Source organism: Uranotaenia lowii, chromosome 1 (genome assembly GCF_029784155.1).
Source record: "Uranotaenia lowii strain MFRU-FL chromosome 1, ASM2978415v1, whole genome shotgun sequence".
In the NCBI taxonomy this organism is placed as follows: Eukaryota; Metazoa; Arthropoda; class Insecta; order Diptera; family Culicidae; genus Uranotaenia; species Uranotaenia lowii.
In genome coordinates, this window is record NC_073691.1 from 192,132,184 (window position 1) to 192,189,283 (window position 57,100).

A 57,100-nucleotide genomic window follows, 5' to 3' on the forward strand; every position below is an offset into this window, starting at 1 on the left:
TTTGTCATTTTTGTCTATTTTTGTCATTTTTGTCATTTTTGTCATTTTTGTCATTTTTGTCATTTTTGTCATTTTTGTCATTTTTGTCATTTTTGTCATTTTTGTCATTTTTGTCATTTTTGTCATTTTTGTCATTTTTGTCATTTTTGTCATTTTTGTCATTTTTGTCATTTTTGTCATTTTTGTCATTTTTGTCATTTTTGTCATTTTTGTCATTTTTGTCATTTTTGTCATTTTTTGTCATTTTTGTCATTTTTGTCATTTTTGTCATTTTTGTCATTTTTGTCATTTTTGTCATTTTTTGTCATTTTTGTCATTTTTGTCATTTTTGTCATTTTTGTCATTTTTGTCATTTTTGTCATTTTTGTCATTTTTGTCATTTTTGTCATTTTTGTCATTTTTGTCATTTTTGTCATTTTTGTCATTTTTGTCATTTTTGTCATTTTTGTCATTTTTGTCATTTTTGTCATTTTTGTCATTTTTGTCATTTTTGTCATTTTTGTCATTTTTGTCATTTTGTCATGTTTGTCATTTTTGTCATTTTTGTCATTTTTGTCATTTTTGTCATTTTGTCATTTTTGTCATTTTTGTCATTTTTGTCATTTTTGTCATTTTTGTCATTTTTGTCATTTTTGTCATTTTTGTCATTTTTGTCATTTTTGTCATTTTTGTCATTTTTGTCATTTTTGTCATTTTTGTCATTTTTGTCATTTTTGTCATTTTTGTCATTTTTGTCATTTTGTCATTTTTGTCATTTTTGTCATTTTTGTCATTTTTGTCATTTTTGTCATTTTTGTCATTTTTGTCATTTTTGTCATTTTTGTCATTTTTGTCATTTTTGTCATTTTTGTCATTTTTGTCATTTTTGTCATTTTTGTCATTTTTGTCATTTTGTCATTTTTGTCATTTTTGTCATTTTTGTCATTTTTGTCATTTTTGTCATTTTTGTCATTTTTGTCATTTTTGTCATTTTTGTCATTTTTGTCATTTTTGTCATTTTTGTCATTTTTGTCATTTTTGTCATTTTTGTCATTTTTGTCATTTTTGTCATTTTTGTCATTTTTGTCATTTTTGTCATTTTTGTCATTTTTGTCATTTTTGTCATTTTTGTCATTTTTGTCATTTTTGTCATTTTTGTCATTTTTGTCATTTTTGTCATTTTTGTCATTTTTGTCATTTTTGTCATTTTTGTCATTTTTGTCATTTTTGTCATTTTTGTCATTTTTGTCATTTTTGTCATTTTTGTCATTTTTGTCATTTTTGTCATTTTTGTCATTTTTGTCATTTTTGTCATTTTTGTCATTTTTGTCATTTTTGTCATTTTTGTCATTTTTGTCATTTTTGTCATTTTTGTCATTTTTGTCATTTTTGTCATTTTTGTCATTTTTGTCATTTTTGTCATTTTTGTCATTTTTGTCATTTTTGTCATTTTTGTCATTTTTGTCATTTTTGTCATTTTTGTCATTTTTGTCATTTTTGTCATTTTTGTCATTTTTGTCATTTTTGTCATTTTTGTCATTTTTGTCATTTTTGTCATTTTGTCATTTTTGTCATTTTTGTCATTTTTGTCATTTTTGTCATTTTTGTCATTTTTGTCATTTTTGTCATTTTTGTCATTTTTGTCATTTTTGTCATTTTTGTCATTTTTGTCATTTTTGTCATTTTTGTCATTTTTGTCATTTTTGTCATTTTTGTCATTTTTGTCATTTTTGTCATTTTTGTCATTTTTGTCATTTTTGTCATTTTTGTCATTTTTGTCATTTTTGTCATTTTTGTCATTTTTGTCATTTTTGTCATTTTTGTCATTTTTGTCATTTTTGTCATTTTTGTCATTTTTGTCATTTTTGTCATTTTTGTCATTTTTGTCATTTTTGTCATTTTTGTCATTTTTGTCATTTTTGTCATTTTTGTCATTTTTGTCATTTTTGTCATTTTTGTCATTTTTGTCATTTTTGTCATTTTTGTCATTTTTGTCATTTTTGTCATTTTTGTCATTTTTGTCATTTTTGTCATTTTTGTCATTTTTGTCATTTTTGTCATTTTTGTCATTTTTGTCATTTTTGTCATTTTGTCATTTTTGTCATTTTTGTCATTTTTGTCATTTTTGTCATTTTTGTCATTTTTGTCATTTTTGTCATTTTTGTCATTTTTGTCATTTTTGTCATTTTTGTCATTTTTGTCATTTTTGTCATTTTTGTCATTTTTGTCATTTTTGTCATTTTTGTCATTTTTGTCATTTTTGTCATTTTTGTCATTTTTGTCATTTTTGTCATTTTTGTCATTTTTGTCATTTTTGTCATTTTTGTCATTTTTGTCATTTTTGTCATTTTTGTCATTTTTGTCATTTTTGTCATTTTTGTCATTTTTGTCATTTTTGTCATTTTTGTCATTTTTGTCATTTTTGTCATTTTTGTCATTTTTGTCATTTTTGTCATTTTTGTCATTTTTGTCATTTTTGTCATTTTTGTCATTTTTGTCATTTTTGTCATTTTTGTCATTTTTGTCATTTTTGTCATTTTTGTCATTTTTGTCATTTTTGTCATTTTTGTCATTTTTGTCATTTTTGTCATTTTTGTAATTTTTGTCCTTTTTTTTAATTTTGTCATTTTTGTCATTTTTGTCATTTTTGTCATTTTTGTCATTTTTGTCATTTTTGTCATTTTTGTCATTTTTGTCATTTTTGGAATTTTTGTCATTTTTGTCATTTTTGTCATTTTTGTCATTTTTGTCATTTTGTCATTTTTGTCATTTTTGTTTGTTTGTCAGTTAGATATTTACTAAAGAGATAATCTGGATCTTGAACCATATGGGATTTTTATTCAGAAATATTTATTTTGACGTAATTGGTAATTGCTGAATACACACTTTGAATATCAGCATTGTCAGGTAGAGTCTAGACTGTTTAGAGTGCTATCAACGAATAGTTCAGGTCGTCTGGTTTATCAAGTGTCGAAGATCCGTCCCGCTCAACTACTTGATTCTCAGTCTCAACCAGTAGCAAACCCCATGCATGCGTAATTTACTTCACTTCATGTGCTATATAACACAGTAGATGGGTTCACTGTTTGTACTGTGATAATGAACTTGTGTTACTCCAGCCAATTTTGAACCTTCCAAACCTTTCAGCTGGGAAAGAATGACTCATTGTGTGTGCTTAAATTTCCAACGCCTCAGAGCGTTTTGTGTGTTCTCTGGAGCTCAACTCCACCAAAACGATGCGCTGAACTTGAACGGCTCAAACGTACGGTTTGGGGAATACCCTCAGACAGAATTGATGAACACTCTCGCTCGACGACGATTTGTTGGGAAAAGATTGTTTACTCCCAGTTTACTATTCGCTCAGTTGTTGGAGCTCTACTAGACTGGTTCACAGAAGTTGTTGTGAAATGATTTTGAACTTAGTGTTAACAATCAAAAATTAAATAATGTCGAAATTTCTGTTACAAAAACAAGCCTGTTTGTTCCATTTTGAGGTCGGTTTGTTAGTTTTTCTGTCTCTGAAATCTTACTGTGATAACATTTCTAACACTGGTTTTCATATGATGACATTTTTCGATAATTTTGCTATAAATTATACTGGGAAAGTCATCCGATATGTAGGTAATTGGAGCTGTAACGCTTATTTTTTAATTATACTTCATCTCATCTACGCTTCCTAAACCAATTCGTCTTTTCCACCGGAAGGCCAAATCACAACAAGCAATCAGCAGCAGCGGCAGTCTTGAAAAATCTGTCTTCTTCCACCAGGAGGCCAAATCAAAACAAACAATCAGATGCAGCAGCCTTTAAAATTTGTGCTTCCTAAGCCAATTCCGTCTCTATCAACTTTAAAGCCGAATCAAATCAAACAATCAACAGAAGTGGTCCTGGAATCTGCACTTCCTAAGCCAATCCGTCTTTTAAGTCGATAGTCCGGATCGTTTTTAAGCTTCATGCACGGTTGTAGACGATATTCCTAACTTATTGGCGACATCTCGAACGGAGAGATTGGAGTTTAGCTTGAAAGTGCTAGCCACTCTTCTGTTCGTCACTGCGGCTCCCGGCATCCTAGTTGTCGACAAACTTTCCCCGAACACTTTTATTACTTCGCTGACGGTTGATTTGGTCAGATTCAACGATTTTGATATTTCTGCGTGCGTGTAGTTTGGATTTTCATGACGCATGTACAAAATTTTGCTTGGACGCCATTTTGATAACTAAAGATCTAATTTCAAAGTATAAATAGAAGCATCATTCATTCACCTACAGAATGAGGGGTGTTCAGGTTTTTTTTTTGAATGATTAGAAAAAATACTGCGAATTTCAGTTGACCACTTTTTAATACGAATACCTTTTGTGCCACAACTTCGATAAAATTTTAAATTGAGTTATTTGGATGGTCAAGAAATAGAAAATTAAAACTAGCTTTGAACTAGACAAAGGTTGGTTCGTAGTGTGCATTATAGATGGCGCCCATGGTGCCCAAAAATTTAAGTCGATGGATTTCTTAATTTGACACTATCTCGAAAACCACTTGACGGATCATTGCAAAAATTTGCACATGTTAGCATTACATTACTCGGTAGTTTCACTATAAATTTTATCAATTTCATTTTTTTCGTTTACAAAACAAAGTGTTGCAGTTTTTTTTTAAATTCGTGTTAAAATAATTAAAATTCCTGTAAACCTAGTCTTAATTTAAAAAAGAGAGCCATTTATTAAAATTGAATCTTCAATATGAACTTTTTTTTTAATTTTTCTCGTACATTTCAACGTTTGAACGATCCTTCGATGCAGTGAGTTGAAATAAATCTTAACAAATGACAGCCGAGAGCTGTCCAGATCATCTCACCTGTAGTATTTGGGTAGCAAGTTCAAGTTCCCACCGGACGACCGGCCATATCATACATACAAATCAACGATCAGATCGTAAACTCTCACTCCCGCCCGGGCTGCGCTGTGTTGAATTCGCTCGACTAGACACTGGACAGCATCTTGTTGAGGCAGTAATGAGCAGTTGAGTCGCGATCGCGAAGTTGAACAGAACTGCTTGTGCTGTGATTTGTACTGTCATATCGAGTGACGATCTGACGACATATTCCCTATACCTAGAACTCGTAAAACATTCTCTGCGGATTCCGGGAGTTTGTGTTGATCGTTGCCGTTGAATAAAGAAATTGCGATTTTCTTGTATTTCAAATGTTTACCGAGCGCCGCGATCGATAGTGATCTGGGATAAACCTACCTAATAATATAAAAAATACAATGAAACTCATCATTATCGGTGGGTTTCTGGCTTTAGCTACGCTTCTGTGGGCTGCTGATGCTCGTAAGTTTAGCGTTTTTCAAGTTCAGCAAACACTAAGGATGGAAGATGCCGAGATGACGCATTTGCAAGATTTGTTGTTGTATTTTTTTTCCTGTTCTTCATGGCTGAAGGTTATCGGACCGGTATCACAACGGTTTTTGTCACACTCCAAACCGGTTCCTTCTAAAAACAAAATATGTTTCTTATGTTATCGAACCCATTTGGCAATGATATCCAAAATATCTCGGCCATTGTATTTGTGTGCTGCAGAACCGTAGCCTAAATCGTCTAACTTTTCATTGATTGTAGAGATATTAACCTGTCAAACGCCGGACGCCAAACCGGGTCGATGTGTGCTGCTCAGGGCCTGTGATGGGCTGTTTACATTGATCAAGAAAAAGCCACTGCTCCCGGAGGATCGGACCTATCTAAGTCGAAGCCAGTGTGGATGGTCCTACCAGGACAACCATCCGTTGGTGTGTTGCTCGGATCCGGTCGAAGCACCTCCACGGGCTTCCGAATCTCTGCTTCCGGAAGTCGGTGTTTGCGGTATTCAGACGAGTGATCGCATCGTGGGCGGAGTCAACACCAAAATTGATGAATTCCCGTGGCTCGCCCTGCTCAAGTACGCTAAGCGTGAGTACAGAGAAACAACGACCGATCGAAAAGTTTACTAATCTATTAACACCTCTTTTCTACTTGGTCAATTCTCCGTCTGCGGTGATCGTACAGCGAACAATGTTTTCGGATTTCACTGCGGTGGGGTGCTGATCAACAACCGGTACGTGCTGACGGCTTCGCACTGTGTCAATGGAAAGGACATCCCGACCACCTGGAGTCTGTGAGTACATTTATTCAAGTTTGGATATAGATAGCTAGTCAGATACTCTCAGGTTTCTCGAATACAAGAAACGACTTTCAACTTTTCGGGGAATTCCTGCCTGGGTATTCACATTTAGTACTCATACCGATGTTTCATGGAAAAATTAATATTGATCTTTGTTCGGTTTGTCTGTTTCCACGACAAAAAATTGTGGTAAAGTTTAGAAGCAATTATGTAGGTATGCATCTTGAGGTTTATAAATAATTCGATAAATGGGGATAAGGTTGCAAAAATGTCAAGCGAAATGCTCCGCTCGTAACTCAAAATTTCAAATCTTATTCAAATTTTGATGAACGCCTAAAACGATTCAAGGATAACAATCTCGACTTAGAACTAAAGCCAAAATCTCGAAATCTTATTCCAGGTCCACAATTCTACTAAAATTTTTCAAAAAAAATCTCACTTATTGATAGAAATTTAGTCCCGAATATCGAATTTTAATAAAATAAAACTAAGCTTAATTTGCAAAATAATACGAAAATTTGAATTGATTCATTAGAAATACTGTCCCCCCACAATCATGGGTCACACACAATTATAAGTCACCGATCATAAGAACTGCTGAAATCTACTGAACTAACAGAAATTATTTCATACTATTATTTTTAGTTAATCGATAATATCATCAAAATGTATTAAACTTATGAGGAAAAAGTGTGCCCGTGCCAGTGGAAAATAAACGAAAACGCTAAAGGTTAGCTGGGTTCACAGATCATGGTGATACAATTTTAGCATTTTAGTGGAAATGAAAAACTTTGACTTTCATTTTCGCCGGGTTAAACGATTTGAGTTAATCGTAAAGTGTAGTTTCCGATTAATGGCTTTAGGTATCGTTACATTTCTTGAATGCAGTTACATACATTATTGTAAAACTTTATATGTACCTTTATTCCTTTCGCGAAACTGGCACAATTAATCGACGTTAAAGAGTATTTAAGAAAGTTCATTAGAATTCCTATTTTGGTCCAATCATAAATCCAGGAATCCAAAATTTTGAAATATTGCTAATCCTAGAACTAACAATTAACTATTTTGGCAACATGATACTAATATTTCCATTTAGTAAAATCAGTTTTGAAAAATTGAAAAGGATTTATCTGATAAATATATTATACAACATGTTTAAATTCAAATTGTCAAGCGTTAAATAAAAGAAGTACAGTCAACATTGTTTTACTAACAGATATTTTTTTACTCTGATTTCATTTTTTTCAATATTGGAAGTTAATAGTAGAAAAACACTACGCATTTTCAAATAAGCCGTTAGGAAAGAACAGAAGCGTAGTACAACGTATAGGATTTGGGTTTTCACATCATTACACTAGTCAAAAGTGTATCCTGCTCATATCCTTTTCTCCCAAACCTCCAACCTTAAATTATTTTGCTAGGATGCAGAGGTGACTTCGGTCCTAAAGCACAAAATTGATCTTTCATCCCTTTCTACCTTTTCCAATCTATCCATTGACTACTAGGACGTGGCCGGCGCCGTTATTGATGTTCAAAGAGAGAGCATCTGTTTTGTTCATTGAGGATGAGCTGCTAATCCCAAGCACCATTCTTTTGACCTTTGTACAAACCTGATGGCCTCGGTCAATCACGGAGTAGCAACCATTGGCGATGTGGAATTCGTTCTACTGAGCCACGCCTGCGACAATGGAGTTCGAAATGCTTTAAAAGTAATGTGGAAGCAATAATGGAATCACTAAATAAATAAACCTTACTATTGTTGGTAGAAATTCATGATGAAGCATTTCGGGTTCCATAGTTCAAGGTGGATGTGAGTAGTCAATCCAGCTAAGCTAAGCTAAGCTAATATCATCAAAATGTATTAAACATATCATGTGTGCGTTTGATAACAGTAAAATTGCTGTTTGAATAGTTTTTATCATACGTGGAGCTTTCGAACTATCGCATAAAATTCCAATGTTATAAGGTTGACATCTTAAACCTTTAAGCCCCTTATGCGGGCGTTTCGAAGATTCCAACCAAATGAATTGGTCTAGTATAAGCACAAAGGACGAGTTTACGTTTTCCAAATGAAAGTGACCCATATCTGTTACAGAATCCACCAAATTCCACACAATCATGGGTCATGGCAAGCAAAACAAAACATTTCTTGGTTGCTAGCTCAAGCCAAATGCCCTTTGAAGGTATACAAACAAAGAATGCCCCCAAATGTTTGCCAGAAATTTGTTGATTTCTATGTAGATATTTGGGTGTTGCCATGGACTACTATGTGACTAATATAATTGTATTGTAGGCAACTTGACTAATAATTGTTACGGGCTACAATTTTGACCCATAATGTTGGGTTTGAAAAACGTTGATTTTTTTCGGTAAATTGTGTTATTTTTAAACTAAATTGAAAATAAAAACAGTAACTTTTTAAGTTTTATAGCAGGCTACTAGATAAACTTATGGTTTTATAAGGGTTTGAGTAGTCCAATAAAACTATCGGTGTTTCTTAGGATATTTGAACTCAAAGAGGAAGCATTTTATGACTGAAATCCATTCAAAACTTAATATTTGGTAATTTTACACCCGATTGAACGAACATTTTGTGGTAAAAGTATTCGTTAATTAACTTATGATAGTGGGATGACTGTACCTAGAATAATGTATTTTGCGTCCAAATTTTTTTAAACAAATTTCATCAAAATCAACATGAACGATTATTTGGGAACTTAAAATATAATTTAAAATTGACTGATGTGTTTTGATATAAAAAAACAGGTTTTAAGGTTTTCTTCATTTTTTCTATTTAATAATTTTGATATAAGCGAATATTGGGGAAAAACGACCCGAAGTTGCACGGCCTGAATATTGGCGGAGAAATATCTGGTAAGCTTAGGTTAGAATAATTCTGGTTTTTGTGGTTCAAAATTTGATAAAAAAAATATTAAATTAGATGTCTGTGATCAGATATCGGAATCTTTACCAGTTGATCCAAATACTAGTTTTGCATTTAAAACCTCAACTAGATGCATTTTCCATATTCGAAGCTCATCATTTCGGAATGTGAAAAACCAATTAAAATTATTACAACACTTCAACTTTTAATTTTTTTATGCTGAATTGGAACTTAAGAAAGTTTCATAATGGTTATCCAGAATTGAAAAATCCGAAGCAGTTTCATCATTCGCAATTTTTGTTTCGACTTATAAATGGAATTTCAAATAAATTAGTGAAGGAAGAATTCATAAAAAACGCTGAAAATTCAGTATTCAAATGAGAGATTTCTGGTTAAGGGTTTTGATACGAATTTCACTTACATATTTGGTTCATAACTTAAAGAAGATATTATCAGGCACTTAGATTAAAAATTCCTTGTCGGATTCGGAATTCAAAGAGGAAGTATTTTATGACTGAAATCCATTCAAAGCTTGATATTTGATAATTTAACACCCGATTAAATGAACATTTTGTGGTGAAAGGATTCGTTAATTGACTTATGATAGTGGGATGACTGTACCTAGAATAATGTATTTTGCGTCCAAATTTTTTTTAAACAAATTTCATCAAAATCAACATGAACGATTATTTGGGAACTTAAAATATAATTTAAAATTGACTGATGTGTTTTGATATAAAAAACAGGTTTTTAAGGTTTTCTTCATTTTTTCTATTTATTAATTTTGATATAAGCAAATATTGGGGAAAATGACCCGAAGTTGCACGGCTTGAATATCGGAGGAGAAATATCTGGTAAGCTTAGGTTAGAATAATTCTGGTTTTTGTGGTTCAAAATTTGATAAAAAAACATTAAAATTAGATGTCTGTGATCAGATATCGGATTCTTAATCAGTTAATCTGAATCCCGGTTTTGCCTTTTTATTTCATTTTCCATATTCGAAGCTCATCATTTCGGAATTTGAAAAAAAAACAATAAAAATTATAATAACATTTCAACTTCTAATTCTTTTGCAGAATTGGAACTTAAGAAAGTTACATTTGAAATATTCGAAGCAGTTTCACCATTCGCAATTTTTATTTCGATTTACAAATTGAATTTCAAATAAATAAGTGAAGAAAGAATTCATATCAAAAGCTGAAAATTCAGAATTGCAAAATGAGATGTTTGAGGGTTTTTATACAAATTTTACTTGTTGGTTCATAAATAATAGAAATTATTATCTAGAACTTAGATTGAAAGGAATTCAGATTTTGAACTCAGCTTCAAAAAACAGGATTCAGATCCGGAATTCAAATAGGGTAAGTGAGCCTAATTTCGCTATATTTTGTCAGAGGTTTTTAGATTTGATATAATTACGCCGAACCTTTAATATTTAGATATACAATTTTTTGATAACTAAGTTCCAATTTTTTTCTAAATTCTGTTTTGGTCTGAAATAATCATTTCAAGCCTTAGTTTATGAAAAATATCATGTTTTATAAAGTGTGTCGATGTTCCTAATATGGCACTAATTGTTCCTAATGTTAACATATGAGGAAAAATATATCAACGTACCCAATATTACACTATTTGTTCCTGATTTTGTATATGGGTCTGTTTTTTTAAATACTTTAATGAGAAAAATCTCAAAACTCACCTTTTTTATAAATTTTACAACGTTTTTGGAATATGAATAGAGAAATAAGGACTATTTAAATCCTACACAATATTCCTTTACGCTAGTTTTTAAGAAAGTAGTGGATGTTGAGCTTTTTGAAATTCAAACTTTTACTTTTCCAATGGATACATATATTATATTTCAAAAAGTAGATTATTCATCGTAATGGATACAAATAAGTACAGTCAAATAGAGCATCATACAACAGCATGGTTCGATGCAACGTTTGTGTACCACAACACATATTTAACTTTTATTTTAATATACTGGAATATAATTATCATTTAATGACAACAAAATGATGATGCCATAGTTTTTCACATTGTGAGATAGTTTGTTAAAGTTTTTGATTCTCATAGAAAATTAGAAAAATCGAAATTTTTGCATTTTCGATGCTGTAAAAACGTTACACAATGTGACAGATTGGCTTAATGATATTACCTACAAACTCTTTATTGATTTTATTATCCTATATCAACACTGTTGGTGTATAAATATTTTTCGGGCAATCATTTAATTTTTAAAAAAAATTAAAATTCCGTTACCAGTATTGGCTAAAATGCATCGACATGCAAATCAATGATTCACAGTTTAAACACTGATCACACTGACATGCCACTTAGAACACAAATTCGGATATTTTGTGGCTAATGTTTTTTTGTTAAATTTTGCAGGTTCGCAATACCGACGGTAGGGGGGGGGGGGGGAACCTGCAACATTTGAGAAAAAAATGCCCTATAGGAAAAATGTACCTGTTCAGCCCGATGTTATCGTACAAATTGTCTCTATTTTTTTGAAAGTTGGGTGACATTTTCTAACTGGGATAGCATTTCTTCCAATCAAGATATGTGCACTGCGCACTCTGGAATCGACATTGCGTACTGTTGGAAAAAATATCCAACAAACGAAATCGAGTGTTCATTCAGTATGGTCAGTGGTTTAAATGTTGTTTCCATATGCTTAAATATGATGTAAAATTGTAGTTTTTTTTATCCCTGAATGTATACAGCACCCTTATGCTTTCCTTTAAAAAAAAATCTTTGACAGAAAAAAATATAAACTTTAATTCTAACAAAATAAAAAAAACTGCAGATCGTGCTTTATGCGTAAGGACATCACAAATATGTCAAAAACTATAACTATTCAACCTTTTTTTTTTAATTTTTCATAAAAAAACAAAGGTTTTTGCAACTTACCCCTTTTTCTTAGTAGGGTGAAAATCCCATGTTTTGTAAATTTAAAAATAACTGGTGGAACCATTTTTTTCTGACTACGTTTGATGTCTCATTAACCTTAAAACTTTTGATGTACAAACGGTAGGATTTTCTGTGGACATAAGGTTTTTAGAAGCCAATGAAGTTGAAAAGTGTTGCATGATGCTCCAAATGACGGTATACAACGTATTTCATTGAGATTTTTTTTTTGTTTCTTTCGATTCTGTTCTCGTTGAGAAGCTCTCTGTAATTTTATGGTTTCCTTTCTGTCGCGAAAGGTGCGTTCTTTACAACTTGGCGAAAATAATTTTTCAACATTTTTAGCTTTGAGATACACTGAAGTAAAAAAAATCATGTTTTATTAGCTCAAAACAGTTTATTTTAACAGATCGTTGAAAATTAAGTTAAAACACAATTCAACCAATCAAATTTATCTCAAATACATTCTTTGACTTTGATATAGTTTGGAAAACTTTGACTATGTCCATAATTAGGAACACATTGAAAATATTGTTCCTAATTGTGAACATATGCTTTTTTCAGCTTTTACACGAAAAAAACATGGTTCTAACATACTTGTTACTTAAATCATTATAAAAAACAATCCGACGAAAAATTTCAAAAAAATCGATTGACAAATTCAGCTTTAATCTACCATTTCTGAACAGCTGTTTTTTACGAAATTTGCTAACAATTCTATTCTATTTTGACATACTTTGAAACGAACTGGATTTTACGAAAAATCCTGTGAGTTAGAAAACTAATTTGTTTGTAAAATAAAAGTTCACATGATCCGTTACATTATAATTTTTTTTTATAATTGTGATAAGTGAAAAATAACGTCATAAACAGTCAAAATTGAAAAGTATGTTAACATTAGTATGCAAACTGGACATTCACAAGGAATCACTCGACATGCAACACGACTGGACCCCATCAAGGTTGACTAATGACTGCCCAATATAACGCACACATAGATAAAGAATGCGCAGAGGCTTTAGGCATCACTCACACACTGATCAGGTATCAAGTCACTAATAGACTATGGCATACCACACAATTAGGTACTCATGCCAAATTAGAAACACTTACCCTAAAAATATAACATTCAGCTTCAGCTCGAAGTTAAATTTTATAATCAAGATAAACATAGCAATGTGAGGATTTCATTAAGAATTCGAATTGCAGGAGATCGCAGCTTCATTGTTTGAATTCTACATTCCAAATTTAAATTTAATATTCAATCAGTCAATTTTAAACTCAAACCAGCAGAAACCACATATATTAAATAATATTTAGATTCATTTGAAGATTTCGTTCTTTGAAAAATATAGATTTTAATTTATATAAAAATAAATTTACAGGATTGTAATAATAAAATAAATAATTTGAGAATTTTTATTGGTCAACCTTCAAGCGAAAGTTAAGCTGTAAATATATTTTATTGGTATTCATAGCTTTACAGACCGAATAAATTATTCAAAACAACGTTTCAAACTAAATTTTTTAATTTTAATCGAGTTTTCAAGAGTAGAAAATGAATCTGATTTGAACCGCAGACAGAATCTCTTACTTTTATTTCTCAATATTTTGTGGTTGAATATAATTAGGTTATTATTTGCTAATTCAAGAAGATACAAAAAGTTTGCCTCTAAAATAAAACCTTGGTTCTGCATTATTTATTATTTTAATCTTCAGCAAAAGATTTACATTTCTAGGACTTAATTTCGAAAGTTAAGATTCAAAATGTATTCCTAACTTTTATTATAAAATAACTCACAGCTGAATAATTATATAAAACTTATACATTTTTTTACACTCTTTATGTAAGAATTGTTCATCAAGCTAAACTGATATGAGAAACATTTGTCATCAAAATCCTCCCATGAACCGGTTCTTCCTACGGCCATGGGTCGGGGAAATCCGGGAAATTTTGTTTAAAACCCTGGAAAAATCCGGGCGTTTGATTTCAAAATGTTACGCGAAATATCTGGGCAAATTTGGATAAAACCAAGGAATTGTGCAACAAAAATCAAGAAAATAAAACGCCCGAGAATCATCGGCGGATTTAAATCATAATTTAGGCTTTCAAAAATCGGTTCATGATCATTTTGATAAAATTTGATTAATTTGCTTGTTTGGATGCAAAAATAAAAAAAAACTATAATGTCTCAATTTGAATTTTTTTTTTGGTTTGGCAAATAAAATGAATGAAGCCAGGAAAAATCCGGACTATTTCAACGAAATCCGGGCCGGACCGGTCTGGAATCTGGTCTTTTTAAATAAATGAGAAGAACAATTTATATCTAAATTCTTAACTTCTGATGAAATGGGTTAAAATTAATACATTTTGAGGCAAAATTTTGAAATCTGGTTTAGAGATCTCAATCTAAACACTTGAACTGGATTTAGTTCTTTATCTAAACTCTAGAAATCATTCCTCAATCCGAAATTCTGGATATTGAATATTTAAATTGAACTTGGATTCGGAATTTGGAATCGGATATATATAATTAAATCTTCCAAATTATTTGAAAATAATTTAAATTTTGAGTTCTGAGTCTAAGTCTGAGGCTAAGAACCTGATTATCATTTCAAAATTGTAAGTCTGAACCGTGTAGAGAACCATGAATTCATATAAACAATTGTGAATAAATATTATTTTTAACACGTAGGCTTCATACAAATATTCAATGAAACCGGAATCTGAATATGATGTTCGAATTTTCTTTTAAAACCTGTAAAAACATTTAAGAATTTATTTTAAGTTATGGACTTAAATGCGTAATTCAAAAATTGGAGATTTATTTATTTTTCTACCGGGAGTCATTTATAGATTATGTTCGGCTTTCGGTCAAGAACTACAACACTTTTTTCCAACGTTTCGAATTTTTATTAATGCTTTGTCAAAGAACTACAATATAAATTCTTCCCTTAACCGATCATTAGTACTAAAGTCAGAAGCAGATGCGCTTCTAAAGCGTTCATCGATTGTCGGTTCCTGGTTATAAAATTTTGAATTTGAAAATATCTCAGTTTGAAAGTGAGGAGGAAAGCATACGACTTACGTGCCCAATAGTAATGGTTCGGTCTGGGCGGCGGCGTCTAATCCGTATTACGCATAGCGTCCGTAGCAAACTTTATTCACTCAACTCTCTGTTGTTTGGGTTTCTTCTTCATAGCCAGAAACCGGCGCCGGTGAGTGCATGCAAGCTGCCTGAGAGAGTGTGTGGCACACTTCACCGTAAGATTATTCCACACACATGTTTTATGCGTGAAAGCTACATATTTTAGTTCCTTGAGAAAGAATTAATAAAAATTCGAAACGTTGGATGAAGAGCACACAAAAGTGTTGTAATTCTTGACCGGAAGACCGAAGCCGAATATTACCTATAAAACCGGAGATAAAAATTCAAAGTTTATTTGTGCAAACTTGGGACTGGAGGATAGAAAAAGATTCAAAATCAGTTTTTTTCGAAGAAGGTTTGGTTGTTCACCAATTATCAAAGATTAATTTTACTTAAGATAAATAAATAAAAAACTAGAAAAACACCAAAAATGTTTGATGGTAGTTAAAGTCTGACAAAAGATTTGAATTCAGGACGCCAAAATCTGCTAAAATCAGTTACTAATCCATTGAAACATCTTCGCGTTTCTCAAATTGAAAAAATACATCATTTTCGATTTTATCACGGTCAAAAAAAAATTCACCGTGAATATGTTCAGTTCTAATTATTCTTCTCTAAAGCAAATTTTTAGGCTTTTTCTTGAAATTAAACCATGTTGTATATCCATTTGATAGTCTACATCTAATTAAAGTGAATTATTTTGTTTTGATGGAAATTTAACAGTCGTTATCTCTTATTTCGATTTTAAAAAAAAGTTCAAAAAAATTAGCATTAAAAAATTTGTTTCTGCTTATTTCAAATTTCAATATTTTTAACTTAACACCTTTGATGAACTAAAAAGTATATTTATTCGAAAAATATTTAAAAATTTGCTAAACTTAGACTTTTTCAGTGTGTTTCTCGAAATTTGCTTTATGGGCAGATAATCTTTTGTCTTTATATGTAGAAAAACAGATATCTTAGTCATATTTTCAGACAAAGCTAGCAGAATTTCATTTTATTCTTCCAAAATTATCCATTCAGACAATACTAAAGGCTATCCAATAAGGATTACGCACGCCACCACGCCAAATCAGAGACACTTATCTCTTTTCAAAAACGCTTAAATTCACCCACATTTTTATATGATTCGCATAACCAAAAAAGTTAATTTTTTTAAAGCGGCTAACCAACCCAAGTAACAACACTAGCATCAGCGTGACGTTAAAATACTTGTGTCGATTATTACAAGCGTTTTGAAAATCCAAATGACGATTTTAAACACTATACAGATAAAATAAGCAGTTCAATGGCATTTTCATATTATTGGATACCTATATACTACAACATAAACCATAAAAAATATCATAAACAAAGACGCTCTATGCTTTTGAATGAAAATTAAGGACCTGGTAATGGTTTCTGAATGATTTCTTAAAAATCGTGATAAAATCGAAACAATAACCGTGATAAAATCGAGCGTGAATTTGGCGAGTATTGATAAAATCGAATAGTGATAAAATCGAGAAACTACTGTATCGGAAAAAAATGGATTAGAGAGTTGGGAGTGGAGTCATCCCCGAGAGTTGATTAGAGTCCTAGAAACAATTTTTCTTTTTCGGCATTTTGATCCTCTAAGCAAGTTTGTCGAGTGGCAAGTGTTTTTATTTTATATGTATGCTCTACCTGGCATATCTTGAATACACATTTTTAAACTGTGAAAAATAGAAGTATTCTCACGTAAAGAGTGCTCGGTTCAAAAAGTGGACAACTTAAATTCGCCGTATTGATTCTAAAATATCATATAAAAAACTTGAACACCCCTCATTTTGTAGGTGTAAGTGTGTAGAATAATGCTTCTTTTTGGATTTTGACATTAGATCTTTAGCATAGCATAGCATAGCATGGGGTTACTACACACATCTTGCATTGGCTGATACACATGGTACAACTAATAATCAAAATCAGCATAAGATGCCAAAATGAGAATCTGGATTCAATTCTCATTTCAGATGTTGATTTTGAAGATTAGTGTGATACCATAATGCACACCGTGACAAGTCAATGTAATCATGGTAGGAAACATCTGAAACCGCAAAATAACTCTTTAGGTGCAGAGAACTCATACGACCCATAAAGCTGTTTCAGATAGGAATCGGAAGGGTGCAATTGAGGAAATCCTACTTAGCAGATAGGACTGATGAATGAAAGAATGAATAAAACATGAAACAACCTCACCAAAAGTCCCTCGTCGTCCAGGAGTGTTGGATATGACATAACACACACGATTTGTCATCCGTTGCGGTACGTTCTTCTCACATTTTTCAATCGAAGCAACTCAATTCTTCCTCCCGAGCGCAATTCGTAAACATTTGCCCAGTACAAAAAACCTTTGGAGTCGAATTGACGGTTATCACCGTTGATTTCACATTTTTTATCAGTTCAGCATATCATTGAAATCGTGGGAATTAACAAGATCAAACAACCATGTACAACACATGTTTGAAAAATATCACATTCAGGTCCATTGAGTGAAAAACGAAATCCAAGTACTGGCACGAAAAACAAAACCGAAATCAAGCAAGGCTCTTTCAACTCCATTGCAAATTTTAAAACTTTCTGTAAGACACTTTTCTTAAGATTGGAGCACTTATTTGGTAGCCATCTTTGCTGTGAAAATCCAGTCACACGTTGATACCAATTAGATTCAGTTTATGAAGATTCACTCAATTAAATAACGAAAATTATTGGAATTCTGGATTTTGACATTAGATCTTTAGTTATAAAAATGGCGTCCAAGTAAGAGGAGCTACGAATCAAAATTTTGTACATGCGTCGTGGAAATCTTAACTACACGCACGCAGAAAAAGCAAAATCATTGAAGGTGGCCAAATCAACTGTCACCAAAGTAGTAAAAGAGGTCAACCGGAATCTTAACTGAGAATTTGTTTCGTTTTTTATATATATTGAACTTCAAATAGAAAGATACTTTATTTTTTTTAAAAACAAAAACACGATTTACACGCCTGACCACTTTTTTATACGAACACCCTTTACATGCGCGTATCGGGCTGAATCCATTTCCGAATTTTGAAAAAAATTGAGAGAAATGAGAAGAATTTTGAACAACGTGAGGAAAATTTACAACCCATTTTGTGGAAGGTTTTGCCTCAATGATCGTAATTCCCTTAAAGCTAAAACCTTATCCAAAGTGATTTATTTTTTCCCTTCTTTTCTTTTACAGAGCCGAGGTCCGTCTCGGCGAGTGGGACACCTCGACGGCGCAGGACTGCGAAGGTCTCGGTGTGGACGTGGACTGTTCGCCGGATCCGATCGACGTCGAAATCGAGCGCAAAATCCCGCACCCAAGCTACAATCCTCAGTCGCTGGAACAGTACAACGACATCGCGTTGCTCCGGATGGCCCAGAGCGTCCCGTATACGGATTTCATCAAGCCTATATGTTTGCCGCGGAGCGACGATTTGAAGACTAAGAACACCATTGGCCAGAAGTTCCAGGTGGCTGGCTGGGGGCGTACGGCCACGGCTCGGTATAGTTCCGTGAAGCAGAAGGTGGGAGTTGATGGAGTGGATCTGGGCAATTGTAACGAAGTTTACAAGAAGGAACAGGTGACGCTACAGGATGGACAACTTTGTGCCGGGGGCGTCACGGGTAAGGATTCGTGTCAAGGTGATTCCGGTGGCCCTCTGATGGGAGTCGGAATTAAAAGTGGGGTACAGTTTTGGTATCTGGCCGGATTGGTTTCGTTCGGACCAACGCCTTGCGGTCAGGAGGGATGGCCCGGGGTTTACACGAAGGTCGGCAAATATATGGACTGGGTTGAGTCGAATTTGGCTCCCTAAAATGGGGGGATGTCGCTCGAGTGTGATGACAGTATAATGACAGTATACAACTATGTTTTAGAATGCTCAAAAATAAACGATCAAATTTACTACAATTCCCCACTTTTCTTCTTCATCCCTTTCCTTGTACAACAGCCCTGACACATTCCTGTACAATTGCTCAGCGTATATATTAGAATTCTGTCTGTAAAAGATGAGGGTTCAGTTTTGATTTCTGTTGGGAAATTTCGGTTTAAATTTCAAATAAGCTTTTCTATCACATAAATATTCTATTTTCCGACCTACCAGCAATGTTTTGCTCAAGTATTTACACATTTCTTCAATGAACGCTATGGTAGAGAAATTTTCTCTGTAATTTTTATGTTAAAAATTACGCCTCAGATCTCAATCTGTTGCATAATCCATCCGATGTAGGACGATATACGAGTGTAGACACCAGGGAAGTTGGACACCCCACAGGTTCGCGGTCCAAAGGACACCAACCCGAGTAGCACGAATCGATCCCGACTTGACAGGGCCTCGTTCATCAAGGGTCCTCCCGAATCACCCTGGCAGGCGTCTCTGTTTTCCTGACCCTGAACGCACATCTGATTACGGGAAACGATTATCGGAACCCTGGAATTGAGGCTGTAGCGAGCGTACGAACTGGCACATTGAGTAGTATCTACAATCGGAAGTCTCAGATATTGAAGATTCGGACTGGGGATGTTGCTTCCTGCAGAGTGAAAAAAAAAATTTAACTATCTGCTTAGCCAAGCAATTATCTAATGAAGCCTTACGATTACTGGTGGAGCCCCAGCCGGCAATGATGCCAGTTTTTCCGGTGAGATTCTGGCCATAGGAAGAGTACTGATCCGTGGGTAGACACAGCGGGCTGATGATGTTGTACGTTTCGGTCGACTCCTGCAACTTCACCAGCGCAATGTCGTTGGCGTACTTGGGATTGTCGTAGTTCGAGTGCGGCAGAACTCGTTCGATGGCGAAGTCCTGATAGCGGGAATCGCACCGATTGTCGGTAACGGAATTGCACTCCAAATCACCCAGACGTACGCTTACTCTGAAAGAAGAATTGTAACAAAAATTATTAAAATAACGAAAATTGACCATAAATGACAAAAATGACAAAAATGACAAAAATGACAAAAATGACAAAAATGACAAAAATGACAAAAATGACAAAAATGACAAAATGACAAAAATGACAAAAATCACAAAAATGACAAAAATGACAAAAATGACAAAAATGACAAAAATGACAAAAATGACAAAAATGACAAAAATGACAAAAATGAAAAAAAAGACAAAAATGACAAAAATGACAAAAATGACAAAAAAGAAAAAAATGATAAAAATGACAAAAATGACAAAAATGACAAAAATGACAAAAATGACAAAAATGACAAAAATGACAAAAATGACAAAAATGACAAAAATGACAAAAATGACAAAAATGACAAAAATGACAAAAATGACAAAAATGACAAAAATGACAAAAATGACAAAAATGACAAAAATGACAAAAATGACAAAAATGACAAAAATGACAAAAATGACAAAAATGACAAAAATGACAAAAATGACAAAAATGACAAAAATGACAAAAATGACAAAAATGACAAAAATGACAAAAATGACAAAAATGACAAAAATGACAAAAATGACAAAAATGACAAAAATGACAAAAATGACAAAAATGACAAAAATGACAAAAATGACAAAAATGACAAAAATGACAAAAATGACAAAAATGACAAAAATGACAAAAATGACAAAAATGACAAAAATGACAAAAATGACAAAAATGACAAAAATGACAAAAATGACAAAAATGACAAAAATGACAAAAATGACAAAAATGACAAAAATGACAAAAATGACAAAAATGACAAAAATGACAAAAATGACAAAAATGACAAAAATGACAAAAATGACAAAAATGACAAAAATGACAAAAATGACAAAAATGACAAAAATGACAAAAATGACAAAAATGACAAAAATGACAAAAATGACAAAAATGACAAAAATCACCAAAATGACAAAAATGACACGAATGACAAAAATGACAAAAATGACAAAAATGACAAAAATGACAAAAATGACAAAAATGACAAAAATGACAAAAATGACAAAAATGACAAAAATGACAAAAATGACAAAAATGACAAAAATGACAAAAATGACAAAAATGACAAAAATGACAAAAATGACAAAAATGACAAAAATGACAAAAATGACAAAAATGACAAAAATGACAAAAATGACAAAAATGACAAAAATGACAAAAATGACAAAAATGACAAAAATGACAAAAATGACAAAAATGACAAAAATGACAAAAATGACAAAAATGACAAAAATGACAAAAATGACAAAAATGACAAAAATGACAAAAATGACAAAAATGACAAAAATGACAAAAATGACAAAAATGACAAAAATGACAAAAATGACAAAAATGACAAAAATGACAAAAATGACAAAAATGACAAAAATGACAAAAATGACAAAAATGACAAAAATGACAAAAATGACAAAAATGACAAAAATGACAAAAAAGACAAAAATGACAAAAATGACAAAAATGACAAAAATGACAAAAATGACAAAAATGACAAAAATGACAAAAATGACAAAAATGACAAAAATGACAAAAATGACAAAAATGACAAAAATGACAAAAATGACAAAAATGACAAAAATGACAAAAATGACAAAAATGACAAAAATGACAAAAATGACAAAAATGACAAAAATGACAAAAATGACAAAAATGACAAAAATGACAAAAATGACAAAAATGACAAAAATGACAAAAATGACAAAAATGACAAAAATGACAAAAATGACAAAAATGACAAAAATGACAAAAATGACAAAAATGACAAAAATGACAAAATCGACAAAAATGACAAAAATGACAAAAATGACAAAAATCACAAAAATGACAAAAATCACAAAAATCACAAAAATGACAAAAATCACCAAAATGACAAAAATGACACGAATGACAAAAATGACAAAAATGACAAAAATGACAAAAATGACAAAAATGACAAAAATGACAAAAATGACAAAAATGACAAAAATGACAAAAATGACAAAAATGACAAAAATGACAAAAATGACAAAAATGACAAAAATGACAAAAATGACAAAAATGACAAAAATGACAAAAATGACAAAAATGACAAAAATGACAAAAATGACAAAAATGACAAAAATGACAAAAATGACAAAAATGACAAAAATGACAAAAATGACAAAAATGACAAAAATGACAAAAATGACAAAAATGACAAAAATGACAAAAATGACAAAAATGACAAAAATGACAAAAATGACAAAAATGACAAAAATGACAAAAATGACAAAAATGACAAAAATGACAAAAATGACAAAAATGACAAAAATGACAAAAATGACAAAAATGACAAAAATGACAAAAATGACAAAAATGACAAAAATGACAAAAATGACAAAAATGACAAAAATGACAAAAATGACAAAAATGACAAAAATGACAAAAATGACAAAAATGACAAAAATGACAAAAATGACAAAAATGACAAAAATGACAAAAATGACAAAAATGACAAAAATGACAAAAATGACAAAAATGACAAAAATGACAAAAATGACAAAAATGACAAAAATGACAAAAATGACAAAAATGACAAAAATGACAAAAATGACAAAAATGACAAAAATGACAAAAATGACAAAAATGACAAAAATGACAAAAATGACAAAAATGACAAAAATGACAAAAATGACAAAAATGACAAAAATGACAAAAATGACAAAAATGACAAAAATGACAAAAATGACAAAAATGACAAAAATGACAAAAATGACAAAAATGACAAAAATGACAAAAATGACAAAAATGACAAAAATGACAAAAATGACAAAAATGACAAAAATGACAAAAATGACAAAAATGACAAAAATGACAAAAATGACAAAAATGACAAAAATGACAAAAATGACAAAAATGACAAAAATGACAAAAATGACAAAAATGACAAAAATGACAAAAATGACAAAAATGACAAAAATGACAAAAATGACAAAAATGACAAAAATGACAAAAATGACAAAAATGACAAAAATGACAAAAATGACAAAAATGACAAAAATGACAAAAATGACAAAAATGACAAAAATGACAAAAATGACAAAAATGACAAAAATGACAAAAATGACAAAAATGACAAAAATGACAAAAATGACAAAAATGACAAAAATGACAAAAATGACAAAAATGACAAAAATGACAAAAATGACAAAAATGACAAAAATGACAAAAATGACAAAAATGACAAAAATGACAAAAATGACAAAAATGACAAAAATGACAAAAATGACAAAAATGACAAAAATGACAAAAATGACAAAAAATGACAAAAATGACAAAAATGACAAAAATGACAAAAATGACAAAAATGACAAAAATGACAAAAATGACAAAAATGACAAAAATGACAAAAATGACAAAAATGACAAAAATGACAAAAATGACAAAAATGACAAAAATGACAAAAATGACAAAAATGACAAAAATGACAAAAATGACAAAAATGACAAAAATGACAAAAATGACAAAAATGACAAAAATGACAAAAATGACAAAAATGACAAAAATGACAAAAATGACAAAAATGACAAAAATGACAAAAATGACAAAAATGACAAAATCGACAAAAATGACAAAAATGACAAAAATCACAAAAATGACAAAAATCACAAAAATCACAAAAATGACAAAAATCACCAAAATGACAAAAATGACACGAATGACAAAAATGACAAAAATGACAAAAATGACAAAAAAGACAAAAATGACAAAAATGACAAAAATGACAAAAATGACAAAAATGACAAAAATGACAAAAATGACAAAAATGACAAAAATGACAAAAATGACAAAAATGACAAAAATGACAAAAATGACAAAAATGACAAAAATGACAAAAATGACAAAAATGACAAAAATGACAAAAATGACAAAAATGACAAAAATGACAAAAATGACAAAAATGACAAAAATGACAAAAATGACAAAAATGACAAAAATGACAAAAATGACAAAAATGACAAAAATGACAAAAATGACAAAAATGACAAAAATGACAAAAATGACAAAAATGACAAAAATGACCAAAATGACAAAAATTACAAACAAAAAAAAAATATGACAAAAATGACAATAATGACAAACAAGAAAGGAAATGACAAAAATGACAATAATGACAAAACTGCCAAAAATGACAAATGAGCTAAAAATGCCAAAAATGACAAAAATGACAAAAATGACAAGAATGACAAAAATGACAAAAATGACAAAAATGACAAAAATGACAAAAATGACAAAAATGACAAAAATACAAAAAAATGACAAAAAAGACAAAAATGACAAAAATTACAATAATGACAAAAATGACTAAAATGCAAAAAATGCCAAAAATGACAAAAATGCAAAAAATGCCAAAAATGACAAAAATGACAAACAAGGAAAAAAAAATCACAAAAATGACAAAAATGACAAAATTGACAAAAATGACAAAAATGACAAAAATGACAAAAATGCAAAAAAATGCCAAAAATGACCAAAATGACAAAAATGACTAACAAGAAAAAAAAAATGACAAAAATGACAAAAATGACCATAATGACAAAAATGACAAACAAGAAAAAAAATGACAAGAATGACAAAAATGCAAAAATGACAAAAATGACAAAAATGACAAAAATGACAAAAATGACAAAAATGACAAAAATGACAAAAATGACAAAAATGACAAAAATGACAAAAATGACAAAAATGACAAAAATGACAAAAATGACAAAAATGACAAAAATGACAAAAATGACAAAAATCACAAAAATCACAAAAATGACAAAAATGACAAAAATGACAAAAATGACAAAAATGACAAAAATCACAAAAATGACAAAAAATGACAAAAATGACAAAAATGACGAGCAAGAAAAAAAATGACAAAAATGACAATAATGACAAACAAGAAAAAAAATGACAAAAATGACAAAAATGACAAAAATGACAAAAATGACAAAAATGACAAAAATGACAAAAATGACAAAAATGACAAAAATGACAAAAATGACAAAAATGACAAAAATGACAAAAATGACAAAAATGACAAAAATGACAAAAATGACAAAAATGACAAAAATGACAAAAATGACAAAAATGACAAAAATGACAAAAATGACAAAAATGACAAAAATGACAAAAATGACAAAAATGACAAAAATGACAAAAATGACAAAAATGACAAAAATGACAAAAATGACAAAAATGACAAAAATGACAAAAATGACAAAAATGACAAAAATGACAAAAATGACAAAAATGACAAAAATGACAAAAATGACAAAAATGACAAAAATGACAAAAATGACAAAAATGACAAAAATGACAAAAATGACAAAAATGACAAAAATGACAAAAATGACAAAAATGACAAAAATGACAAAAATGACAAAAATGACAAAAATGACAAAAATGACAAAAATGACAAAAATGACAAAAATGACAAAAATGACAAAAATGACAAAAATGACAAAAATGACAAAAATGACAAAAATGACAAAAATGACAAAAATGACAAAAATGACAAAAATGACAAAAATGACAAAAATGACAAAAATGACAAAAATGACAAAAATGACAAAAATGACAAAAATGACAAAAATGACAAAAATGACAAAAATGACAAAAATGACAAAAATGACAAAAATGACAAAAATGACAAAAATGACAAAAATGACAAAAATGACAAAAATGACAAAAATGACAAAAATGACAAAAATGACAAAAATGACAAAAATGACAAAAATGACAAAAATGACAAAAATGACAAAAATGACAAAAATGACAAAAATGACAAAAATGACAAAAATGACAAAAATGACAAAAATGACAAAAATGACAAAAATGACAAAAATGACAAAAATGACAAAAATGACAAAAATGACAAAAATGACAAAAATGACAAAAATGACAAAAATGACAAAAATGACAAAAATGACAAAAATGACAAAAATGACAAAAATGACAAAAATGACAAAAATGACAAAAATGACAAAAATGACAAAAATGACAAAAATGACAAAAATGACAAAAATGACAAAAATGACAAAAATGACAAAAATGACAAAAATGACAAAAATGACAAAAATGACAAAAATGACAAAAATGACAAAAATGACAAAAATGACAAAAATGACAAAAATGACAAAAATGACAAAAATGACAAAATCGACAAAAATGACAAAAATGACAAAAATGACAAAAATCACAAAAATGACAAAAATCACAAAAATCACAAAAATGACAAAAATCACCAAAATGACAAAAATGACACGAATGACAAAAATGACAAAAATGACAAAAATGACAAAAATGACAAAAATGACAAAAATGACAAAAATGACAAAAATGACAAAAATGACAAAAATGACAAAAATGACAAAAATGACAAAAATGACAAAAATGACAAAAATGACAAAAATGACAAAAATGACAAAAATGACAAAAATGACAAAAATGACAAAAATGACAAAAATGACAAAAATGACAAAAATGACAAAAATGACAAAAATGACAAAAATGACAAAAATGACAAAAATGACAAAAATGACAAAAATGACAAAAATGACAAAAATGACAAAAATGACAAAAATGACAAAAATGACAAAAATGACAAAAATGACAAAAATGACAAAAATGACAAAAATGACAAAAATGACAAAAATGACAAAAATGACAAAAATGACAAAAATGACAAAAATGACAAAAATGACAAAAATGACAAAAATGACAAAAATGACAAAAATGACAAAAATGACAAAAATGACAAAAATGACAAAAATGACAAAAATGACAAAAATGACAAAAATGACAAAAATGACAAAAATGACAAAAATGACAAAAATGACAAAAATGACAAAAATGACAAAAATGACAAAAATGACAAAAATGACAAAAATGACAAAAATGACAAAAATGACAAAAATGACAAAAATGACAAAAATGACAAAAATGACAAAAATGACAAAAATGACAAAAATGACAAAAATGACAAAAATGACAAAAATGACAAAAATGACAAAAATGACAAAAATGACAAAAATGACAAAAATGACAAAAATGACAAAAATGACAAAAATGACAAAAATGACAAAAATGACAAAAATGACAAAAATGACAAAAATGACAAAAATGACAAAAATGACAAAAATGACAAAAATGACAAAAATGACAAAAATGACAAAAATGACAAAAATGACAAAAAATGACAAAAATGACAAAAATGACAAAAATGACAAAAATGACAAAAATGACAAAAATGACAAAAATGACAAAAATGACAAAAATGACAAAAATGACAAAAATGACAAAAATGACAAAAATGACAAAAATGACCAAAATGACAAAAATTACAAACAAAAAAAAAATATGACAAAAATGACAATAATGACAAACAAGAAAGGAAATGACAAAAATGACAATAATGACAAAACTGCCAAAAATGACAAATGAGCTAAAAATGCCAAAAATGACAAAAATGACAAAAATGACAAGAATGACAAAAATGACAAAAATGACAAAAATGACAAAAATGACAAAAATGACAAAAATGACAAAAATGACAAAAATACAAAAAAATGACAAAAAAGACAAAAATGACAAAAATTACAATAATGACAAAAATGACTAAAATGCAAAAAATGCCAAAAATGACAAAAATGCAAAAAATGCCAAAAATGACAAAAATGACAAACAAGGAAAAAAAATCACAAAAATGACAAAAATGACAAAATTGACAAAAATGACAAAAATGACAAAAATGACAAAAATGCAAAAAAATGCCAAAAATGACCAAAATGACAAAAATGACTAACAAGAAAAAAAAAAATGACAAAAATGACAAAAATGACCATAATGACAAAAATGACAAACAAGAAAAAAAATGACAAGAATGACAAAAATGCAAAAATGACAAAAATGACAAAAATGACAAAAATGACAAAAATGACAAAAATGACAAAAATGACAAAAATGACAAAAATGACAAAAATGACAAAAATGACAAAAATGACAAAAATGACAAAAATGACAAAAATGACAAAAATGACAAAAATGACAAAAATGACAAAAATCACAAAAATGACAAAAATGACAAAAATGACAAAAATGACAAAAATCACAAAAATGACAAAAAATGACAAAAATGACAAAAATGACGAGCAAGAAAAAAAATGACAAAAATGACAATAATGACAAACAAGAAAAAAAATGACAAAAATGACAAAAATGACAAAAATGACAAAAATGACAAAAATGACAAAAATGACAAAAATGACAAAAATGACAAAAATGACAAAAATGACAAAAATGACAAAAATGACAAAAATGACAAAAATGACAAAAATGACAAAAATGACAAAAATGACAAAAATGACAAAAATGACAAAAATGACAAAAATGACAAAAATGACAAAAATGACAAAAATGACAAAAATGACAAAAATGACAAAAATGACAAAAATGACAAAAATGACAAAAATGACAAAAATGACAAAAATGACAAAAATGACAAAAATGACAAAAATGACAAAAATGACAAAAATGACAAAAATGACAAAAATGACAAAAATGACAAAAATGACAAAAATGACAAAAATGACAAAAATGACAAAAATGACAAAAATGACAAAAATGACAAAATCGACAAAAATGACAAAAATGACAAAAATGACAAAAATCACAAAAATGACAAAAATCACAAAAATCACAAAAATGACAAAAATCACCAAAATGACAAAAATGACACGAATGACAAAAATGACAAAAATGACAAAAATGACAAAAATGACAAAAATGACAAAAATGACAAAAATGACAAAAATGACAAAAATGACAAAAATGACAAAAATGACAAAAATGACAAAAATGACAAAAATGACAAAAATGACAAAAATGACAAAAATGACAAAAATGACAAAAATGACAAAAATGACAAAAATGACAAAAATGACAAAAATGACAAAAATGACAAAAATGACAAAAATGACAAAAATGACAAAAATGACAAAAATGACAAAAATGACAAAAATGACAAAAATGACAAAAATGACAAAAATGACAAAAATGACAAAAATGACAAAAATGACAAAAATGACAAAAATGACAAAAATGACAAAAATGACAAAAATGACAAAAATGACAAAAATGACAAAAATGACAAAAATGACAAAAATGACAAAAATGACAAAAATGACAAAAATGACAAAAATGACAAAAATGACAAAAATGACAAAAATGACAAAAATGACAAAAATGACAAAAATGACAAAAATGACAAAAATGACAAAAATGACAAAAATGACAAAAATGACAAAAATGACAAAAATGACAAAAATGACAAAAATGACAAAAATGACAAAAATGACAAAAATGACAAAAATGACAAAAATGACAAAAATGACAAAAATGACAAAAATGACAAAAATGACAAAAATGACAAAAATGACAAAAATGACAAAAATGACAAAAATGACAAAAATGACAAAAATGACAAAAATGACAAAAATGACAAAAATGACAAAAATGACAAAAATGACAAAAATGACAAAAATGACAAAAATGACAAAAATGACAAAAATGACAAAAATGACAAAAATGACAAAAATGACAAAAATGACAAAAATGACAAAAATGACAAAAATGACCAAAATGACAAAAATTACAAACAAAAAAAAAATATGACAAAAATGACAATAATGACAAACAAGAAAGGAAATGACAAAAATGACAATAATGACAAAACTGCCAAAAATGACAAATGAGCTAAAAATGCCAAAAATGACAAAAATGACAAAAATGACAAGAATGACAAAAATGACAAAAATGACAAAAATGACAAAAATGACAAAAATGACAAAAATGACAAAAATGACAAAAATACAAAAAAATGACAAAAAAATGACAAAAAAGACAAAAATGACAAAAATTACAATAATGACAAAAATGACTAAAATGCAAAAAATGCCAAAAATGACAAAAATGCAAAAAATGCCAAAAATGACAAAAATGACAAACAAGGAAAAAAAATCACAAAAATGACAAAAATGACAAAATTGACAAAAATGACAAAAATGACAAAAATGACAAAAATGCAAAAAAATGCCAAAAATGACCAAAATGACAAAAATGACTAACAAGAAAAAAAAAAATGACAAAAATGACAAAAATGACCATAATGACAAAAATGACAAACAAGAAAAAAAATGACAAGAATGACAAAAATGCAAAAATGACAAAAATGACAAAAATGACAAAAATGACAAAAATGACAAAAATGACAAAAATGACAAAAATGACAAAAATGACAAAAATGACAAAAATGACAAAAATGAGAAAAATGACAAAAATGACAAAAATGACAAAAATGACAAAAATGACAAAAATGACAAAAATGACAAAAATGACAAAAATGACAAAAATGACAAAAATCACAAAAATGACAAAAATGACAAAAATGACAAAAATGACAAAAATGACAAAAATCACAAAAATGACAAAAAATGACAAAAATGACAAAAATGACGAGCAAGAAAAAAAATGACAAAAATGACAATAATGACAAACAAGAAAAAAAATGACAAAAATGACAAAAATGACAAAAATGACAAAAATGACAAAAATGACAAAAATGACAAAAATGACAAAAATGACAAAAATGACAAAAATGACAAAAATGACAAAAATGACAAAAATGACAAAAATGACAAAAATGACAAAAATGACAAAAATGACAAAAATGACAAAAATGACAAAAATGACAAAAATGACAAAAATGACAAAAATGACAAAAATGACAAAAATGACAAAAATGACAAAAATGACAAAAATGACAAAAATGACAAAAATGACAAAAATGACAAAAATGACAAAAATGACAAAAATGACAAAAATGACAAAAATGACAAAAATGACAAAAATGACAAAAATGACAAAAATGACAAAAATGACAAAAATGACAAAAATGACAAAAATGACAAAAATGACAAAAATGACAAAAATGACAAAAATGACAAAAATGACAAAAATGACAAAAATGACAAAAATGACAAAAATGACAAAAATGACAAAAATGACAAAAATGACAAAAATGACAAAAATGACAAAAATGACAAAAATGACAAAAATGACAAAAATGACAAAAATGACAAAAATGACAAAAATGACAAAAATGACAAAAATGACAAAAATGACAAAAATGACAAAAATGACAAAAATGACAAAAATGACAAAAATGACAAAAATGACAAAAATGACAAAAATGACAAAAATGACAAAAATGACAAAAATGACAAAAATGACAAAAATGACAAAAATGACAAAAATGACAAAAATGACAAAAATGACAAAAATGACAAAAATGACAAAAATGACAAAAATGACAAAAATGACAAAAATGACAAAAATGACAAAAATGACAAAAATGACAAAAATGACAAAAATGACAAAAATGACAAAAATGACAAAAATGACAAAAATGACAAAAATGACAAAAATGACAAAAATGACAAAAATGACAAAAATGACAAAAATGACAAAAATGACAAAAATGACAAAAATGACAAAAATGACAAAAATGACAAAAATGACAAAAATGACAAAAATGACAAAAATGACAAAAATGACAAAAATGACAAAAATGACAAAAATGACAAAAATGACAAAAATGACAAAAATGACAAAAATGACAAAAATGACAAAAATGACAAAAATGACAAAAATGACAAAAATGACAAAAATGACAAAAATGACAAAAATGACAAAAATGACAAAAATGACAAAAATGACAAAAATGACAAAAATGACAAAAATGACAAAAATGACAAAAATGACAAAAATGACAAAAATGACAAAAATGACAAAAATGACAAAAATGACAAAAATGACAAAAATGACAAAAATGACAAAAATGACCAAAATGACAAAAATTACAAACAAAAAAAAATATGACAAAAATGACAATAATGACAAACAAGAAAGGAAATGACAAAAATGACAATAATGACAAAACTGCCAAAAATGACAAATGAGCTAACAATGCCAAAAATGACAAAAATGACAAAAATGACAAAAATGACAAGAATGACAAAAATGACAAAAATGACAAAAATGACAAAAATGACAAAAATGACAAAAATGACAAAAATGACAAAAATGACAAAAATGACAAAAATACAAAAAAATGACAAAAAAGACAAAAATGACAAAAATTACAATAATGACAAAAATGACTAAAATGCAAAAAATGCCAAAAATGACAAAAATGCAAAAAATGCCAAAAATGACAAAAATGACAAACAAGGAAAAAAAAATCACAAAAATGACAAAAATGACAAAATTGACAAAAATGACAAAAATGACAAAAATGCAAAAAAATGCCAAAAATGACCAAAATGACCAAAATGACAAAAATGACTAACAAGAAAAAAAAAATGACAAAAATGACAAAAATGACCATAATGACAAAAATGACAAACAAGAAAAAAAATGACAAGAATGACAAAAATGCAAAAATGACAAAAATGACAAAAATGACAAAAATGACAAAAATGACAAAAATGACAAAAATGACAAAAATGACAAAAATGACAAAAATGACAAAAATGACAAAAATGACAAAAATGACAAAAATGACAAAAATGACAAAAATGACAAAAATCACAAAAATGACAAAAATGACAAAAATGACAAAAATGACAAAAATGACAAAAATGACAAAAATCACAAAAATGACAAAAAATGACAAAAATGACAAAAATGACGAGCAAGAAAAAAAATGACAAAAATGACAATAATGACAAACAAGAAAAAAAATGACAAAAATGACAAAAATGACAAAAATGACAAAAATGACAAAAATGACAAAAATGACAAAAATGAGAATAATGACAAAAATGACAAAAATGACAAATATGCTAAAAATGCTAAAAATGACAAACGAGAAAAAAATATGACAAAAATGACAAAAATGACAAAAAATACAAAAATTACAAAGATTACAAAAATGACAAAAATGACAAAAATGACAAACATGACAAAAATGACAACAAAAATGACGAAAATGACAAAAACGACAAAAATGTTGGCGACAAAATAAGGTACTCACTCGCTATCTTAATTTTAAAATCCCTTAATCTTTTTTCGTAATAGAAGAAGGACTTTTAGCCAATCCTCTAGAAATTCAACAGTTATTTCTGGTTGCAGATTCATTTTAGTTACTATTTCTTGCTGAACCGCTGTAGGGTTAAGAGTTTGCTTATAATTCGTACTCCATTTTTGTTTTAACCTTCCAGAATTTTTTCATCGCCTATCCGGGACGGACAAATCCGGGCAATTTGATATTAAAAGCTGGACATTTGATTTCAAAATTTACGATCGATAAATCCGGGTAATATCCGGGAAAATTTTGTCAAAACCCAGATATTACCCAACAAAAATAAAGAAAAAAAAATTTCATCCAATTTTCATCCAAATTCATTGATAGATTTTAAATCGTTTTTAAGACTTCCAAAAAACCAAATTTTACATCACGAATTGTTTTTTTTTGTTTGATTTGCCAAATAAAATGTATAAATTCGGGTAAAATCCGAACATTTTTCAATGAAATCCGGGCAACCGGGTTGGGTCGGACTGTTCCCAAATTTTGTATTTAATATCCGGACGAAATCGGAAAGAATCGGGCAATCTAACAACCCTATTTTAAACGTATTTTCAAGAAATTCTGTTTACCGACGGTTCTTAGCTTGAAGTTTTCGAATATCTACGAAATTTGCCAGCATCATATCCGATTCAATCGTGCCCTAAAAAGAATAAACGTATAATAAAACTCTTAGTTACGAGATTTTTGCAAGGTATTGAATCCTCTTTGACTTATAAGAAGACGGAACAATTTCCTAGGCAGATAAATAACGATTTGGTAAGGTTATGAAGAGTGCATTGTTTGTCCACAGACTTACTTAAGTATCAAGAACAGGAATTGTTTGGCAATTTTTTTTCACGAGTCGTTAGTGTATCTAAAATGCAACAATTCAGTGAATTCATCTCTTTATTTTGAGTTGATATTCATTATGTAAATAAAATACATGGATTTGAAAATTTTAATAGCGACTGTGTACTGTGTCCATCGAAATTTTCAAAAAAACCCGAAGGGGAAATGAATAAAGTTCGAAGTATTTTATGTAAATTTCGGAAAAAAATTCAAATATCCGAAAGATTTCAAGACCAAAAATTAATTGTGGAATATGGGAGTTATTTCACCTTTTGTACTTTTGATTTTATAGAATTTTTCGAAGAAAAACTTGTTTTATAGGTTTTGTGCAATGATAATGTTTCAACTCCGAGTGACAAAAGAAGGATTTGAATTTTTTCCGGCCATTATCAATGCAATTGAAATCCGAAGTATTCGCGCATGTGATTGGCAATCAGCGACGATTAAAAATTCATCGAAAAATCCGGTTTGGAGATCAGCGACAATATTTATGTTGAATTTTAGCCTCCCCCTCTTCATTAGAGTGGTCCAAAATATTAATCGATATGTCACCAAAATCAAGACTTCGAGGTTCAAATTGTTCATTGTTCCTAGCGGGGCAGAAGGAGGAATTCGCTCAAGGTGGTGTCGAAGCCAGTGATCCCAGAAGCCAATGTGGCGTTTTTTCGAAATCGACGACTGTTAACCCCAGGAAGGGGTCAAGAGAACGGATTTTCTATAGAACAGTCTGTGGCAAGCATGATCTCTCAAAATACCCAACAATAAGCCGAACTTTGCTAAAAATTTCGATAACCGGGCCGACAATTTTTGTTGTTTGAATCATTTAAATAAAAAATCGCTCATTTTTACTCGCTAAAAGTGATGTCAATCTTCAAACATTTTCTGAAACCTCTATACTTTTCAAAACGCTCGTTAGATTTTTGTCTGTGTTTCAAGGATTTTATGTTTTACTTTGAATTGAGACTACTCAGACAGCGTAAAATGAAATTGTGGGTCAATCAATAACATATTTCATGCTTTAAAATAGTATTTAGAGTTAGAGCTAAACTAGAGGTTTATAAAGTGCCTTTTTGTTACTAACCTTGTATGATATCCCTATCATGTATTAAATAGAAAAAAAAAATTGACCGATAAAGCATCTTTCGAACAGACAAAGTTACGTTACAAGTCAGTTCCAAGTTCAATGCTTTCCAACCAAAACATTCAGCCTTTTTTGAACTGCTGGCACCTGTTGCCAAAAGTCACTCATAAACCATACAATTTTGTTCGTTTTGTACGAAGCTGAACAATTTTGTTCTATGCTTGCCACGGAATTAACTCTTGTTCTACCACTCCTTCCTCCCCTGGTTGAATCCCGACCATATTATAATCTCGGCTTGGTATAGTCAAAGTTCCATACAAACTTTAACATCGTTGTGCACCCTTTAGAGTTGATAAACCGAACTGAAATTAACATGGTTTGTAAGGCATATGTACAACAATGTTCTGATTTGGAGACACAAGATTTTTTTTTACCATTCTACTTCTCATGCAATTCTTTTACAAAACGTAAATTTCGTTTGTAAGCTTTGTATTTATCCTCATAATTATAATTTTTAATCATTTTTTGATGATTAAAATTGCGATGTATAACACTTTTAGTTTACAGTTACTTACAGTTCAAGCTCATCGATAAGGTTGGTCACGCAATGGGCTACCGTTATCACGTGTCTGTTGGTGATCAGCGATCCCGCACATCGATAGGTAACCCGTCCGGAAGCTAAAAAAAATAGAAAAACAACATTGGCTTCATCTCGATTTAACTTGTAAGCAGTGAGGAACTTACTTTTGTTCCTGTAGGCCAACCGGGCCATCCATGGGAATTGTCCGGGAACCTCGGCTTCACCACCAATGATCCTTGTGTTCACCGATAGCCCGCACAGGGCATCGTTGATGAGCGGAGGCGCGAAACTGGTTGGCGGTAGACGTTGGGTGGAGCTTTCCGGGATGAGCGAGGCAGGAGGAGTTTGATTGGTTACTTCCGCGATCACCGGCTCTGCAACGATCGAATCTGCGCCATTGCGAGGATTATTGACTACCGGAACCGGAAGCGTGGAAGGTTTGGCAGTCGTGTAAGGTCTCCGGCGGATTGCCGGGGCTACGTAAGCCTTTCCGGGTCGAGTGTATTCCTCGTCCGGATAAATGATCGGTGGGCAATTTTTCAAAGTTTTGGGATCCTCAAACGAGGTTATGAAACGGTTTTTGTTGCGGTACTTGCTGATTTTGTTATAACCGTTTTGCATGTACTTGAGGTTGCCATTATCGCTGTACTCTTTCAGGCGCTGACCATCTCCATAGTTGTAGTCCTCGTTCGATTGGATGTCATCAGCCAGCCAGCTATCATCCAAAGGACAACATACCGTCGTTTCCCGGGCCCCTCCATACTCACAGGTCAAGCGTTTCAGCTTCGAATTGAAATCGCTATAGCTGGCCTTAGGATTACGGAGCATGTCCAAGATTTTTGGACAATCCCTAAGCTTCATGCACTGACAGTTGACGGAAGTGCTCCTCAATGAGTACGATGGCGCCGATTCGGTGTCCGTCGTCGGTTCTCCATGATCGAAATGGTGCACAAAGTAATGATCGAACAGGGTTGTCCCGGAGCCCCCATCATCGCCTCCGCTATCGTGTGAATCTTCGTGCGATCGCCACGGTTCAGCGCTCACGCCTGGAAGGACGAGATAGAGAAAAAAAAGTGTTGACTTAACTATATTGTACCAGGCAATAAAAGAAACGTGTACACTTGCCAAAATCAAGGTTTCATTCGATTTTTCGACAATGTGATTTTACGACTTCTTTTTCATTAAGCCATCGGAAAAGCATAATCCCACTCAGCTGCTTAGTGTAAAAAAAACAAACCGTTTTGTCTCAAATGTCGGAAAGTTTGGGGGTTACACCACCCACCCTCCATCCATGAGGTTTCAAAAATGTCAAGCAAGGTGTTCTACGCTAAACTCAAAACTTCAAATTCTTAATCAAATTTTAATGAATGACCAAGATAATTCAAGGGCAATAATCTCGACTCACAGTTCAGGCCAAAGCCTAGAAATCTCATCCTAAATCAAGAAATATGTTAAAGTTTTCTTCAAACTATCTCACTTGTTATCTTTTTTTGTATGGTCGGGACGATTTCGCCCTCTATTTTCAACAGCTGAAATTACAGGACGGTTCAAGGACAGCGAAACAGCTCAGGAAAAGTGCTGTCAAATTGTCCTGTATGTTCGAAACGGCATTCCTCGGTGGTTCTCAGGGACTTTTGAGACCGTCCTGTGGGCTCGAGACTGTTTCCTTCCGATAGGTTTTCCGAACACACTTACTCACTCTTACAAAAACTATATACACATGAGCAGACATCTGTTGAACATGCATTGGTGTAATTTTTATGTTGAAATCTCCTACAGTTTTCGAGAAATCGATTTTATTATAACTGTTGTCAAAATTGCCAAGCCTCAAACCGTGCGGGCTAAATGCTAAATGCAGAATATTTACCAGACATATTCGTACCGGACGAATCCGGGTAAATTTATATAAAACCTGGAAAATCCGGTCATCAGATTTCAAATTTTTCAACCCAAAATCCGGGCAATATCCGAGCAAGTTTGGTCAAAACCACGGAGTTATTTAAGGAAATATGAAAAAAATACATTTCCAAATATATTATAACATCAAAACAAATATGCCGGTTTTAAATCGTATTTTAGGCTTCATGAAAAAATTTCATGATTATTTATATTAAACTTGTTCAAAAAAATCGTTGCAAATTTTTTTTTAACTTAATTTTAGTTTTTTTCTGAGTGGAAGAAATGAAGCGAATAAATCAGTGCAAAATCCAGACTTTATTCTGGGTCGGACTGAACTTTTCCTAAATTTTGTATTAAATATCCGGGGCAAGTCCGGGTAAAACTGGGCAATCTTGCAAGCTTATTTTAACATCACCATAACAGTTGAGCGTTCTTTGAGCACATTCTGGCAATGTTAGTATTTTTCGATTGAAGAAAATATTATGTAAGTTGCTTCCATGATGTTTCTCCGAAATCCTAGCAGAATCCCTTGAATGTAAAGCTTAAAAACAAATTCCGGATAAAGTAGAACAGGACTACCGAGCCAAAAAAAAACTATTTCCAATCCAATGGTAGATCATCAAAAAACGGCAGTTTCAAAATATAAAAACTTTCATCAAATTTCGGATATCAAATCCCTCTGAACTATAACTTTTTCGACTTAAGTTTTTGCAGTATGCAAAGAAGAAAGTTTTCTGGAGAATTCAATTTCCTAAACAAATTTCAGTTTTCCATATTTTATTACTTTCTAAAACTATTTCAGCTGGAGAAACATAAACATATGTATAATACAGGAATGATAATAAAAATTATGTTTTTTAGAGTTTCTAAAACTTTTTTTTCGAGCTTCTTTATGCAAAATTTTTAAAAGTCATAAACAGTGAAAATTCATTGAAAATTGAGTGCAAACTCAGGGAAGATTACAGAAAAATAGATAACATTTCAAATTATGACCTCGAAATAGCCAACTTCGAAAAATTTTATTAGATTCAATTCTCTACGTATCCAAAAATTAATGCTTACAATATGTTGGAAATATGTAACATGAATTTTGTAGCCGTATTTTCAAAACAATTTTTCCACCTCTAAAACAGTTTTTACAAGAGGTGAACGTAAAACTTTGTTTTTAGACTACTTTTTTTTTAATTTTGTTCGCAAAAAAATTGGAATAAAATGTGAAAATTGTTTTCAATGTTCCATTGTATAGCTTTTAGCTTGAGCTTTCATAAACACTAAAGGAATATTTTTTTATTTTAGAAGTTCAATTGCGAGGAGGCACGTGAATATAACTGTATAAATGTTCGGAACATTTGATTGACCTTAAAATGTTTCTATTGATGTATTTTAAAATAATGATAGCAGTGGAAACGATTTTAAAACTATTTTACTTCAGGAGTGGCAAATTGACACTCAAGGTCTGATAAGGGAGTTTTTCTGGGCTTTCAGGGAGCGTCCATAACAAAACTAATGACGCAAAACTAATGATTTTTTGAATTCGTTAGGAGCCCTTGAAGAAATGGCTTTGTTTTGATGCACCTGAAGGAAGTTGTAAGCCTTAAAACTTCCAATAGTGCATATTGACACTGAATAGCGGATTAGGGTTTAAAACGGATTGTAAGAAATGATTTCACAAAATTCGTTTTCTAAGATTAACTTATTGAAAATCAAAGTACTAAGACCAAGTTCACTCGTGTTGGGGAAAAGTGGTAGAAATTTTGACACTTGCACCATGCAAAAATGTTTTCAAGATCTTTGAGCGTTATTTTTTGTACAGCACTGTTTTTATTTCAGCCGTATGTGATACACGGAAAATTAAAAAAAAAGTAAAATTTACCGAGAAGTGAGCTGATTTTTTTCCACCCAGCTTTCTCGGTAAATTTTACCTTTTTTCATTCACCTAGCAAAAAGGTAAATTTTACCTTTTTCGCATTCACCTAGCAAAATAGTAAATGATACCGTTTTCCCATTCCCTGATTCAAAAGGTAAAGGCTAGTTGGGTTAGTTGGTTTTTGCAAAAAAAATAAAACAACAACCAAATTTATTTAAAAAAAATGATATTTATTCGAGATAAAAAGATTTTATTGTTGAGGCAAGTCCTTTCTTAGCCAGACTCATGGCAATTCGACTGCCACGACAAGCCACGATGACCACTTCTCCTTTCGACTAATCCGATCAGGTCCGGCTTTTCCGGAATGATATCTGGAGGATGACGTGGAATACATCCACGTGGGCCAGTCTGAAACAAAAGTGAAGTATTATGACGAGAACCCCAATATTAAATGATATCTAAGAAAATGCTTACCATTCTATTCCGATTTTCACATTTTGAGCACGAAGCAAAACTTGTTCTTGGCTGACAAAACAGCTTAACCTCAATAAACGGGTTCGGCAAATTGTTACCTTTTTTCGAGATGAATTGTACCGTTTTGTTTAGCTCAATCCAGGTCAATGTGGTAAAAAGGTAAACTTCACCTCGCTACGAGGTAAGTTTTACCATTTTTGGATTTACCTTTTTTCTAGGTGAATTGTACTTTTTTTATTCAGCTCAATTCAGGTAAACTTTATCCACTGTGAGGTGAAATTCACCTCGAAAAGGTAGAAGTTACCTTTTCGGCTTCCACGAGCGTTCACCTTGCTATCTCGGTAAATTTTACCTTTTTATTATTTTCCGTGTAGAAATTTTGCTATTTTTGCATCACAGCATGCGAAACTACAACACTTGTTGTTGAAAACTTGAAGGCGACAGATCTTGAAAATGTTGTTACAAGGCAAAATTGTCAAAATGTGATAAGTGTCAAAATTTCTACCACTTTTTCCTTACACCAATGAACTTGCTCTAACTGATTTACAAAATAAAAACCTTTTTAAAACAACACCTTACTGCACGTGCAATAAAATCAGAAATCTGCGTTTACCGCAGTAGAACAGATTTTTTTTAATCACAGCACTCTGAAAAGTTTTCACACTCATGCGCACGTGGCCCCCATAGAAGTAACTAATTATGATTATTATGATCAAACAAACCAAAAGTTATCATTCGTTAGAATTTTCAAAATGTCATATAAATCACTAAAATATCATTCACTTTCTTATAGAATGTGTATGCAAAACCAATTAAAACTAAAATGGTTCAATGGACTACGTTTAAGGGGCAAAAAAATACATTGCAAAGCCACAAAACTCTGGGACGTGCATCCGTTTATAAGCAATTGATTCTCGGCAATCAAAAATACTCATGTTATTCCAAAATTTGAAAATTTTCGTTTTTTTTTCAAATTTACGCTAAATATAATCATGGAATGGACGCACCAAATAATCTCCGACTCCAGATAGTTGATGAAATAATCCACTTTCCAAGTCACCTTTGAAGGATTTCTGCTCTGTACAGCGCCTGGGGGGAACGTCCGCGTCGTTCAAATGCTTTATCGCGCCGCAAAGGAAAATGTATGTTTTGACTATTACACTTAACGATCAATAACACATTGGAAAATTTATTAGTTAGATGACTTTAACGTTTTAAAGCAATTTCATCACTTAAATACAAAATAATCTATACATTCAGTGGCGGAGAGAAAAAAAAAAGCGTCCGTTGCCACCAAATCATGGCATACTCCTCCTTTTCTGTTAATTTGATATTTATTTTCACAGAACAAACTTTGGTTTTCAAAAATCTCTGTTTCTCAGTATATTTGAATAAAACTAAAAACTTTTTCGTGTACGCTTCGGGTCATATTGGCGCCCGATTGGCGCGGGAAGGTAAAATAGCAGATTCTTTGTTGAGTGTTGTGATAGAAATTTCGCTTCATTTTTCATGACTATTAGGACTTCCTATCTTGAATTTAGATTCAGAATACGTATTCGAATTTGGAACTCAGGTTTATAATGCAGAATTCAGTTTCCATTTTTAAATTCAAATTTAGATTCTGAATCCACTCGAAGCAAAATTTTTATCGATCAAGATAAAAATATCCGTGTGAGAATTTCGTTATCCCATAGTTTTGATTGTTGATTCAAATATCGAACTTTCAATCATAATCAATTTCAATTTTTGACGGTCGCCATGGAAAAAGAAAAACTTAATTTTTCACATTCCAGAGTTTATGAAATAAGTTTTAACGTTTCCGCTCTCCATTAAATTGAAGCGTACCAAGTACGCATCAGTACGGTACGACTTGCGCCTGACAGCAGCACCTGTTCGGGTTTGCGCTTCATCATGGTCGAACCACCACACACCGCACCGTTCGCGTCCGTCCAATGTTTAGCAGCTGGTCAGTTTCCTTCCTAATCCACAAATCCGACAAACTTATAATCCGATCGATGGAAGATCGCGGGATAGGAAAAATTCATTCAACCTTAAGCTTTGCTAAGCCGTCTAGACTTCAACGCCACGCCATCGCTAATCGACCAACGCTTTTAACGGGTTTTCAATTTTCATAGGGGCGAATGGGTTTTTTTTAACTTCAATTGTTTGAGACTGTAAGGACGAATCAAGAATGCCGCCAAGAATGGGCCGGTCCGTAATAAGAATTCAAAAAGCAGTCAAAGCCGAAGATAAGATGGTTATTTTTGGCCAATACTACCTCAGGTCTACCGTTATGGCTGACTAGACGTGTCTTATAGACTAACTTGTGTTGTATTGTAGCTGTCCGTTTCGACCGGTAGCCAATTTTAGTTCACCGACTAGAGTAGTTGGCCATGGTCAAGTTCACGATGGTTTTATTTTAATCGATTTGCTACTTAGTAATAAAAAGAAGGTAGCCTCATATGGATCCAAACTGTTTCATGATTCCAGCGACCATTGAACGGTACAAATCAATCATTCAAAATTTTATCAGATAAATTTTCTAATTTTTCGGTTTTTCTAGTCCTTTGTATGGCAGTGAGGTTTAGCGAAAAAATAATTCGGGCAGAATCCAGTTTGCCCAATTCAAACATGGAATCCAAAAATAGAATCTATTATTTTCTTGTTGTTTTCTTTGTGCTCCACATGACTTTCATAGTTGTCATTGTTCGCCACGCTACTTAATAGTAAAACATTTTCGCAGTTCAAAATGTTAACGATGCGTCTGCTCCCCGGACCAATGACCGATAGGAATAAATTAATTTTTCTTGTTTTTTTTTCACTTGAATTAAAACCACCTAACCTTTTATGGCTTTGTGCTTTCGGTTCAACCAAGATGGGTTAGGCTGATTAAAGAGACAAAGCCATTAATTAGTATCGATCGAGTAGCTTTAATTGTAGCGACGCGCTGAAAAATTTACACTAAGAAGAGAAGTTTACAATGTCTTCTGTTTGGGGGCTTAATATGTGTGTAGCTTATTCTTTGGAATTTATTTTTACAACAATCCGCAAAGTAACAAACACATTTTTAGTGTTATCAACATAATTTTTTAACCAATGTTTAGATTTTTTCCTTTCATTAACAACTCTACCTCTAGATGGGCTTACTAAAATTGGCATAAAATCGAACAAAATGTTATTCTAAATTTTTGTGGCGTGAATTGTTTTTACACATTTGACAAAATAAGATGATCAATTATACTGGTGGCAAGTTCTGATTTATTTATTTTTATTACGTATACACGCTTAATAATTTAAAATTTATAATTACAATTATTAGAAAAGTAGCAAATTGTCAATAAACATTTTCTCCTGAGCAACCTTGACGAAGATCTTGAAACACCTCAGAAGAAACGAAACCATGTCAAGCTGAACGGAGTTCGTGACAATAAATAGCCCTACAATTTGGTTTTAATTATTGCCGTTTTAGCATCCGATCTGTGGATCAGATACATATAGATATCTCTTTCATGTGGATTGGTTGATGATGAACAATATTGTGTTCCAAGGCAAAGTTTTTTTTTCGTAATTTTTTGGTTCCTTCCGAAGAAATTTCCGAAAGATGCCGAGGCCCAAAAGTAGGACAAATCCTTCGTCCGGTTTGAAGAAATTTCATGTACAACAATCACGGAAAAAAGTTCAAAATAATTCTTTTATGAGACTTATTTTTTTCCAAACTTTGTGAACTAGAAGTAAGGAGCATTTGTCGAAAAAAATCAGAAACTGGTAAACCAAGTGTTTGAAGGCAATGAGCTATTCGTTCATTCGGACCAAAATAAATGACAGTTACATGCACGACATACAGGAAAATCCTCGCAAGGATTTGAGTGCACAAATTAAAGCGCCCGACTCAATAATATTTTTTACCACGAACGGCTCACATCGCTGAACCTCAAATCATCAGCTCCTATCCCAGCCGCACAGCTGTCGGACCTATACGCGGCCCTATGGGTGGGGAGGCTATGATCACTCCCCTCCCCCTCCAAACAGGAAAAAATCGTTAAAAAGTACACAAAAACGCTCGAGGCTCTATAAAAATTTGAAACTTCCCCTAGCCGATACACCTTGTAATTTTCAAAAGATTTCCACCCCGTGGGAAACGCAAGAGGTTATTTGAATAGTCGTTATAGTAAGAAATTAAGATTTCAGTCAAATTTCTCATTGGGGTGATCAATTTTCCAATAGGTGCTTCAGAATCGAGGAATATTGTTCATCAAGTTATGTCTTGAGACGGAACACCATGTAAATAAAAAAAAAGGTGCTTCAGAAGGGTAGGACTTCTACTGACTTCTTCTTCGTTCTTCGAACATTGTAACCATTGTTTTCCATAACCAAGTAGGTAATATAGTTATATGATTACATACACAGTTAGAAAAATCCTCGTAGATTTACATGCAAAAACATGGGTGAAAAGGAATTGGCTATTAACGTGCGAAAAAAACGGCACATTTCATGTAAATTTTCATGAGCATTCATTGCTGTTGTTTACCGTACACAGTATTAAATAATTACAAGTTATAACCTGCAAATAAATGGAACAAGTTATTTCTACTAAATTTACATGACTTATGACGTAATGTAAATTCCCAAAACGAAAAAAATGACATTGTGAATTTACATGACCATAACAATGAAACCGTTCCGGCATATTATTCCTATTTAATTTTTGATTCATTATTTTATCTACTTTCAGCCATTAGCTTTATAACAAGACATGACAAGGTTTAAAAAAACCATTATAATGTTCATGTTTACTCGAAATCCACAAGCTCCACACTTGGAACAGATTTTTTTCGGTTCATCAAATCGAACTGGCTGCTTACCGGTTGGCCGTTCGGTGTTTGTTTGCGAAACGATTCTGCTACAGGGTGTATCTGAAATTTCATTTAGTTTCGTTAATACTTTTTGGATGGATGATTTTGAAAAAAGTTTTCATTACTTTTCAAAATAAGTAGCACTTAGTAATCTAGAATGTTTTTTGATTAATAATACTTGTCATTTGTTCGTTGTACTCTGAAATGTCCTTTGCAAAATGATGGAATGTGAGGAAGGCTTAATGAAGTTGTTATTTGTTTGTATAAATATTAAACAATTTAAATCGATTCACTTGTATATAAATCCAAGAACTTGATTTTTTTGAATTCACAAGTTTATACTTAAATCGAAGAATAAAGAGAGAAAAAAGCATTATTGTGCTGAATCTTTTGCAACAACAAATTGAGAATATTTTTGACCTTTTTGTGCAATATTTATTTGAACCAAAAGTTTAACTATTTTTTGTGCTATTCATTTTCAATTGTAAGATTTCGTATCAATGTTATCGGTAAGAGTTATCCCTTTTTTTTTAATATTAAGAATCAAAGACAAGAGGTGAACTGTTGGTTAGAACAAAATATCACTTCTCCAATAAAGTCTATAAAATTCTATCGAGTAATATACTATTTTTAAAGTGTGTGTGTTTTTTTTACAATAAGCAATAAAACATAATTTGTTTTTTTGTGAAAATTGTTCCACTTTTTTAAATTTATTGAAATTGGCAAACAATAAGACACACCCTGTGCGCGATAGCAACGTGTCTGATTCCAATCATCGTTTCAAACAAAAGTCATGTTAAATTACAACAAAATGACCCGAATGAGGAAACGCATGGTTTTTTTCAGGGCTGTGTTATAATATACAACACATCTGACCGAATTTTACAAGAAATCTAATTTTACATCAACTGTAAAACTCCGATTTTTTTTGTGTGTAGGTTTACATTATTTTATTGTTTTTCTTCAGGGTGTATTTTACTTATTTAAAAACAAATTTTGTGATGATTTTGTGCAAAGAAAAAAAAATCACTATATAAAGATGAACACTTTAAAGTAGGTATCGAATGATTATATTTATCGATACATTTTGTTTCACACGATTCTCCCAACGACGGAAACGAAGGCTGGGACGATGATTTCTCATTCAGCTCCATCGCATGAAATATCATCGATTTCCTGTCAAGGAAAGTTATTTTTAGAATTTAAGATAACTTCAAAACTCAAACAATAACATTTTTCTTCAAAGCTCTTTTTAAAAGTAAGAATAATCAATTTTTAGGTCTTCTTTTAGCATATCAAAGTAAACACAAAAAGGCCATTCTCCTCCCGCATACAAAAAAAATAGATAAAATAGAAATGTAAAACCTTTCGACACAGTTTTTAAAGCAGTATCGAAAAGTACTGCTATTCGACACTCTTTAGTAAGAAAAGCAGTTCTTTATACAACCACAGTTAGTTTTAACAAAACGGAGCCGAATTGCAAAAAACAGATTTTTTATCGAACCAAATATGTTTATTTTTGTACATTTATGATAGAGAAAAAAAGTTTTGCTTGCACTTTCCAGCAATTGTTTTTGGTATATCTTGCATGTATTTTGAGCCAATCAAATCAAAATACTATTAAATTTTCTATCATTGTTTCCAATTTTTATCATAGTTGCCTATTAGTTTTTTGTAGTTTTAAATATTTTCAAAACCGAAGGAAAATCATGAGCCCAAAATCTAAATCAAAATATTGTAACTATTCCATTCTATTCTATTCTATTATGTTTATTTATAGAGGATTTTAACCAACTTGTTCATTCGTCCTCTTAGGAGATTTTTAAAAGTTATATTGTGAATATTGTAACAAAACTTTGATCTCGGAATGAAAAGCAATTAAATAAATGATAATTAAAATAAGAAGTTCTAATCCAATTTCAAATTTTACAAGAAAGTTTATTATTTCAATAACAATTGATTAAGAGTTAGGACTCTACATAGAAGAATAGTACAGTAGATTTTCAATTTTATCACGCTCCAAAAATTTTACCGTAGAAATAGAGGAACCGTGAAATTGAAACTAAAACAAACAGCGAAAAAGTGCATTTTTATTGTTTCAAATTATTAACTATAATGTCTTAATTAGATTTGTATCAAAAGGTTTTGTTTGTGGTGCATGTGTTCTAATAACTGATTTGAAAAAATTTGGCGTCATGAATTCAAGTATTTCGTCAGATTTTGTGTATCACCTCTAGCTTTGGACCTATGACTCAGGGAATTTTAAAATTTACCTATTTTAATTGAACTCTGCCATTGATAACTGATAAACTAATTGATCATCATGAAAACTAAAAACTGATTTAATTTTTGTTACTATCTTTTATCAACGAAGGATCCCGATACAAAAATGAAAAAAATGTCGTTTGACAATTTTTAGAAAAATAAATTTAAAATAACATAACTATTTCTGACACCACAAAGTATTTTTTAAAGTTTTTTATATGAACCCTCCTCTTCAGATAAAAAAAGGACAATAAGCCGATAAGGGTCATACTTCCGGATTACTATTTTGGCTGTATAGACCCCTTTCGTTTTTGGCCATTCGATTTTGGCAATATTCGATTTTGGCTACATCCGATTTTGGCACATGTTCCAAAATCATACGGTATTTTGAAGCGACTATACCTTATTGTTTTCTCTATAACAGGACCAATATAATTTAGACAAACACCATAAATACGTTCCAACGTTCTTGAATGTTGATAGAATACGACTACAAAAACACAAATTTAGAAAAAAAGTAATCAAAAATAACAAAAATGATGAAAATTTCTTATAATCCAAAAGAAAATAGAAACAAAAGACAAAAAATTACAAAAAAAACTAAAAAAAATGATGAAGCAGCAAGCAAACAAATAGCAAACATGACAAAAAAACTAACATTATAAACAAATCAAACAAAGTGCGAAATGTATAAAAACATGATAAAAAAAATAAAAAAAATGACTAAAAATGGTCGAAGATTGACTAAAAATTATGTTCATTATGATAAAAATAGTTAAATCATCAGTCAAAATCCATAAAAAAAAATTGTACCCTTGAAGAATGTGGAATTTGTCGCCTTATGCTATCAGAAATTGATCCTTCATCTCATGTTTTTTCAATTATTTCTCAAAAATGGTTTAAAAAAGTTGGAAATATTGTGTCTTTTGAAAATTAAAAAAAAAACAATTTTTCACATTATTCGTACGTTTTTTTGAAGAAAATTGGGTACATTCTAAACAAAGAATAAAAATTCCATTTCTTTCGTTTCAGATTAAAATTTAGAATATTCAAAAAAAAAAATTATTTCTGAATTATGAATTTGAATTTAGAAAATTGAATTTGAATATAATATTCTTCGAACATAATTCTCAATGGCAAATTCAGAATTTGGATTATAAATTTGAATTTGGACACAATATTATTCGAACACAATTCACAATGGGAAATGAATTTCAGAATTGATAAAAACAACACGGATATTTCAGAATCACTATTATGAAAACTATAGCAGAATAAAGAAAAACAGAGTTTTAAAATCAGTTTTTAATTTATAACAAATATTTTATGTATAGTGTATCGATGTATAGTGGCAAAATCAGAATCATTAAAATTTCGTTGTGATAACCTTGGGCTGGTACGACGAAGCTTAGAAAAAATGGATTAGTGAAAAGTTTTTTTAAATTTTCTATTCTTCAACAATAAGTGCATTAATTATAGAAAATTATAGATTCACAGATTGAAAAAAAAAAAAAAAGATTGAAGTTGTAGGATATCGAACTAAGTTTATATAGAAAATCGGTTAGGAAAGTTTTTATTTCTTCTCAAATTTTTCAATGTTCCAAAAAAACTCTGATTTAGTTCAATGAGATCAAATAAGAGGAGAAGGGCAGTGTGCAGCTCCCTTCTCCCCATCATTCTTTGAAATGAATGTTTTTTCACTAGGTATTAAAATACTTTTTATTGGTTGATTTTTGAAAAATTGTAAAATACCCCCATTAGACTGCCTCAAATTTGTATGGGAAATTTGAAACCTGTGAAATGTCATACGCTGCAGGCTAAAATTGATCCTGGGCCTAGTACAAGATCTCATGCCAAATTTGGGCCAGATCGGACCACGGGAAGGGGTCGCTCAACGAGCCTGAAGTTTGTATGGGATTTTGAGACATTTTGTTCGAGAGGAACATGAAAAACCAGTTTTTCGTCAATAACTTTTGTCTCCTTCGACCGATTTCTTTCAAAAACGGGTTTTCTTAAAGCCTAAACTATGAAAAATATTTCATCCGAAGGTTTCATTTCAATTAAAGTTAAGATAAAAAAGTTATTAAGCTTCAAAAATTGGCTAACTTTTTAAAGGGTGATATTCATCACTGTTTTAATGAGGCGACTAAATGTCCGACCAGAACACTCAATGTGAAATACATGCCGTTTTGTCAAATAATGGCCGATTTTAACCATTGTTGTTGAGCTCGATTGCAATTTTTGATGTTTTTCTAATATTTGAGTTTGGATGATATTCACTTGATAGTTCGGAAAGAAGTAAGGGCGGAAAAATGCTTGACAATTTAAAAGAAAAATTGCATAACCACAGGGGCTTAAGAACATGACTGGACGATTTGTGATGCCAATAAAAAGATTCACCCTCATTTTCTATCAAAAGAAAGCTACAGCTAATATAATAAAAACGTGAGAAAAATGTAAAAGGACCTATTTTTGAAAAATTATCATTTAATTGGCATTATAAAGCGTTGGTACATGTGTTTTTCGATCTAAAAAAATTGTTGGCAGTTGAGTCGCCCAAAGGTGGAAATATTTACATTAGACTGCCCCAAATTTGTATGGGAAATTAAAAACCTGTTAAATGTTATGCGCTGCAGGCTAAAATTGTTTCTAGTCCTAGTACAAGATCTCATGCCAAATTTGGGCCAGATCGGATCACGGGAAGGGGTCGCTCAACGAGCTTGAAGTTTGTATGGGATCTCGAGACATTTTGCTTGGAAGAAACATGAAAAACCTGTTTTTCATTAATAACTTTGGTTCTCGTTGGTCGATTTCTTTTAAAAATGGTTTTTCTTAAAGGATGGTATTCATCACTGTCAATGAGTCGGGGGGGTCGAACATATTGACGCCTCATTAACAGTAATGAATACCACCGTAAAAAAGTTAGCCCATTTTTGAAGCCTAAGAACTTTTTTATCTTAACTCTTATCGAAATGCAGTCTTCGGATGAAATATTTATCTTAATTCAGGCTTTTAGAAAAATTGTTTTTGAAAGAAATCGACCGACGGGAACCAAAGTTATTAATGAAAAACTGTTTTTTTTTATTGGCATCACAAATCGTCCAGTCATGCTCTTAAGCCCCTGTGGTTATGCAATTTTTCTTTTAAATTGTCAAGCATTTTTCCGCCCTTACTTCTTTCCGAACTATCAAGTGAATATCATCCAAACTCAAATATTAGAAAAACATCAAAAATTGCAATCGAGTGCAACAACAATGGTTAAAATCGGCCATTATTTGATGAAACGGCATGTATTTCACATTGAGTGTTCTGGTCGGACATTTAGTCGCCTCATTAAAACAGTGATGAATATCAGCCTTAAAAAAGTTAGCCAATTTTTGAAGCTTAATAACTTTTTTATCTTAACTTCAATTGAAATGAAACCTTCGGATGAAATATTTTTCATAGTTTAGGCTTTAAGAAAACCCGTTTTTGAAAGAAATCGGTCGAAGGAGACAAAAGTTATTGATGAAAAACTGGTTTTTCATGTTCCTCTCGAACAAAATGTCTCAAAACCCCATACAAACTTCAGGCTCGTTGAGCGACCCCTTCCCGTGGTCCGATCTGGCCCAAATTTGGCATGAGATCTTGTACTAGGCCCAGGATCAATTTTAGCCTGCAGCGTATAACTTTTTCAAAAGTCGGGTCATTTGGGGCAGTCTAACCCCCATGCATGCCATTTCGTCATTTCAACCATTTTTGTTACATAAGTAGTCTAGGCCTAGGTCAGGCAAATAGAAATTCACTACAGCATCTTTGCAGCATTTTTTTACGTTTCGACAGAAAAATCAGCACTTTTTGAAAGGATTTATAATAGAAATTCGTGCCGGAACCAAACAAAATCAACAAAGATGAGTGTTATAGATGAGGCATGCTCAGTTTGGTAAAACTTGTAAACTTATCCAATGCAAAACTCTCTCGAAGCCTTAAACAAAGTTTCAGAAAGATGATTCTAATGAAACAAAATTTGATACCTGCTCACTGCTCGGTGATTTATTCAGATCAATTTGACATTTATGCGCTTTTTTTTTTTGTTTTTTTCTTCTGTTTTCCACCCCTGGGTCTAGGTGAACCTCAAGGGGAGAGTTCGATTACTTGATCCCCTTTTCCTGGTTTCATCATTTCTTTTAGGAACACCTAAAACCATAATTTTTTTCCCAGAAAAACTCACAGAAGCTTTGTTTTATGAATATGAACAACCTTTGTTCCTTTGTGTTTGAAAGACTTATAATTTATCGGGATTCGATAATAACACATTTCTTCGTACACTTTTGAAGAAATGATCTCAACGGCGTTGTAGGATATCGTAACCCTAGCCCAAGTAGTTTTTTTTTTAGGATAACCATAAAAGGTTTATCTCGATGGCGCAGAATCGAAACAGCAAAGAACAAGCCCATCCCAACCCGGAATTCGAAACAAAATTGTCATTAAAACAAGTACGAGGATAGTGCACATTCACTACCAAGATATGTCCACTATGCGCATAAAACAGCGCTGAACTTGTAATGACCGCAGTGCAAGGATTTCTCCTCACCTTAATAGCTAAGCGCCATAAGAAGAAACAGATCTAGCCTCTAGCTTTGTAGCGTTCTTCGTCAAAGTCACGACCAGGCCAGCCAAAGCCGGCTGGCTCAGCCTAACACGTGCTTGTTGTTGTTGTTGGGGTTCTACATTATTACCTTCAAGAATGGTCGAGTTCTTAGATACTTATTGCCAGATCGCCCCCTCACTCACCCTTCTTTTCGACCTCTCCAAATAGGTATCTAGGTTGACTTACCGAGAAAAAAGCGACTGCTGCAGCTACACCAAAAAATGAGCCCGATGGCCGCTGCTAGAATTTGCATTTGATATGGCATTTCTCTTCGGTTATTCACGGTATGGTTTCTACTACCTACAATTATTTCTCTGATTTCTTCCAATCAAATCACACCTATCGAGGGCACTTGGGGTTGATCCGAATGGTCTAACCCAGTTCGATTCTCAACATCTATCCGTGTCACACGCTGTAGCTTTAGGTATGCAAGACAACTCTTGAAACTCTTTTCACTCAATCAAACCATTATAATTTCTTGGGGCCGGTGGCATTTCTCATAGCTTTTTGGCTTTTCTCACATATCACGCACATCCGTCCCAAATCGTACGTGCGACCCCAAGGCGAATCGATTCAATTTTCTAGATCACTGAACTCGAGATAGCACTTCTTGCGGGTCCCCACATTTAAAACGTATGCAGGTATTAAAAGCCACCCCAAAATGATACGTTCACTTCACACCGGAATTACAAATCAACCTTCTTTAAAATATGTATAGGCAAAGGCACGAGCACCTCACATTTCGAAAACGGTTTTGAACTCCAAACAGCTGGCCCGGCAACTATAAACGAGGTTTTGTGAATCGAAAAGTAATTCTCTGCCGGACCCTTTCACAGATTGCCCCGACCTTGGTTCGGGTAGAAGTTTCGGGACCTTGAAAATTCTGGATCGGGTACTGGTTGTCCCAAAATAGTTCAACTTTTATTTCGCCAAACTCGTAACTCGTTACTAAACTGTTTGTAGAACTCCGTCCGCGTGCTCTAGCAGATTTTCGAAAGAAGTTTACGCGCGCACGTCCAACTTCGCCGCCGTACGATCAGCAACTGCGTCCGATCGGAGTTTTGTTGATCGTAGTAACAGTTTTTTATGAATGGAAGACCGAACAGTCGGCCCACAACACCACTCATTCGAGTTCATAACATCAGAAATCGCAAAAGGGGTCTCACCCAGGATGAACCTCTGGCTGGACACAGTGCCGGACAAATGCTGAGTTCCACTCGGCGAAAGCGCAGCCTCTTGTGCGTGGAGCATTACCGGTTTCCCCCATTTTTTTTCATTTTTTTTTGAAAATCGATACCCACCATTGTTCGTGCGGAATTAAAGGCTTAAATTTAAACTGGAGCAATGGGAACTCCATCGGGCGCGCTTCCGAGAAGATACACTGTCGACTGCATACAGATATGAAAAAAAGAATGCGAGAAAATTATGCTCGCTTTTGGGAAATTCGCAAGCGAGGATAAATATTCCCCAATAACGGGGGTTTCCCTTTTTCCTGGAAAGTTGAAAGGTAGGATTTTTCAGGATGGGTCTTAAGCTCTTCCAACTTTTCTCCATAATTGTAATTTATGGATGCCTATGATATTTTGAAAAGACAAATATTCGTTGAATTTTTCAAAACTATTCCAATGGGTAAAAAAAATGCTTTTATTGAAAAAGCGAATAAAAAACACTTGAATTTGCAAATTAGCTTTTGCTTGACTGTATTGTTTTTAAAATGATTTTTTTCTTTCTCAGGCTCGATAGAGCCTGAGTTCTTTTCTGGAAGTCTAGATTCCTTGCATTTTGCTCGGAAAATAGTTACTACAGAATCGATCAAATGGGCAATCGATGGTTTTGCTCAATACAAATCTCCTGGAAGTGACGGTTTATTTCCAGTTTTGCTTCAAAAAGGTTTCGATCATTTCAAACACATATTAAGAAAAATAATGATAAGCAGTTTTGCTCATGGATATATTCCTAAACTTTGGCGGCAGATAGCCGTGAAATTCATCCCTAAAGGGGGACGATCATCATACGACGAAGCCAAGAGCTTTCGTCCTATTAGTCTAAGTTCATTTCTATTAAAAGCACTTGAACGTTTAATTGACCATCATATCAGGCAAGAATGCCTTGTCCTACATCCGCTTAATGCGACACAACATGCATACCAAACAGGAAAATCAACATTAACTCTTCTGCACAACGTAGTACATAATATTGAAAATAGTTTTTCACAGAAAGAATCATGTCTAGGAGCATTTCTAGACATAGAAGGAGCATTTGATAATGTCTCGTTTACATCAATAATGGATGCGGCACTACTTCATGGAGTGCCTAGTGTTATAACTAACTGGATTAGCGCAATGCTAAGTAACAGGAATCTTCATTCGTCTTTAAGACAGGCTTCAATAACAAAAGTTAGCACACGTGGTTGCCCACAGGGAGGTGTACTATCACCTCTTTTGTGGAACCTAGTTGCAGACGGCTTGTTGAGAAAACTCAATGACCGTGGAATACCAACCTATGGATTCGCAGATGATTATCTTCTGCTGGTAAGAGGTTTGTGCATAAGCACATTATTTGATATAATGCAACAAGCTTTGCGCTCTGTTGAACGATGGTGTTCTCATGTAGAACTGTCAGTTAATCCTCTAAAAACTAATATTGTATTATTTACTAAAAAAACGTATCACCCGCGGGGTGCGCCCTCTGCTGTTTTATGGTTCCGAAATCACCGTGTCTGATCAAGTTAAATATTTGGGTGTCATTCTTGACTCCAAATTAAACTGGTCTGATCACATCGAATTCAGAATCAAAAAAGCATGCATGGCCTTCGGACAATGCCGACGTGCAATCGGGAAAAACTGGGGACTCAAACCCAAACATATTCACTGGATTTACTCCACAATAGTAAGACCAATTCTGGCCTATGGGTGTCTAGTGTGGTGGCAGAAAGGAGAAGTTGCAACAGTTCGGACTAAACTAAATCACCTTCAAAGAATGTGTCTTTTGGGGATGTCCGGATCGTTCACTACAACTCCTACTGCAGCACTAGAGGCTCTGTTTTCTATCAAACCTCTACACTTGTTCCTAAAACAGGAAGCCTTCTCATGTGCTTTTCGTCTACAGGCAGTTGGTCTCTGGCTGTCAGGAAATATCGAAAGATCATCGAGTCATACAAATGTGTGGCCTGAATTAGTTAGATTAAACAAGTTTAATCTAGCGCCAAACGATTTAACACTCTCGAGTAGTTTTCCCTACATGGGGTTTAAAGTCAAATTTCCTTCTCCTCAAGAATGGTTATCAGGTTTCGTAGAGGACCAAATGTCCTCTCATATTGTATTCTATACTGACGGTTCATTATCAAACGGCCGTGCAGGTGCAGGAATTTACTGTCACGAGTTGAACATAGAATATGCTCAACCTCTAGGAAAATATTGTACAGTCTTTCAGGCTGAGCTATATGCTATTATGTATGGAGTGCAAATTGCACTTCAAAAGAAGATTATGTTCAGAACAATTTATTTCTGTTCAGATAGCCAAGCAGCTATCAAATCACTCAGTGCTTCCAGTTCTAGATCAAAACTGGTAATCGCATGCCGGAAAGCAATCGAAGAACTTGCTGAAGGCAATGGATTAAACCTTATATGGGTACCCGGACATAAGGGAATTTTTGGAAACGAATGCGCCGACGAACTCGCTAGAGCTGGGTCGGAAAAGGAATTTTACGGACCAGAGCCGGCTGTCCCAATATCACCATGTTGGTTCAGAAACCAAATTCAAACTTGGTCCTCTAACCAGCATGAACGATGCTGGGAAGAGTTGGACACTTGTCGTCAAACTAAATTATTTTTAGAAAAACCATCTCCAATCATATCGAGTTACTTATTAACTTTAAATAAATCTCATTGCAGCATCTTGATCAGAGCGCTCTCCGGTCATTGTAAACTCAACTATCACATGCACAACATTCAGCGTGCTGAATCTCCAGTATGTGGTAGTTGTGAATCAGATGTGGAAGATCCCTTCCATCTTATATGTAACTGTCCCTCATTTGCCAGACTACGTTTTCGTACTCTGGGATCTTACGCTTTAAGCGAATCTGAGTTTAAGAAATTAAACTTAAAAAACATTCTATCATTCCTTACCGAATGTAGAAAAGAGCTTTAATGCTAATAATCCCTAGTGGAAAGGCTTTATGCCATCTTAAATAGATTGAATTTATTTCTTCCTTTTATAGGTTTTTCAGGTTTCTCAGGTAGATGATGAAATCTTGGATAAAAAAAAAAGGCTAGGCACAATTTTCCCGTATGTTTGGATAACGTGCCGCTATTAAGCCTACCCCCATTCTGATACCTGATACCTGAACAGTTTTTTATGAATGGAAGACCGAACAGTCGGCCCACAACACCACTCATTCGAGTTCATAACATCAGAAATCGCAAAAGGGGTCTCACCCAGGATGAACCTCTGGCTGGACACAGTGCCGGACAAATGCTGAGTTCCACTCGGCGAAAGCGCAGCCTCTTGTGCGTGGAGCATTACCGGTTTCCCCATTTTTTTTCATTTTTTTTTGAAAATCGATACCCACCATTGTTCGTGCGGAATTAAAGGCTTAAATTTAAACTGGAGCAATGGGAACTCCATCGGGCGCGCTTCCGAGAAGATACACTGTCGACTGCATACAGATATGAAAAAAAGAATGCGAGAAAATTATGCTCGCTTTTGGGAAATTCGCAAGCGAGGATAAATATTCCCCAATAACGGGGGTTTCCCTTTTTCCTGGAAAGTTGAAAGGTAGGATTTTTCAGGATGGGTCTTAAGCTCTTCCAACTTTTCTCCATAATTGTAATTTATGGATGCCTATGATATTTTGAAAAGACAAATATTCGTTGAATTTTTCAAAACTATTCCAATGGGTAAAAAAAATGCTTTTATTGAAAAAGCGAATAAAAAACACTTGAATTTGCAAATTAGCTTTTGCTTGACTGTATTGTTTTTAAAATGATTTTTTTCTTTATTTACTTCGCGGAACGAGAGGGGCTCAAAAAATCATCGCTATTGATGATAAAATCGTTTAAAAAAGACTTCGAACCCGGTGTCAGAAATAAAAATTCAAAATAAAAAGCTTAACTGAAACAATAATCATAACGCTACAAAATCGGAAAGAAATATAATGTATGCATACTGGCTGAAATATTACATGACTAAGAAATAAAAAAACATGATTGTTTTGGTCTATTTAAGTATTCAGCTGAAACTAGGTGAACTATCTGAACCCAAATAGGTATTCTTAATACAAGAATTAATTTTTTGCCAAACTTTTCGATTTCGATGGATCGCTTATCATGAGGTACCTCCTTACCAACAATTCCGTTGGAAAATTGGGGCCCAGGAAGAGCGGCAGTCCAGTGAGCGGCAGTGTCCAGTTTGCAATAAGTTT

General features: G+C 31.8%; 2 protein-coding genes across 2 annotated transcripts; one reads left to right on the forward strand and one right to left on the reverse strand.

The window, feature by feature from the left end:
• Positions 1-4,980: 4,980 nt before the first annotated feature.
• LOC129739505 (serine protease easter-like) lies at positions 4,981-19,020 on the forward strand. Its single transcript, XM_055730975.1, has 4 exons — positions 4,981-5,308; positions 5,597-5,923; positions 6,020-6,128; positions 18,307-19,020. Exons 1-4 carry the CDS (start codon positions 5,245-5,247, stop codon positions 18,923-18,925), a joined length of 1,119 nt encoding a protein of 372 aa, XP_055586950.1. The 5' UTR covers positions 4,981-5,244; the 3' UTR covers positions 18,926-19,020.
• Positions 19,021-19,207: 187 nt separating this feature from the next.
• On the reverse strand, positions 19,208-52,704 carry LOC129739506 (CLIP domain-containing serine protease B9-like). Its single transcript, XM_055730976.1, has 5 exons — positions 51,865-52,704; positions 35,855-36,736; positions 35,686-35,788; positions 19,705-19,982; positions 19,208-19,640 (listed from the first exon to the last, which is right to left on the reverse strand). The coding sequence occupies exons 1-5, from the start codon at positions 51,941-51,943 to the stop codon at positions 19,303-19,305; spliced, it is 1,680 nt and encodes a 559-aa protein (XP_055586951.1). The 5' UTR covers positions 51,944-52,704; the 3' UTR covers positions 19,208-19,302.
• Between the last annotated feature and the right edge of the window lie 4,396 nt (positions 52,705-57,100).

Coding starts and splice junctions, on each gene's coding strand:
- LOC129739506 (XM_055730976.1), bottom strand. CDS start 51,943: ATGCCATATCAAATGCAAATTCTAGCAGCGGCCATCGGGCTCATTTTT. Junction 35,789..35,854: donor GTTGGCCTACAGGAACAAAA/GTAAGTTCCTCA, acceptor TATTTTTTTTAG/CTTCCGGACGGGTTACCTAT. Junction 19,983..35,685: donor CTTATCGATGAGCTTGAACT/GTAAGTAACTGT, acceptor TTCTTCTTTCAG/AGTAAGCGTACGTCTGGGTG.
- LOC129739505 (XM_055730975.1), top strand. CDS start 5,245: ATGAAACTCATCATTATCGGTGGGTTTCTGGCTTTAGCTACGCTTCTG. Junction 5,309..5,596: donor TCTGTGGGCTGCTGATGCTC/GTAAGTTTAGCG, acceptor CATTGATTGTAG/AGATATTAACCTGTCAAACG. Junction 6,129..18,306: donor ATCCCGACCACCTGGAGTCT/GTGAGTACATTT, acceptor TTTCTTTTACAG/AGCCGAGGTCCGTCTCGGCG.